The 69,178-nt window shown below is 56.7% G+C and overlaps 3 protein-coding genes across 3 annotated transcripts in view; all 3 read right to left on the bottom strand.

Moving 5' to 3' along the window:
- Positions 1–15,652: 15,652 nt before the first annotated feature.
- Cacng6 (calcium voltage-gated channel auxiliary subunit gamma 6) lies at positions 15,653–28,282 on the bottom strand. The gene is made up of 5 exons (XM_077792997.1): positions 28,190–28,282; positions 26,860–27,318; positions 23,336–23,410; positions 22,023–22,160; positions 15,653–16,264 (listed from the first exon to the last, which is right to left on the bottom strand). Exons 2-5 carry the CDS (start codon positions 27,191–27,193, stop codon positions 16,026–16,028), a joined length of 786 nt encoding a protein of 261 aa, XP_077649123.1. The 5' UTR covers positions 27,194–27,318; positions 28,190–28,282; the 3' UTR covers positions 15,653–16,025.
- Positions 28,283–34,561: 6,279 nt separating this feature from the next.
- Positions 34,562–48,493, bottom strand: Cacng8 (calcium voltage-gated channel auxiliary subunit gamma 8). The gene is made up of 4 exons (XM_026381153.2): positions 48,301–48,493; positions 37,944–38,027; positions 36,687–36,827; positions 34,562–35,313 (listed from the first exon to the last, which is right to left on the bottom strand). Exons 1-4 carry the CDS (start codon positions 48,476–48,478, stop codon positions 34,562–34,564), a joined length of 1,155 nt encoding a protein of 384 aa, XP_026236938.2. The 5' UTR covers positions 48,479–48,493.
- Positions 48,494–62,436: 13,943 nt separating this feature from the next.
- Cacng7 (calcium voltage-gated channel auxiliary subunit gamma 7) overlaps positions 62,437–69,178 on the bottom strand; it is a 15,468-nt gene continuing 8,726 nt past the window's right edge. Inside the window, exons 4-5 of the mRNA XM_026381188.2 lie at positions 63,067–63,212; positions 62,437–62,694 (exon numbers count right to left, since the gene is read on the bottom strand). Coding sequence (XP_026236973.1) covers positions 62,437–62,694; positions 63,067–63,212 — 404 coding nt within the window. The remainder of the gene's footprint in view (positions 62,695–63,066; positions 63,213–69,178) is intronic.

The raw sequence follows: 69,178 nt of genomic DNA on the forward strand, positions 1-69,178 counted from the left end.
GATGAGAAGGCGTCCTCAGGAGGGGACCCCTCCCTCTGCTCTTTTCAGACTCGTCGGGTGAAGACTCCTCCAAGAGGTAGATGGACACAAGCCCCCGACAAGGCCTGTACCCCACCCCTTTCTTCAGAGACCCCGTTTGCACTGCAGGGATTGGCGTCCAGCCCACCCCAACCCCGCCCCAGCCCACTGTGTGCCTTTCCCCTGACCTCTCCAAAGCCCGTCTCTGTCCCCCGCAGAAGCAGCCACTCCAAATGTGACAAGCAGGAGACTTCAGGTGAGTGACACAGAGATGGGTAAAAACCATGGAGAGAAAAACTTAATGCCTGAAAATTGATATTCTCTCTCTCTCTCTCTCTCACCTACAGATTTCGCTCACCTGGAAAATTCACCTGTTCCCGTGAGTGCCCCCCTCAGGAATTCCCAGAAGCTCACTCACTGCCAGTGTGGGTCACGTCTGCCCCCTGGTGTACCCCACAGTCTGCTTTATGATGCCCCAACTCACCCAGGAGGCAGGAGGCCAGCCGGGATGGTGTTCACCCCGTGAGCCTGAGCCCAGAGCTGCTGGGTTCCATCCAGGGTGCCCCTGTTCACCACCCACGTGGTCTTAGAGTCATCACGGGATCCCCAGGGGCTGGGCTTCACTCCGGTCCCCATACCTGGTGGATATTGCACCCTCATTTTAGAAGGCCTGGGGGACCCAGCAGGATCGCAGACGTCAGGTTGTCAGGGTTTCTGTCCTGGGGTGGGTATCCCAGCCTCACAGAACCCACCGTTGGTCTGCTGTGCGTTTTTTTTTTTTTTTTTTCTCCTTTTCTGTTCTGATCTGGTCTATTTGCCATGTTCAAATTTTGGCATTTAACAGATAGTTGGAGGTAGGATGATTGTAATGATGCAATATTTCACAGCTAGTGGCTGCAGAGGAGAGGTGCCTCTCCTCGACCCTGGGCCTTTGCAGCAGTCCCTGTGAGCGTGGGCAGGACACCCTAGCTCCTGGAGCACAGCTGGGAGTGGGCTGTCCAGCTGAACCGGCACCATGTCTGTTCTTCTGCTCTGCCTCATGCAACCAGCACCAGTGCATGTGGCCCCTGAGCAGGCGAAATGCAGCCAGTGGCACTGAGGTCCTGAATTTCAATGCGACTTAGATCAATGTGGATTTAAGTAGCCCTCTGTGGCTAGGGACTGCCACATTGGACCACCCGGCTCTACAGACCCTCTGTATCCATCTCCAGGAAGTGACCCATGTTGAGCTGAACGCCGACATACCCTCCGAGGTAGCTTCTGTCTCCGCTGAGGTGCCCCCAGCATCTCGAGAAGGTGCAGAGCTGGAAGTGTAGAAGAGGGGGACGCGCTGGGGGTGGGATTAGGAGCACTGTGGTGATTGGGAATGCGGAAATCCACTTGTCCCTGCGGCCCTTGCTCGTAGCCACATCAATAAAAGAAGTTTCTTATCTCAGAAGGATCTGGCTTCTTCGTGGATTATCAGGACCAACAACTGGACCCCACTATCTCTGCACACAGTTCTCCCTTGAGCAATTCAAGGAAATAACCAAAAACCACTGACCCACTGTCAGCAAATAATTAGTGACCACCTCCAGGAGAAACGAGGAGAAGAAAATGGTCAAAGGGATTCAGCTCAGTTCCGTGGCCTGTTTTACCCAATGAGCGGAAGATAGAGAGTTCAACTGTGCGTATTACTGACAATTATGCGAAGGTAGAATGGATGGGCAGGTCACAGATCTAAGGGCTCGGTCATAACTGAATGGTCTTACTTTTTTTTTGTTTTGTTTTTAATTTGCTTTTGCTTTTCTGAGACAGGCTCTTGCTATGTTGCCCAGGCTGGCCTCTAAGTCCTGGGCCCAAGTGGTCCTCCCACCTCAGCCTCCTGAGAGAATGGTCTTTCCATGTAAACTCAGTATGTTCAACGGAGAGGGAAGACAAGATGATTTAAAGTATATGTAAATGTTCCAATCAGCTTTCAGAGAGTGTCTAAAAGGGGCAGCGAGGCCAGGGACATCTGCCGCACCTTGCTCCATTGGCTCAGGAGATAACAACAAAAACATGACATTTCTCCTTTGGCTTCCACACCTCTCAAACACTCCTGGATAGGTGTCCGTGAAAAGCAGAGTGTGATGTCAGCAGGACCTCGCACACAGGCTCACAGCCACCAGGGGGTCCGTGGTGGCACCTCAGGAGAAGAGTCATCTCAGAGGCCATCTTGCCCAACACCTTGCTCAGGTCCCTGGTGACAGGTGCAAGAGCTGGTGATCTGAGTCAGGATTGTTCTTCCAAAGTCCAGCAGGTACCAGCGGCAGACTCAGCTCAGAGCCCTGACCCGCTGACTCTGCACCAGAGGACAGAAACCGTGGCCCGAGCAGGACCGGAGTGGTGCTGTCAGCTCTGGCCACAGGGCCTCCTTGAGGCCAGGCGGCTGGGCCATCGTAGCTCCAGCACAGGTGGCTGAGCTCAGATGAAACTGGATTGAGCAAAACAAGCCAGGGTGCGTTTGCCAGTCCCTGTCCCAGGCCGCGGCTTCTGCCAGTCTGACTTACCAGAGTAGGAGCTGGAATGGGCAGAAACACGGGCTCAGAGCACAGGGAACTCTGCGTCCTCATTCTCCATTTTCAGAATGAGAGATCCTGCAGGATGGGAGAGCACCCAGTCCTCCCGCCTTGGACACCCTCCTGCAGCAGGGTGTAGGTCTCCTAAGAGGGCCTGGCCAGCATCTCCCTGGAAAAGGCCCAGCTCCCACAGGATGCTGTCCGCCATGTTACCATGCAGCACGAGGCCCTCGCCAAGGGGGAGACCAGGTCTTGAACCCCCAGCCTCTAGAACAGGAGCTAAATAAACCTCTTTTCCTTATAAATTACCCAGGCTCAAGTGCTCTATTAGAGGAATAGAAAACAGACGGAGACAACGAATATGTGTACACGTGTGCGTGCACTGTGTGCGTGCACTGTGGGCCACACTGAGGATTGGGAGTTTGGGGGAACAAGGACATTCAGCGTGTGGACATGCCCAGTGAGAGCCACTCAGAGCCCTGACACATGGCACACACACCAACACACACTGTGGTAGGCTGAGTCCGTCTGCTGAGTCCTGGCCCCCAGAACCTCAGGTGGGGCCTGTTTGGAGATGGGGCCATACTGGAGTGGGGGCTCCTCACCCCACAGGCCTCGTGTCCCTATGCAAAGGGGGAGTTTGGACGCAGAGACGTGCACGTGGGGAGCCTACGTAGAGGTGAAGGCAGAAGTAGAGGGTCTGCCTGAAAGCCAGCCAAGCTCACCATGGAGCCCCGGAACGGAGGCAGGCCTGGAGCACACTCTCCCCCAGGGCCCTGAAGGAGCCAGCCCTGCGTCAGCTGGTCTCAGGGTTCTGGCTTCTAGAACCGAGAGTCGACGAGCTTCTGCTTCAGCTGCCCAGAGCGCTGGACCTGGTCACGGTGGCACGAGTGACACCGTGTTCTACATGAGGCGGCTGCACACCCAGTGCAGGCGGCTGCACTCCCGGCACAGCAGCACCCTGGCTGAGCCACGCTGCCCCACACACGCACAGACACAAGCACACGTGCACACGCAGACGCGGCAGCACACACATCCTGAGCCCCACGGTCCCCGAAGTCGGGGCCCTAGTGTTTCTAGGACACGGCGCCCAGGATGCACCCCCTAGGCCTCCCCAGGAGAGAGAGCGGGTCCTTCCCCTGCTGGAACAAAGCTCCTGGGACTGGGTGGCTTGTGACAACTGACTCCTGTGCACGGCCTGGAGAACAGGGTCTGAGAAGGAGGCGGCAGGCTCAGGTCTGGGGAGGCCGCTTCCTGCCTCCCAGATGGTGGCTTCTCCCCCATCCTCACAGGTAGAGGATGAGGGCGCCGGGGGCCTCTTCACAAGGACACCATCCCATCAGCTCCCAAAGGCCACACTTCCTCACGCTGTCACAGCGGGCTGAGGTCCACCACATGGATCTGGGGACACACAGTGGGTCCACAGCACCCACGCAGCTGGTCCTGCCGCCTGTTGCAGAAGCTCCAGGAAGTCAGGGCCTGAAGGGCATCCTCACCCTCCCGTCCTCACCCTCTGTCCCCACCCCCAACCCAGCTGACAAAGAGCCAAGTCCCACGGGAACAGCAGGGCTGGGGAGGAGTGTTCCCTGCTCCTCTCGTCACACATGGTCCTGGACTTTAAAACGGGGAGCCCTCAGTGGCCATCTGTCCCGCCATGTGGAGGAAGCCGCTCTTGGTGACTCAGAGAACACGGGAGACGGGCGGGAGGGACGGTGCCTTCAACTTGGCTTCCAAAGTCGGCATCCTCCCCTCAGCTTCCTCCTCTGGGTGGGGGGGAAGGAAGTCCTCCCGTCCTGGTGGCGGAGCCGCACTCATCCGCGTGGGAGGAGGCACTTCCAAGCTGGGCCTGGAACGGCCTCCTTCCTGCAGCGCACCCTCTGGGCTCCTGTGCTCCCACCTGCCTGAGAGGCAAGCCCCCGCCATCCCTGGGAGGTGAATCTGCAGCAGGTCATCCGTCCTGGGGCCCTTTGTGTGCAATCCTGGGCTGAGCACCGACAGGGAAGTGGGGCCAACCAACCCTGCCGCGGGTGCCCACACCGTGGGCTCGCTGGTCAACTCCCCTCTTGCCCGCCAGCCCGGGCCTCCTCTGACGCCAGTCTCCAGGGTTGGATCAGGCTCCTTAGTCCGCTCGAGCTGCCACCATAAAGCACCAAGACTGGGTGGCTTGTAAACCACAGAAGAGCATTTTGCACTGTGCCGGAGGCCGGGAGTCTGAGGCCAGGGTGTCAGTGAGGCTGGGTTCTGGCCAGGGCCTCTCAGGGGCAGACGGCCAACTCCCTGTGTCCTCACAAGGTGGAAGGGGCCAGGGGGCCCCCGGCACTAATCCCACTCCTGAGGGCCCCACCCTCACGTCCCAATCGCCCCCAAAGCCCACCTCTTCTTACCCTCATTCAGGGGTTACGGTATCAATATGTGAGCTGCAGCAGAGGACACAGGAAACCCAGGCCCAGGATTTGAAGCCCAGCAAATTGAGGACGTGGAAAAAAACTTGGAGGTGTTTTTGTGAATGACTTTATTGGACCCACTTTATTGGGTCATTTAGCAGCAGGACTCAAAGACACACAGGAACGTGTGTGCACAGGCACGGGCGTGAGAGGACATGGTGAGGGGACTGTGTGTGCACAGGGGTGGGCGTGAGAGGACATGGTGAGGATGGCCCACTGCAAGCCCCGGAGAGCAGGGACCCAGGACAGGAACCGGGAGAGCAGCGGGTCTGTCTTCAGCCCTGGGCACAGGTCAGGTGGCACGAAGCTGGGTAGCTCCCTTCAGACCTCCAGGGCTCCGTGCACCTCCTCACAGTGGACAGGAAGGTCCCGAGGGTCCTGCCAGTGGTGTGACCTCTACCTCCCTCTTCCCAGGGCTGGTGTAGTGTGAACAGGTGTCTCAGGATGCGGGATGTTCTGTTTTTCAACAGGGATGAGGGAGAGACCCGAGAGGGTGCAAGGGCGAAGTCCGCGTTGCAACGGCTCCACCAGCCCAGGAACCCTGCTTTCCTCAACTTCCTTTTTATGTTGACATTTAACACATTTTATTATAGATTGAACTTATATGCATATTAAAATTAAAGCATTGCAGTGCTTTTTTTATGCAAGCCCTTTCGTAGGCATTTTAAGTGAAGTCAGGGAATCAGTCAGTGCTGTTAAACAGCTCGGCTGCCTGGAAGCAGGAAACCATTTATCTTTTTTTTTTTTTAAGGGGGGAGAGAGAGAGAGAGAGAGAGAGAGAGAGAGAGAGAGAGAATCTTTTTTGTAGACGGACACAGCACAATGCCTTTATTTTTATGTGCTGCTGAGAACTGAACCTGGGTCCCACCAGTGCTCTACCGCTGAGCCACCATCCCCGCCCAAAACCATTTATCTTGCAAATCAGCACACGCCTGCTTTCTTCCCCCAGGGGCCACCTCTCCGTGGGATCACTTTCCCGAGGCCTTGGGTGACCTGGAGGTAAGACTCATGATGCTTATGGTCATCTTAAGGTCATAAGGACTTCTGGTCTCAGTGTTTTTCCTTTTCTGTTACCTTTTCTCCTTTTCTTGGTCAGCTGCGGGGTGGGACAGGCGTCAGCTCAATCACTGGAATGCTCTTGGAGGCTGAGGGCGCTGCAGGGTGAGCATGGTCAGCCAGCTCTTGCTTCCCACCTGGAGCATCTGCTCCTCTCCCTCGGGCTCACAAGGCTGCAGATCCCTCACCTGCTGTTCCTGCGCACCTCCCCAGTTGGCCACCTAAGGTCACCTCCCTGGGCTTCTGTACATTTCCAGCCTCTCCCTGCAGGCCTCAACTTCTGCCTCCAGGTGGCGCTCCTGCAGCGGCTACGTGAGTCTCCAGGGTTCCTGTCTCCCTCCCTCTGCTCCCCAGCTGGACCCCAAGGAGAAACCACCATCCGCTGCCCAGCCCCTAAGGTGGAGAGGGCGCCAGCCACACACACCAACTGTCCCTCCTAAAGAGACACAAAGAGGGGCCAGGGCCGTGGAGGAGTTGGGTTCCTGGCATCTTGAAGTTGTACACAGTGTCCGAGCCTAGAATCCTTGGCATCCAAGGTCTGAGATGCTCTGTCACCTGCAGGAAGACGGCAGGCCAGCCATGGCGGTCGGTGAGCGTGAGTAAAGGTGGCACACCATGCTTTCCACCAACGTCACCTTATTTCTGTTCTTCTGAGGTGCTTGATTCTTGGGGACAAGGTGTGGACACACCTGAGTCTTCTCTGGATCCATTTTAGTCGTTTTATTTCATTTTTTTCCCGTACTCGGGATTGGACCGAGGGGTGCTTTACCACCGAGCCACGTCCCCAACCCTTCTTCGTATTTGTTTATTTACTTATTTTTGAGACAGAGGCACGCTAGGTCGCTGAGGCTGGCCTCCTCCGACTCATGCTGCTGGGATTGCAGGTGTGCGCCACTGCCCCTGGCTCCGGCTGGCTCTGGCCACCTCCGTCCTGCACCACAGCTGAGGAAGGCTCCTTTGGAAAGAATGGAAAGTCGGAAACGAGAGCTGCAGGTTGGGGCGGGAGACGACGGTGTGCTCCAGCCGCTGGCACCCCAGGCCCCACCAAGGATGTTCTTCAAGGGTGCACCCGACGGCAGCTGTCCCTTCTCCTCCACAGAGCAGGAGGGGCCGAGAGAGAAGGAGAGCCTGAAGGACGCCAGGTGAAGCCCAGCAGATGGTCTGGAGACCCGGCCTCCACACTCCTGCCCCATCAGCACGTTTAGACTAATGTGTGAGGCGTTAGGTGATTCCTTTCCGATGCTTTTCTGCGCCCAGAGCCACTTCCAGGTAAGGCCAAGGGTGACAGGAAGGTAAGGTGAGGGCTGCCGTCTTGCCAGGGAGGTGCCCGGGTTCCAGGTGAGGAGGCGGCTGACCAGCAGGCCCGGCCCTCACTCGCTCCCGGTGGTTCCGTTGGGCTCCGAGGGCACCTGGGTGGGCACAGAGCAGGCTGGGCGCTTTCACTGGAGGGCGCTGCCGGGCCTAGGAGCTACGTCTCCGCTGACCTCCTCCTGCCCCTCTTTCTCCTGACGCTGTTCCCAGACGCTTGGCCGCAGGCGCCAGGATTCCTCTTCCTGGAGGCCGGCCCCAGAAGCCCCCTCCCCCTCCCACTGACCCCCCAGCCGTAAAGCTGGCAGTGCCCCAGTCTTGGGGGCCTGTCTGTGGAGGTGCTGGCCGTGGCGGCATTCCTGACGGGCACGCGACAGTGGGGCAGAAGACCCTCATTCCAGAGGGGCCTGCCCTCTCCCTGGGTGAAGGAAAGTCACGCAGAGACCTCGAAGAGCCGGCCGGACGCACCTTGCCGGGTCTCTGTCCCAGCCCTGCCACCAGGCCGCCCCCTCCTCCAGCCACCTTCTCCCCCTCTGTCCCTTCAAGTCTAAGCACGAAGAGGACGGTTTTCCCCGGGTTTTGTGTTCATCTCTGCAGGCGCCTGGGTCACACAAACTCCTGAGTAAATAAATCTGTGGAGCTTGTCTCTCTGGAGCCTCTCAAGGGCACAGCTGGTTACATCACCTTTGAGCTTTATCTCTCTCATCCAAATCCCAATCTGCTTAATAAAACCTGGTGACCTTAAACGTCCCCGGGAGAAATGCTGACACTGAGGATCTTAAAGTTCCCTTCCAAGAAGAGTCCCCATCACCAGACTTTTTGGGGAGCTACAGTGTTGGACTAGCCTCCTGCTCTGGCCCCAGGTGACAAGACCAAACCCCAGTAGAGTCACCTGGGCCTCGTGCCACATCATCAAACTGGACTCTAATAAAGGCCAGTTTTCTAAACACAGGAGCTTCCGATCTACCTGAGTCAGCGTGACAAGGACGTCCCCTCTGCTTTAACCCCACCGGGACAGTAGCTCGGAAGTGACGTTCCCACCTCGTCATCCTTCTGTCTGTAAAGCCCACCTCCCCGCTCAGCCCCCCCCACACACACACACACACGGCCCTTCTACTTTGTAGAGCAGGGTGTTGTCGGATTGAAGATGGCAAATAGAGGCCAGTTAGGTCTTTAAATGTGTTGCGATTTTGTCTTTGGACACTAAAACCAAATCAAAAAGACAAGGAAGTGTTGGCCACGCCTGCCCAGCTGAACTGCCACAAGCTGACCACTAAGCAGAGTCGGGGACTTTATTTCACGTGGATCTCAAAAAGATGGGGAGGAGGGCTGGAGGCCCCTCCACCTGCAGGAGGGCAGGTCCCCCGCTCGAAAGGCCCTGCTGGAGGGGCTTAGGCCACAGAGACACCTCCCCTGACCCCAAGGCTGAGGCAGGTCACCTCAGGGCAGATGGGTCCAGGAGCCGGGTGACTCCTCAGAGTAGCAGCCCAGGAGATCCCCGAGTTTATCCCTCCTCTCTCCCCAACCCCTGAGTCTTGTGGTCGACATTGGCCCATCCCTCCCCAGCCCCTGGGACCGGCCGATCCACTCTCTGCTTCCATAGTGTGGGCTTAGGTCCCTGTGGGAGGAGACCTTTGTCTCTCTGCCTGGATTGTTTCGCCTGATGGAAGGTGCTCCAGGTTCATCTGTGTTGTCCAAGTGGATTCTTTTCCTTTTCTCTCTCTCTTTTTCTTGGGGTGGGGGCGGGTGCTAGGGATTGAATTCAGTGGCACTCGACCGCTGGCCACACCCCAGCCCTATTCTGTATTTTATTTAGAGACAGGGTCTCACCGAGTTGCTGAGCGCCTTGCTGAGTTGCTGAGGCTGGCTTTGAACTTGTGATCCTCGTGCCTCAGCCTCTGGAATCGCTGGAATGACGGGCGTGGCCTGGAGAAGTTCCCCAGTCAGCACTCCAGCTCTACCCAGGCTGCTGGTTGTCGGTCAGAGGGTGGCCCCCCATTCTTTATTCACCACCATATATCGTCGTACCCATTATGTTCACAGACTCCTTGCTTTGCGGATCACTGTTCTTGCTTCGCGTGGCTAACCTGTTTCCTTACCTCTCTTGGTGTATTTCTCATGCTTACTGGTTTTTAATTTTTGGTCCTGGAGATTGAGCCCAGCAGCCTTCTCTCTACCCCTGAGCCACATCCTCAGCCCTTTGTAACTTTTATTTTGAGATAGGGTCTGGCTGAGTTGCTGAGGCTGGCCTTGAACCTGTGATCCTCCTGCCTCAGCCTCCCAAATCGCTGGGACTATAGGCGTGTGTGCCAAGGTGCCTAGAGGTGCTTATTTTAAGTTCTTGGTCCACCTGCACCTTCTCCCCCAAGCCCTGCAAAGAACGATTGCTCCTGTCTCGCTTCACCACACCCAGCAACTCCCCCAAACCCAGCTCCATACTCGAACCCTGGAGGAGAGATTGCCGCTCTGCCGCAGGCTGGCCGTCCCCTGGTGAGCCGTGCTGGTTCAGCATAAGTGACACCGAGTCTAGGTCATAAAAGGTGACCCAACTTCTGCCTGGTTTTTGAACCAAATGCTGCACTATGTGGCCCTGAGGCCACCATGCTGGCCACCTAGATAGCAAGCTCGTAGTCACTGTCCCCCGGCTCGGCCAGCTTGACATGTGGGTGGGGAAGCTTCCAGAAGACTCCAGGGAAGTCCAGCACCCTGAGCTCAAGACACCCACAGCCACCCCAGCTGAGCCGGTGTCGCGCAGCGGGCAGGAGCCCACTGACCGTGCCGTGTGTATCCCTGACCACAGGCTCCTGAGCACGTGCCACGGAGAGGGGTGGTGGGGTTCCCAGAAGCTGGCCAGGGCAGAGGCGCTGTCTGGGGAGAGGCAGCTGTCCTGACTGGACAGCACGGTGGCCAGGGCCATCACTCCTGCAGCCCTGCGGGGACCAGGGCACTGCTGCCATTTCTACAGCCAGATGGCGGCCAATGCTGTGGCCCACCACAGGCGGAGAAGGAGGGAGGCACTTTCTGTCCCAGTCGTCAGTGGCTCTTGCCTTACCTCTAGTGTGCACAGAGCATCCGTCATGAAAACGTGACCCCTGTTCCTTACCGAAGCCAGCCTCACGGGCACCGCTCCACACCATGTCCCCACCTCCACCCCAAGCCTTTGACCCAAGTCCCCAGGGCCCCCTAAAGCAGAGCAGGGGCTGAGACATGGGGCCCTGTCCTGTTGGAAAGACCCTGTCCCTTGCCGAGGGGACAGCCACGGTGGGCGTTCACCCCGGCCGTTGTGCCCGTCTTCCACCCCGCAGCGTGCCCCCTGCCAACCTCGGGAAATGATGTGGTTACTTCGGCAGCAAACTCCTTCCCCACCGCAGTATTAAACTGAAATGTTTCCCCATTACTGATTTATTTTTAATTAATTGGCTTTTAGTCGACAAATTAAAAACTGTACAAATTCACGGTGAGCCACATGATGTTTGGAAAATGTAACGTGGGGAATGGGGAGCGCCAGCTAATTACCCCACAGCGCTCAGCCGATCGGCGATTTTTTTTTCCCTTTTGTGCTGAGAACACTTAAAATCTACTCTCCTCCGTCTTCAACGCAGCACGTTGTTATTAGCTGTAGTCACTGGGTTGCAACATCTGAGTCTTAAAGTCCCCTTCCTGCAGGCTTGTCTCTCGGCGCGTCCTCGACTGACACAGCGAACGCTCGTACACCACATCCTAGCTCCAAATGGAAGCCGCCGTGACCCAGCAACTGCACACCTGGGCAGAGAGGCCAAGCATGGGGGGCAGGGAATCTGCCGAGTTCCGGCAGAGTCTTGCACACCAACCAGGAGGCAAAGCAGCCCGTGACCTGATAGACTGATGGACACACAGAGGGAAACCGGCCCCTGCCCCTCGAGGACCTCCCACTGAGAGAAATGAGCCGGCCACAAAGGGACAGGCCAGTCGTGGAAGCTGGAGGGGGGACTCCTGCGGCTGCTTCCTGGGCATGGTGGCACGTGCCTGTCACCCAGTGGCTTGGGAGGCAGAGGCAGGAGGAGCTCAAGTTCATAAGCCTCCGTCCAGGCTGGCTTCTGGCACCTCCCTGCTCCCCACGGTCCCTCGGAGCTCTGGGCCTCTCCAGCACAGCTAGTCACTCCTGAGAGGGCGGGTGAGGAAGGCAGAACTAAATGACGGATGGTGAGATTAAAACAGCCGCGGCTTCATCACCTGCCTGTGGCGCCCTGTGTGACCAGGCGCGTCTGAGCTCTCACGTCCCCGAGACCAAAACGCCCGACTAGAACGACTTGGAGGAGCAAAAGTTCCCAGGGCTCAGGGGTTCAGAGTTCCAGGGCAGCCGCTCCCCTGCTCTGAGGCTGCGTTTGAGGGGGTCAGCCGTCCATCCTGGGGAGTCAGGAAGCAGGGCTGGGACGGGGCCACCGGAAGACCCGTCCTTCCAGGGCAGCGACCCAGCTCCTCCGGCCACCCACCTACACAGTGGCCACCCAGTCAGTCCATTCAAACTAGGACGGACTGATGGAGGGACAGCTCTCACAGGCCAACCATGTCACCTCCAAACATCCCTGCACTGGCAGGGGCTTTGGGGGACACCTCACACCCAAACCATGACAACCATCGTCACGTCCAAAGAGCCACCATGCGTGGCCCAGGTGTTGTGCCAGAGGCCTGCTGGAAACTTTACCTGGATTAGCTCACTCCCAGCAATGCCACTAAAAAGGAACATCACTACCTCAGCAGCACACCAGGACACCCCAGAGACAGACAGAAAGGGGCACACGCACAGCTGTCCCCACCCACACGGGCCCTGGCCTGGACCAGGTGCGTCCTGAGGGCCAAGGGCCACGGTGCTGTTGGGAGGTGCTGGCTCCGTTAGGGGGTGGGACCCGTGGGAGAAGCTGGTCATCAGGACTTGCCCTGGAAGGACAGGTGGGGCCAAGTGACCACAGCCTGCAGCTGAGAGCCAAAAGAAACCTTCCCTCCTTTTCAGGTGACTTCTTGAGTATCCTGCGACAGTGACGCAGAGCAGCCTAGCAGAGCGGGGCCGCGGTCAGCCGGGGCTGCCAGGCTCTCTCTCCCGTCTCAGGCCTGCCGCTTCCCTCCCTGAGCCCAGGTGGGACGGAAGGCCAGAGTGAGGCCCCCACCCCGGGGCCAAGACGGCTCTGGGCTCCCCTTAGCTGGGCACTGAGTCGGAGAGGAAGGGCAGCTGCTGCCGATCTCTCCCCCGCACTTGTCTCAGTTTATAATTACACACTCATTAGTGCGGAGATGTGATTAATATCTGTTTCCAACCACCCGCCGTAGGCTCCACAGGGGTCCTGCTTTGCCCTCTACTGTATGCCAGGCCGGGAGTGAGTGCCCCTCCATACAAGTCCCACGACCCAGTGCCAGGAGGCCCCGCGCCGCTCTGTGGGGATTATTATCGCATTTGCTCCTCACAGTGACCCTGGGAGGTCCGTGAAGTCTGGGAGGATGGAGAAATGGAGACATCCAGAGGCCCCCGGGTCGCTCGGGCTGAACCTGCCCCTCTGGGTCCAGGCGCTGCACCCAGGGGGACACAGCCTCTGCCTGCTGGGTCCAGGAGGGGCCCACGCCCGGCTCTCTGCCCTCTGCACCCTCAGCACTGCGCTGGGCACACCAGGAGCCAGGGGAGCGCTGCCCCGCAGTGCTCCTGAGACGTCGGTCCAGCCGCCCACATTTCCTGGACGGCAGAGCCACGTTCTCGGTGGCTTTCAACCCTGGGGCAACCTATGATGACACTACCCCTCTGTCATGTTATGGGACATGAACGCCACATTCCCCAGAGAAGATTAACAGGGCACATGCCAAACACATTACAGAACCTATTACACCCCACGGTACCTGGATGAACCTGCCGGGCTCCTGCTTCTGTGGATTGAAAGGGTGCAAAAGCAATATGTATTCACAAGAAACCACACTTTGAATTTTGAAGCTGATCTTTCCCGGGGTTGGACACCTGGTGGACACCTGGTGGCAGGTCCGGGGTCACACGGGGAAACCGCCATCTCGGCAGCATGTGTGTGGCTGGGCGGTGACGTCCCTGGTGAGGTGTGTTGAATGCATGGCGGGACTCGAGATGTTCCATGTCTGAACGTCGACGGACGCAGCCCGTGGCAGAGTGAGGTCACCTGCAGTGTAGTCAGTCATGCCAGACTCTGGGGACATGGCCGGGCACGCTCCGGGAGGTCCCAGAGGGCGACTCGGGTGATGGTAGCGGAGCAAGGGATCTTACGAGTTCTCAGGCTCAGGGCAGCAGCCCGTGGGTCCGCCCAACCGGGTCGACGTTCAGGGCACAGCTATGTCAAACACCATCTTACACATCTTAGATATTTACACTGTGACCAATGACGACTCAATAAAGCCGGACAAAAAACCCACAAAAATGAAAGGTTTAATTCAGAAAAAACATACCCAGGGGATTTCTCTATTTGGAGGGCTGGGTCATCTCTGTCGCGAGGGATCCTTCCTAATGCCTTCCTTTGTGACGCCCCCAATCTTTCCTAACCCCTGGCAACCACCAATCCCTTCTGGGTCTATGACTTTATCATTTCAAGAACAAGAAATTCGTTTTAACCCCTCGACCTGTCTCTGCTCAACAACTCACCATGGCTCCCTAGTGCCCTCGGATAAAGGCCAAGTGACACAGTTGGACAGGTAGGTCTCCCCGCCTCCTCCATACGGAGACCCCTCTCTTGCCCCCTAGACCCCACTCCCAGGCTCCCGCCATCTCTGGTCTCCCTCCTACCTGGAATGCCCAGAGCCCAGGAGCCCAACGCTGGCTTTTCCTCTTCCTAAGACTCAAGTTAGGGGTCTCCTCCTCCCGTGCCTGAGCCGACCCCCACTCCCCAGGGGTTCTTCCCCCACCTCCGCACTCGCCAGCTGCCCTGTGGCCCGGCCGAGCTGCGCTGGCTGCCTGCTGTCCGGCACATCGGGGATGACAGGTGTCCCAGGAGGACCCAGCTCCCGGCCCCCGGGGGGAGTCCGTCTGTGGGAAGGGACTTCCCCTTTGGAGTCATCTCAGACAACGGGAAAGCTGCAAAGGCAGTCCAGAGGGGCCCCAGGTCCTCACCAGGCCATGGTCTCCCCTGCAGTGACCCCCCAGATGACCATGTCGGTCAGGCCCGCGAGGCCTCCGACTTAGCCAGTGTTTCTGTCGGTGGCCCGTTTCTGCCCCAGGACCCTGCACCGTCTGCGTCTGGCCTGTCTCCCAGGTCTCCTCTCGTCTAAAGCTCCTCGGAGCTTGTTCTCCCTGACCTTGGCCACGGGCCATCTGAACCAGTGTGACGTCACCTCGCTACTCGGTGCAGTAACTAACGTGACCCCTTCCAAGCTCACGGATGGAGGTGGGAGGTCTTCGTTTCCGGGGATGCTGATCCTCCCTCTCCTCTCACACTTCCCGGCACGTGTGAGGATGGTTGTGCAGAAGATCCGTGTTCGAACCCCACCTTCTCCACTCAGTATCTGTGTGACTTGGAGAAAGTTGCTTAACTGCTCTGATCCACTGTGCTTGCTTACAGCAGTCCAACAAGCCCATGGACGGCAGCTCAGCAGCACTGTGCCTGTTGCCAAGGTGATGCTCATGAACGCTCAGCCCAGCACCCAGAACACAGGAGGTGCAAGGTGCATGGGGGTCTCCAAAGGGAAGAAGCTGGCCCTGACCACAGTGCCCACTCACGCCCGCTGTGAGTAGTGGGGTGGGGGTCCGTGGCACCCACTCCTCTGTCCTGCTCCTTGGTCCTCCTAACCCTCCCCAGAATGCCCCTGTTAGGACACCACAGTCTCCCCAGGCTTACCGGGGACCAGGGCTGCTTCTTTCAAGACCCCACAGCTGGCCCAGCCTGTGCTCAGCACCTGATTCCAGAGCCACCTCCGTCTTTCAGCCCCTGTCCCCCACCCCTGGACCCCGCGAGGCGGGGGGGGGGGAGGGTGGTTGGGCCTCCTCCACTGCACCCTCAGGTGCCTGTCCCTCTGTGCGTCTGTGTCCACATCTGCCTTTCACCAGGACACCGGTCCTTCTGGATTCCCTCACCCGGTCACCCAGTCCCCGCTGACCCTCTCTCCCCACCAGGCTGTACTCTGAGGCACTGTGGGTCAGGCCCCCAGCACGTGGCCTTGGGTGGGGACACGAGTCGACCGTCACCCGTCACTCGCGGGACTCCAGGGCTGACAGGTTCAGTGATGGTGGGTTTCTGGGGAGGACACAGGCCGCTCCGCCCTGCCCCAGAAAGCAAGGCCGCGTCACAGACTCAGTCCAAATCAAAGCCGTTCCGTCTCCAAATCTTTAATCTCAAATCCGGTCACAGTTAGGTCACGGTGAGTTAATCCCACCCCAGCTGCAGGTTCAGGAGTCTCTCCGCAGGGGAACCAGTCCAGACCTGGAAAAGGGAGGCCCGACCCCCTCCGAGACCCCCCACCCACCCCAGCCTCAGTCTCCCCATCAGGTCCACCAGCCCCCCCAGGGAACCCTCAGGTGCAGAAAGCCTCTTCCTGTCCCACCCCAGGACACCAAGTCAGCCACCGAGAAGAGCGTGTTCCCAGAGGAGAAGGCGCTGGTGGGCGCAGGTGCAGGGGCCCAGGGAGGGCCAGTCCTCCAGAGGACGGGCAGGTCTTCTGGGGCCTGGGAGGCACGGCGGAGGCTCTAGGTGGCCGGGGGTCCTCGCTTTGGGCACAGCGACCCCCAGGTCCAGGAAGGCAGGGAGAGCAGCAGGAAGCAGCCCCCGCCCAGCAGCAGGACCAGGCCGGCCGCCACGCCGCAGCCCAGGGACCAGGAGTACTCATAGGCCAGGCGCGGGGCCGGGCCAGGCTCGGGGGCGGCCCCCTGCATCAGCGCCTGCACCGCGTGGCGGAACACCTCCAGGCTGACCAGGAGCAGCAGGCCTGTGGGACAGAGAGAGGCCACTGGTCTTGTCACCCTTCCTTAAACAGGACAGCGGGACGACGCACGTGGCACCAGGTCACCCGGGTGGTCTAAAGTACCCGGGAGGGGGCACAGATCTAGGCAGACGTGGCGCTCCTGTGGACGGGGTGGCTGAGCACCTCCTGTATCGCAGGCCCTGCTGGGGAAGCGGAGAGAAGGAACAGGACCGTCCCCAGAGGCGGAAAGCAGCCTGGTGCTGCCCAGGGGTTGGCAGTGGGGTGAGGAGGGGTTGTCAGTTTTGTATGCGTGGCTGCCAATGTCCCTAATGCCACCGGCTGGCATGCTTCCAAATGAGTAAGAGGGCAACTGGCATCTTGGGTGCATCGCCCTGTGATTTTAATCAAGAAGTAAACACAGGGATCAAGAAACACAAAGTTCAAATTCAGACTCCAAGACTCGGGCACAATGGCGCACGCCCGTAACCCCAGCAGCTCAGGAGGCTGAGGAAGGAGGATCGAAAGTTCAAAGCCAGCCTCGGCAACTCTGCGAGGCCCTAAGCAACTCAGCGAGACTCTGACCCTAAATAAAGTTCATTTTGAAAAAAGGGGACGTGGCTCAGGGATTAAGGGCCCTGAGTTCAATCCCTTGTTACCCGCCCCACCCCCAGAAGACTCTTTCTGAAGAGTGACAGTGAATCACTAAAGAGAAGAAAGGAAACAGGCCGAGTTAAGAAACAGCAGAACACAGACGGAGGCAGTGTCGGCTCTCTGCCCCGAGCCACCATCCCCTCCAGGAGGGGACAGATGCTAAGCCAAGGCACCGAGGCCTGCAGACACGAGTGTCCCCGGGTGCACAGAGGCAAAGGAGGCCAGAGCCGTGAGGGGACCAAGCTGCCCCTGTGGACCTGTAGGAAGCAGCACCTGACGGGCCAGAGCTCCTGATGCGCCAGGAGCAGCCACAGTCGGCTCCAGGGTCCTGTCCCATCTGAAGCTCTGTTTCAGGGACGTCTGGAGTCGTCCTGCCTGACGAGCCTCGTGTCCTGCAGGGTGCGGCCTCCCCAGGGAACTCGGGAGAGTAGGTAGTTCAGAAGGCGAGGCATGGCAGGGAGAGCTTCACACAGGGGCCACGGCCAGGGTGGGCAGGCACTTCAGATGGTGGCGTCACCCAGAGCCGCTTGAGCCCAGGGGCGGAAAGGAGCAGGCCCCACAGAAGACTGAGCCACGCTGCTCCAAGCAGAGGGAGCAGCCCGCACCAAGGCCCTGGGGCAGGAGGGAGCGCCGCACACTCGAGGGAAAGAAAGGGCGGTCACTGTGGACGGGACAGGGTGGGTGGGGCCGAGGTGGCAAATGGGCTGCAGAGTCTTGTGAACCGCCAGACAGCACCCCCTGGGCCAGAGGCAAACCTGGGGCCTGGGGGCGCAGCCTGGAGCCCGCGCAGCCCCTCCCCTGGGCTGACCCGCCTCATTCAGCAGCCCTCAGTGGGGTCGCGGGTACCAAGGGCTCGACACACAGAGACCAGCCAAGTCCCCGTTCCCCCGGAGCTTCATCCAGTGATGAACGGTCAGCTAAAGGTCACATGTTGAGGTCCCAACCCCGAGTCCCCAGAACATGGCCACCTCTGGAAATGATTAAGTAAGGCCGTCAGAAAGGACTGCCACCCAGTATGACTGGGTCTTCCTCCTCAGAAACGGGGCGTGGGCAGCTGGCCACAGGCAGGGCAGAGGCCCAGCTGAGGACCTGCGGGGCCCAGAGGAGGCCCTGTGGAGGCTCAGTGGAGGCCCTGTGGAAGCTCAGCAGAGGCCCAGCAGAGGCTCTTGGAGGCCCTCCAGCCCTGTGGAGGCCCTGTGGAGGCCCAGCAGAGGCCTAGCAGAGGCTCTTGGAGGCCCTCCAGCCCTGTGGAGGCCCTGTGGAGGCCCAGCAGAGGCTCTTGGAGGCCCTCCAGCCCTGTGGAGGCCCAGTGGAGGCCCAGTGGAGGCCCAGTGGAGGCCCAGCGGAGGCCCAGCAGAGGCCCTGTGGAGGCACAACATGTCTTCCTCACACTCTACTTCTCCTCCGTGGCAGCTGCTCACGGCTGGTGATTAACAACGATGGATCCACATGAGACTGTCCTAGTGCCATCTCACCCCAGGCCTAACCCTGAGGGCACACGTCCACCTGTCACAGCCCTGAATCCTCGGGGGACACTGACACAGACATTAGGAAAAGACGTGCTGTCGGCTGTGCCTGTTCCTTTGTCTACAGACACACACACACACACACACACACAGCCGCCCATCCCGACACCCAGCACGACCACACAGTGTCAGGGCCACCTCGCCTCCACCCGGCCGCACAACCCACAGGACACATCCAACCTCAAATAAGACACTCTGAGACGCCCTCGGGGGGAAGGCAGGTGTGAGCGCCCCAGCAACGGCCCCTGCGAGCTGTGCAGTCCTCGGGAAGGTGTCCTCTGACATGGCTGATGGCCCAGAGGGCGCACAGTGCAGGGAGGAGGAGTGACGGGTCCCTGGAAGGCTCCGTGGGCAGAAGGAAGGGTGAACACCTGATGGGTGGACCCTGGGAAGGTCAGGGCTGACGCGAGGTGACCCCCAGAAGCTCACGTGTGAGACAGTGAAAGAAGGTTCGAGGAGAAACGATCGGCTTGTGGGAGCCTCAACCCACTCAGTGACTTCGCCCCCGAGGGGTTAACAGAGTGGTGACTGGGGCCAAGGGGGAGGCTGGGGGAGGTGGCCTTCGGGGTCCTGCCTTTGGGGTAGATGTTTGTGTCTGGAGAGGGGCGTCTCTGCCTCCTGGTCACCCTGATGTGCGCGGCTTCCCTCCGCCACTCTCTGCCATGATGCCCTGCCTCACCTCGAGCCCCGACCACGGGAGCTGGCCTTCCAGGGACTGAGACCTCTGCAACCCTGAGCCCCAAATGGACTTTTCCTCCTCTGCGGTTGCTCAGGTCGGGTCTTTTAGTCTCGGGTGTGAAAATCTGAATAAAGCAAGGGAGTTCTGGGTGTGAGGAGACCTAAGTCAGGGATGGGAAGGGTTTGCCCAGATCACAAGCGGTCTCCAATCCAGACGCGCTCTTTCCCTGCTGATTCCCCGCCGTCCCGTCCCAGCACACCCCTCTCCAAGGCCGGGTCACAGTGGCCCTCTCAGGACCTCAAGCTCACCAAGCTCTCTTCTCCTTGCTTAACTATGATGTGACATCGTGGAGGTCACTGCCTCGGACAGGCTGCCCAACTCCCCGTACGGAATCAGGTGCTCTTATTGCTCACTCCCGCGGGGACGCTCCTTGTCCTTCATGTCACCGACTATGGCTTCTAACTGTGGGGTTGCTTGTGCGGCTCCTGTCTGGGTAGTCAGACCCGTCAGCATGGTGACAGGCACCGGTCTGCACTGTTAGGATACTGCCTCCAGGCATCCGCATATGTGCATGCATGTGCAACGTATGTATCATGTGTGTGTGTGTAGAGGTGTAGACATGCATTTATTCATTGTATCACAGTAAATTGGATGAACTAGCGAATAGAAGATAGAAAGGAAAGGGAATGACTGAATTTCGCCCTCTACCTAGGGAGATCTCCATTCATAAGACACGGTAATACTCTTCTCCACTCGTGTGGCTCTTGAACACCCACACGGCCTCCAGGCCTCTACCTCACCTGTTCATAGAGGCTACTGTGTGCACTTTTGCAAGACTTGCCTTGCCTTATACTCTGATCTTCATTCTGTTCTGCAAACTTCCCTAATGCTTTATAGCCTCTGCCCATTTTATTTCACCATCACGTTGACAACTACCACCACCACCACCACCACCACTAACATTACCACCATCCTAATCCCTACCACCACCATCACAACTGCCACCATCACCACCATCACCCCTACCATCACCACCATCACCATCACCATCACCATCACCATCACCATCACCACCATCACCATCACCATCACCATCACCATCACCACCAACACCATCACCATCACCTGTTGCCATTACAACTGTCACCATAACCACTATCACACCATCGCTGTTACCAGAACATAACACCATCATCACCCCTACTATCACCATCACCACCATCACCACCAACACCATCACCATCACCATCACCACCATCACCATCACCATCACCATCACCACCAACACCATCACCATCACCTGTTGCCATTACAACTGTCACCACTGTACCTTGGATAATTCCTATTATCCTTCAATTATCGGCTCAACTGTTGCTTTCTAGATTAGCTATTCTGCCACATACCACCACCACAGAACGTCCCCTTAATATGCTTTACGGTAACTCTCATCGCCAATTCAGTTGAATCACGACTTATGTAATTATTAGTTATACTCTTTTTCTGCCCAAATTGAGGCCCTTGGATAGCAGAGTCGTCTTGTATCTATCTCTAGCCCCTACCATGCCTGGATCATCGTAGATGCTCATAAACACTCAAAGAAAGGAAGTGTGATCAATGATTTTTCTTTCCACCGGAGAAAAGTTTGATTCAACAAGGCAACTAAGGCCCAGAAGATGAATGGAACTTTCCCAGGGTCGTATACTGATTCAGGATCCAGACTAAGACCAAAGCTAGTCCACTGACTCCCCGGCTGTGCCTCCGTCTCACCATACCGTGCTGAGCCCACAGAGACACCTCAGGAGAGTACTCCCCGAGGTGCCAGGTGTGTGCAGCAGAGAGGCCAGCTTGGAGAAGGCCGCCCAGGCTCAGGCCCACCTCTGTCCTCACTGTGTGAGTCGAATAACTCATCTGCCTCTTCTGAGCTTCAGTGTTCTCAACTACAGAATGAAGAACAGTGATCTCTACCTACTGAATCTCTCCACATAATTGTCATGGATTTTATGCCAATTATTATTATTATTATTATTTTTTTTTTGCAAAAAAGTCTGGTGCGACCACCACGTGAAGCTTTTCTTGTTGTAAAAACAGTGCTGGCATTACTTAAAAGTAACTTTGTTCTAAGCTAGCTGTCTTTGTGTAAGTTTGGGATGCACAGGATGCTCATGAACGTAGGTTAATGCAGAGGCGATGGTTATGCAGTTAAACACAGCAGCAGGCCTGTGGTAATCTGAGCTAGATGTACAATAAACTGAAGTCTTTGTTACTGTCAAGGGCCACATTTCCTATGATGCAGTATTTTTTTCTGGACCTTCAACTCCAAAAAGTCCTTGCAGACCCCAGGCCCCAGGCCCAAATCTCCAAGCCTGTGTGGAGACCCTCTAAATCCCAGCCAACCACCAGGCTTGAACTCTGCCACCGTGGAGCCTGATACAGCCCTTGGGTTTCCCGACATCAGAGCACGCAGCAGTGCCTGCAGACCTCCCCACCCCAGGATACAACAGTGCTGGGGATTCCAGGTCCAAACCTAAAAAGGTATTTGGGGAGAAATCCAAGCTAGCAACAGGCTTGGAGCTGTCCTGTGGCTGAGACTTCTAGGGCCCTGGGGTTCCCTCCTGCTGCTGGCATGCAGCAGTGCTTGGGGTTCCCACCCCTAAGCATGCAACAATCCTTGGAGACCTCGGGTCCAGATCAAAATGGTATTTGTAGACTGTCCAATCCTCAGCCAACAAAAGGGCTTGGAATTCCTCCATCTTTGAGCCTATGATAGCCCTTGGGCTCCCCTCAAATCCCAGCATGCAGCAGTGCATGGAGATCCCGCCTCCCGGCATGCAATTGTGTGTACAGATCCCGCCTCCCAGGATGCAACCATTCTTGGGGATCCCCCTCCCAGCATGCAATGCCCTCAGCCCAGGCTCTCCGCCCTCACCTGAGAGGACAAAGCAGACAGCTCCAACTCGGAGCAGGAACTCGGCACCTTTACTGAGCACCATGATGACACAGAGACAGCCCAAGGCCATGACCACCAGGCCCAGCACGGCTATCACCGCAGCGGCTATGTTCACCTCTGCAAGGGGAGAGGGGAGAAGCAGAGATCACAGAGAGAGAACAAGAGGTTTCCTTTACAGGGGCCCAGGATCAGGAAGATGGATGATTCAGGACTGTAGAAAAGTTGTCAAGTTGGTGGCCCAGTCCCGTCCAATAACAATCCTGTTAAAGAAACTAAGACTCAGAGAGGGTCAGTGACTTGCTTAAGGCCACAGAGCAGAAGGCACAAAGCCTGGGTTTTAGAAGGAGATGTGAGCAACTGATCATTACTATCATCTGGTCATCATTTGTGCACTCCAGGGGAATGGTCCAGAACCCTCCTTGGGTGGGCCGTGTGCTTGGCACACACAGGTGGGCCACAGGTGAGCACCAGGATGATGCCACCGCCAGCACGGAGGTGAGACAGAACAGGTGGAGCAGGCCAGGAACCGCTGCTTGCAGGTAATGAGGGGTCACTGCAAGCCCTGGGCTCTGGAAGCCTCTAGAAGCCTTGTCTCATGAAATCCTCATAGAAGCCGGATTCATGTCACGATCCCAATCCCTGTGCTGGTGGGGACACCCCGTGATGGAGAAGCCGTGCTCAGAGCAGAAAGGACAGAGTCCTCAGAGGTGCATGGTCCAGTGCGGTGGCAGCTGCTGACCACACGTGGGCTTTTACTTTTAACGTGACAAATGAAACAAAATTCAACACTCAGCTCCCCTGTGACAGCAGCCACATGCCAAGTGTGCAGGACGGGTCCCAAAGTAGAGCATTTTCATCTCCGCAGGGGATTCTGGGCAGTGCCCTTCTACGGTAAGATGTGTTTGGGTTCGAATCCTGCCACTTCCTGGGCGAGATGGCTTCTACCTTCTCTGGGCTTGTTATCTCCTCCAGTGTGTCCTGCAGTCATGCCAAGGACTGGAGATCATCCAGACAGAATGCCCAGGGTGGGGCTTACCCGTCCCAAGCGCCCATTCATGAGATGCTAGAGTGCTGTCCTCAGAGAGGGACTGCCCAGTCCCGTGGCCTGTGGCTTGGGCAAAGTAAGGGGTCACAGCCTCGGGCCCAGGGTCTGGAGAATCTGCACCACCAGTTCCCACGGACCCCAGAGCGGAGCCCATCATCCCGGGCAGAGTGGCGGAGGAGCGGTGCCAACAGCCGTCCCTGAGCGCAGCCAGCACCCAGCCCCTGGTCCCAGCGTGAAACCTGCTCACCTTTCTTGGTGGTTCTCTGGAAGACGCGGGCGTTCTCCCCCGTGGTGAAGAATTTAAAGTAGGTGCAGTTGGCTTCTGTGAGAGCAGGGGAGAGAAGGGGGAGGGAGGTGACGTGAGGCGCTGTGTGCATTCCCAGGGTGGACCCTTCACAGAGCTCAGAGGGGCCTTAAGAGAGGACCTCAGCATCCCTGGTGCAGAGGAGCGGGAAATGCCTCTTGGCAGCCCAGGACGCCCGGGGATTCCCGCCCCTGCAGAGGACTAGATCCAGGGCCTCAAGTGGGCCATTAACTGACTCTGGGCGTCCGGTGCTTCCTCTTTAACAGGAGGTGATAATCTCTTTCCTGGCTCCTTCCTGCAGGTTTGTTGAGGGTCAAGTGGGATTAGAGAGGGACGGCCACTTTACTCAACAAAGGCCACCAAGAAGCAGGACATGGGAGGCTACAGAAGAGGGGGTCCTCCCTCCCACCTGAATCCAAAGAGCCCCGGCAGGCTGCTGTCCCAGGCGCCCCCCTGCACAGGGCACAAGCCCCGCCTGGCCGCTCGCTCGCAGCAGAGGAGCCTGGAGAACCCGTGGCACAGGAAGAGGCTCCGCTCCAGCAGGAGCCAGGGAAACGCACTTGAGCCAGCAGGGAGGGGCCACTTTGGATCAATTAGACGGGCGAATATTAAAAGGGCAGCAGCAGGCGGAAACTACCAGCAGTGAGGCTGTCCTGGGCTTTGGGGGAAGGACCGGACACGTTTTATGGAGCGTGTCACAGTCCCAGCTCCATGATGGCCATCAGTGGAGCATGGGCCCCTGTAGGACGGAGGTCCTGAAGATGACCTCACCCAGCAAGGTCCTAGTCCTCTGAGCCTGAGTGAGCACACTCTGCGATGATCTCACAACAACGAAATCCACTAAGGATGCATGGCTCAGAGCACGTCCCCATCGTGGCGTGACGCATGAGCCATGTTGATACCCCGGGACCCGGCTGTTTCAGTTCTGGGTCTGCACCCAGGAAAAAGCACATACAGGGAGGACACAGGTGTGGGTGTTCACTGCAGCCTCGATTATAATTAACACAGAGCAGGAATGACCCAGGTGTCCCTCTCTCAAGGACAGGCATATACACGAGGGGACGCTCCCTGTGGAAAGCTCTGCAGAACGCAGTAGCCACGAACTACGATAACAAAGGCGGGAAGACTTGAGAGACGGGTGTTGAGCAAGAAAAGTCGAATTAAGCCGATTAAAGAGCAGGATGAAATCTACAGCATGACCTCATTTATGCAAATCAGCACACACAGGTGGGTAGAAACTGACTCTGCTCCCCAGGTCGAATGCGTTGAGTCAGGAAGGAATGGAAAAGAACCAGGTTATTCAACACAGCACAGGAAGGATCTTCTGGGCTGGTCACGATCGGAGGACCCGAACCTGGGAGTGGGATTCGTGTGATGTTGTGCATTTTGTGTCCGAGAAACTTTAACAATTAGGAAAAGAGCTTTCTGAGCTGCATTTTAGAGGCAGATCTCCCCTCCGGGTTCCCCCAGTCAGAACGCTCTTGTTCTACAGGTGGGGAAACTGAGGCTAGGGAGGGGGAGGCGTGAGACCCACAGGAGTAAAGGACCCCGAGGGGGACCAGGCGGCCTGCAGAAGTGGAAACGGGACTTTCCTTCTGAAGAGGACATGGAGGGACAGAGAGACACCCCTGAGTCCAGTGAGCTAGAGTGGGCGCCCCCGGAGCACCGGGGGAGGGGAGGGACCTGCAGTGTCCAGCAAGGAGCAGTGACAGGTGCGAATCCTGCTCCTGCAGCGGCAAGGGGTACTAGGGTGCTTCCTGCCACAGGGTGGGGTGCAGCGGGTGGAGAAGCCTACATTCCTAGGGAAGGGTGAAGGTCCTGCTGGGGCAGGGGGGCTGTGGGGTGTCCCACTCTGGCTATGAATGACTCAGGACTTCTGGCTTCTTGACCCCCAGAGGATATGGCAAATCCCATCTGAAAAGCCACCAGTGTGAGGCAGCTGTCACCGCCCAGGGACATGAGTCATTCCATTTCTCAGACATCAGGAGACTCTGAGAGGTCCTGCACGGGTGACAGTCAGAGCCCTATAAGGAAGGCAAGTCCCTCCTGGCCAGCAGAGGGGACAGCAAGAGACGTGAGGAGCCCCATCTTCTTTTTAGTGAGGTCAGGACACCCCGGTGGCATAGTGAGGAGCCATGGAAGCTCCCTATGGAGGAGTGAGGTGGGACACAGCGGCACTGCTCTCAGGAGCAGGGACAGCCAAGATTCAAACCCCACATAACTCGCCTGGTTCACAGTTGCCCTCGGTGGAAGGGACCTGATGATCACTACTCACGGGGCTGGCAGGACAGGGGACGAATCCATGCACATCGACTCCTTAGAACAGAGCCAGGAACTAGGTACCCGTCTCACATTTTTATTACTGGGGAATCCCGCTTGGCGGAAGCTTGAGATCATCCTGCTCAAGACCCTGAGGGCTGACAGCTCATCTACAGGAGTGAAGTGACTAAGATAGTCTTGTGGACAGCAGAGGATGCCTGGTGCCCGCCCACTTGCTAGGAAAGGCTCAGGACACCCTTATTTGGACTCTATGGATAAATCCACCTGGAGAAGTAACAGAGGACAGAAACCCCATCTGGAGCCCAGAGGGGCAGGATCCTTTCTGAGGGATGCTGCGATGGTGGGGCATTGTGTGGATGGCATGGCTGGATACCCCACATGGGCAATCTCACAGGTGGCATCCTGAATGGCCAGAGGGGAGATGCCTAAGATGTCTTCTTTGGGTGGGTAGAGAAGTGCGCTCCTGCCCAGTTCTCGTGAAGAAGGCCTGCTGGGACAGTAAAGGGCATGGCATGTGCCGTCAGTGAGAGCTAAGGGACAGCCCTCTGGCACAGCTGCAGAACTACTGTAGGGGAGGCGAGGGGCGAGGAGAGTCCGCAGAGAAAGTGAGAAGGGCCGGAGCTGCAGTCAGGCCTCCGGAGGGGAGAGGGGCAGGGATGAATGGTGCCAGAGCACAAGGCCCGCCCTGGGGCGTTGGCAGGTGACTGGCAAGAGCTTCATTTGGCAAATTCACAGGGAGCGAACCTGCACAGATTCTACACTGGGGTGGGCAGCAGGGCGGTCTGTCTGCCCAGAGCTCGCAGCCAGGGATCCGTCTGTCTCCAGGGGGAAGACTGTCTGGGACGCAGGCTCTCTGTGGGCACATGCACAGGGGTGCAGGCATCTCGGGGGTGTGAGTGGGGATGTGCTGTCAGGTGTGTCAGGCTCTCTGAAGGCACCAGCTGGGTGTGGGGGCACAGGCTGGTGATGGGGTACAGGCCGGAAGACAGGCTCTGAAGCACAGGTCCCCTGGGGACAAGCCAGTTAGGAACACGGGCCAGGTCTGAGTGCCCTCGTCTGTCTCTGAGAGCCCAGGCAGATCTGTGCACAGGTCTTTCTGGGGTGCCAGCTCTCTCCTGGGGGCCCGGGTTCTTTCTGGGGCGTGGCTTCCTCAGTCTCTCTACCTGGGTCAGGGCATGGCCTCTCACCTCCAGGCAGCTCGGCAGGGCCACAGGTCTCGCGGCCCTCGGGCACGTCCGCCAGCCACAGTCGCTTGGTGCACACCTTCCACAGTCCCAGGTGGGCGGCGTCACAGACGGCACTGCTGTTGGCCTTGTAGGTGTTGAGCTCCACCCAGAACTCTGTGCCCACGGCCAGCACGGCCAGCGTGGCACCTATGGAGACCAGCAGCAGCACCAGCTTGATCTTCCCCTCTTGCTCTGGTGTCAGGAAGACTCCCTTCTGCCCCTGGGCACGCCGCCGGCCTGCAGCGGCCCGCCGCCGGTCCTCCTCTTGCATGAAGAAGTTGGACCACATCATCATCCTGGCTGCAGATGGGGCTCGGGGAGGTCCAAGCAGGCAGAGCTGAGGAGGGGTCCTGAGGGGCGGGCGGGAGGAGGGGCCGGGCACAGCCTGGGACCTTGGAGGGAGCCGGGGCTCAGTGGGTGCTGGATGATGAGAGAGGAAGAGCTGAACCTCAAATGAGGGAGTCAGGTGCCCTCCGGGGCTCGGCAGTTGAGAAACCTAGACCCCAGGGAGGGGAAGCCTCCAGGAGGAGCCGGGGCTGCAAACGGAACTCAGCAAAGAGAACCAAGCCGGGAGGAGGCAGGTGCCCTGAGGCTCACCTCACCAGGGGGCGCCTGGGGGTGCAGTGGCAGGAGACCCGAGCACCCACCCGAGCCCAGAGGCACTCCTCTGGGGTCTCCACTAGGGCCGCGAGTCTGGGGTGCCCAGAAAAGGGAGCTGAGCCCTGCTGTGTGTTTGAGAGATGTGGCCCCAATCCTCTGGGCTCAGAGTTTGAGGAGGGAGGACTTGGGGCCCCTCTGGGGAACAGAAGGGGAAGAGCTAGGTCTGGGTCTCGGAGAAGCCGGGGAGCCCCAGCATTCACAGCCGATCAGCGGGATTCAGAGGAGTTCTGGAATTCAGCAAAAGGGAAAGGGAGTCTCCCTAGTTGCTCAAAAGAGATCCAAGAAGCCGGAGACTCCCTGCTGAGGTCCAGAAGGGACCGTGGCTGGGCGTCCATAAAGGAGTCTGGGGTCCGCCCGCTGCTCAGAGGGGAACCGCGAGTCCCCGCTGGGTTCAGCTTGAGGAGCTGTGGTCCTCACTGAGGCTCAGAAAGCAGGGGCAAGGGATCCTGGACTTCACAGGCCTCTTGGGACCCGGAAGGGACTCCGTCCCTTGGGGATCACTCTGCTCCCCCTCCCCCGGGCTCCCAGGGCCTGCCGGGCTGCGAGGGCTCTTGGCTCAGCTCCAGGCCTCGCGACCCCCTCGGGCCTCCCACCCCGGCCTCCTGGGCAGGGGCCCCGCTCGCTCTCCTGCCTCGGCGCCGCGCCGACCCCAGCTCCGCAATGCCTCGACCCGTCGGCTCCGCTCGGCCTCCGCCCGCTCGTCCGTCCGCGGGCCTCGCCCCGCCCGCCCATCCCCTCGCCCTCCCGGCTATTTCGGGCTCGACCCGTAAATAACACCCGCACCTGTCGCCGGCGCCTGTTGCCATAGGGATCCCGGGTATTTTAAGGGGACAACCGGGCGGGGTGGGGGAGAGGAGGGGCTGGGACTGGTCTTAAAGCCGCTGAAGCCCAGAGTTCGATTTCCTGAAGGGTCAAGGGCGGGGCTGAAAGTCCCAACTACAGCCTCCCACACGGGGAGACAGGACGGGACCGTGGAACCACGGGTTTCTGTCCAGAGCAGGCAGGGCTGGGAAGCTGGAGCGCTGTGTCACTAGGACAGAAGGGGCTGAGGGGGGAGGCACTGGGCCTGGACCCTGGGTCTGAGGGAGGAGGCTGGGGCTGGACCCTGGGTCTGAGGGAGGAGGCTGGGCCTGGACCCTGGGTCTGAGGGAGGAGGCTGGGCCTGGACCCTGGGTCTGAGGGAGGAGGCTGGGCCTGGACCCTGGGTCTGAGGGAGGAGGCTGGGCCTGGACCCCTGGGTCTGAGGGAGGAGGCTGGGCCTGGACCCCTGGGTCTGAGGGAGGAGGCTGGGCCTGGACCCTGGGTCTGAGGGAGGAGGCTGGGCCTGGACCCTGGGTCTGAGGGAGGAGGCTGGAACTGGACCCTGGGTCTGAGGGAGGAGGCTGGAACTGGACCCTGGGTCTGAGGGAGGAGGCTGGGCCTGGACCCTGGGTCTGAGGGAGGAGGCTGGAACTGGACCCTGGGTCTGAGGGAGGAGGCTGGAACTGGACCCTGGGTCTGAGGGGGGAGGCTGGGCCTGGACCCTGGGTCTGAGGGGGGAGGCTGGGCCTGGACCCTGGGTCTGAGGGAGGAGGCTGGGCCTGGACCCTGGGTCTGAGGGAGGAGGCTGGGGTCTGGACCCTGGGTCTGAGGGAGGAGGTTGGACCTGGACCCCTGGGTCTGAGGGAGGAGGCTGGGCCTGGACCCTGGGTCTGAGGGAGGAGGCTGGGCCTGGGGGAGGGGGACTGGGGCCTGGGGGAGGAGGGCTGTAATCTGGACCCTGGGTCTGAGGGAGGAGGCTGGGCCTGGACCCTGGGTCTGAGGGAGGAGGCTGGGCCTGGACCCTGGGTCTGAGGGAGGGGGCTGGGCCTAGACCCTGGGCCTGAGGGAGGGGGCTGGGCCTGGACCCTGAGTCTGAGGGAGGAGCCTGGGCCTGGACCTGGGTCTGAGAGGGGAGGCTGGGCCTGGACCCCTGGGTCTGAGGGAGGGGGCTGGGCCTAGACCCTGGGCCTGAGGGAGGGGGCTGGGCCTGGACCCTGGGTCTGAGGGAGGAGGCTGGGCCTGGACCCTGGGTCTCAGGGGGGAGGCTGGGCCTGGACCCTGGGTCTGAGGGAGGAGGCTGGGCCTGGGGGAGGGGGACTGGGGCCTGGACCCTGGGCCTGGGGGAGATGGGCCAGAACCCAGGGTCTTAAAAGGATGGATGGATTCTGGGGGTTTGGCCCTCAGATCCCAGGAGATAAAAGGGTGAGGGAAGGGCCAGGCTTGGGGACACGTGAACCACGGCAGCTGACCTCTTCATGACTTTATTTTCAGGGCACCCCTGGGGGACCTTCCATGCAGTTTCAGCTCCCCCAGGAGCAGGGGCAGGGACAGCCGTGTGGCATGGCAGCAGGGCCTGGTCATCACCCCTCACCCCCTCCCTCAGCCCTTCTGCAGACTGCCCAGGTGGGACCCTCCTGCCATCCACCTCCACCCAGGATGCTGCTCCAGGTAGGCCCCATGCCAGCTGACCAGGGCTCTGGGGCACCCCTCCCTGCCTGCCCCTGCTCTGTGCTCTTCCCTTGGAGCCCCCAATGCCCTGGGATGCGACTGTCTGCTTAGGTGTCTGACTCTCCCACCAGACTGGGTCAGGGGCAACCTCTGCACCACCCAGCTCGTGGCCAGGTACACAGGCAGCCTTATAAGGTGTGGTAGGTGATGTGAATGAACAAGTGAGCCCAGAACTGGCCAGGGAACTGCGATGAGGAAGCACCGGCCTCGAGGACACCCCCACGAAGCTGGGAAGGTACCTGCTTCCCCCAGCAGAGCACACCACCCTCTGTATTCTGCTGCCTTTCTCCCTCAGGGGCACACACAGCTCTTTGATCACAGGTTCTGGCAACTGGGAGTCTGAATGGACTTTCGTTTCAGAAAATAAAGGAAACGTCTTCTTTCCCTTTGCCTTGCTGGGTCTTCCCAGGCTCCAGAGAGTCCCAGAGCCTGCATGAGCAGCAGCAAAGGACAGAAGAGGCCTGGCTGGGGTCCTCCGGACTCTGTTCACCACCCCTGAACTCTCCCGCTGGCCGGGGTCACCCCGTTGTTCTCACTCCTGCCTGCTGTAATAGCTCTCTGATTTCAGGGTGCCTTTTCCCGTCTTCCTCTCCTTGTCTGGGTCATTTTAATTGCCTCTATTCCCTTTCCCTCTTCCCTGGTAAGGGCTTCTGTCCCTGCCTCTGAGCTGAAGTGAGCTCTGTCCAGATCATCAGCCAGGATCACTCAGCAAACCTACTGGTCACTTGCCCCCAGATCTTCTCCGATTCCGCAGCAGCTTCCGCACAGCTGGCCCCTCCTCCTCCATATACGTATGTATGTTTTTAAATTGTAGATGGACCTTTATTTTATGTATTTATTTGCAGCGCTGAGAACCAAACCCAGAGCCTTCCATATACCAGGCAAGCGCTCCACCACGGAGCCAAACCCCAGCCCCCTCCTCCTCCTCTTGAAATGCTTGTGCTTAGGCCCTCAAGGACTCTCCTGCTTCTTGCCAGCCTCCGGTCACTCCTTGGCTCCCTTTGCTACCTGCTCTTCTCCCCCAGTGTAGATGTCCCCCCAAGACTCTTGCCAGGGTCACTCTACCTGCACGCAGCTGCTAAGTTACCATCCCATTCTGTGGCTTTCCATGCCTCCATCTGCTGACGTTTCCAAGACTTGTATTTCCAGCCACGATCTTTTAACCACTCCTATCTGATGTCTCCAACTGGTTGCTCCATACTCGGACTTGGACTTCCCAAAGGCATCCCCACCTGACACATCCCTACGACGACCCTGGATTCCTACCACCAAACCCTGCCTCCCCCTTCCTGGCCGCAGCACCCAACCGGAGAATCCTCTCTCCCCTTCCCTGGGCTTCATTGCCTCCCTGTACAGCCGGCTTGCCACCACTGTAGGCATCACCTCCAAAATCCCAACCCCTGCTTCTGCTTTTGACCTCCCAAGTCTATTCCCAGCACAACACCACAATTCTGTTATTGTTTTGTTTAAACAAAAATATGATCCCAGCATGCCTGTGCTCAGAGCTCCCCAAGGCTTCTCATCAAACCCAGAATAAAGTTCAAATTCCTTCCCAGGCTACAAGGCCTGAGCTGCCCTCTGCACTTGGGACTTCTTAACCCAGTCAACTAGCCCTTGTTTATTCTGCTCACAAAGGCCTCCTTGGAAATCTGGTTTTACTCAGGCTTCTTCTGCCACCTTTGGTGGCCAGGGTTCCTGATCCGAGCCCTTCTCTCCTCCCCTGCCCTCTCAGAATGCATATTTCTGTTCAAACATTACTTGGCGGTCAGGACCTCTTGACGCAGCTTATCTCGTCACCCTGATCTGTCATCCTGCTTCACTTCTGAAGCACCCTTCAGTGTGTATTGCACGTGCCTCCTGGGAGCCCGAGAGCAGGCCCTTGTCAGCTCACCACCATACCCTGTGGGCCTAGCCTGGGCCTTGAACAGGTCAGCGCTCGGCAATTCTCCAATACTGTGAAGGCTTGCGCATCTTGTTTTCAGTTTCTCCCTCTCGGAATCTCCTAAGTCTTCGCCTTTCCCATCTCTAGGACTCACCTGTTTTGGGTCTCTTCTGCACCCCCCATCTCACTCTTCCTGCGGCCCACCCATCTCACTCTTCCTGTGGCCCACCCTCCACCTTTCTTGCTGTTTGGCCTTTGGATTGCAGAATCCATCATCCCCTAGCCAGTTCTGTCCTCCCCATCAGTCATCCCCTTGAATGCACCTCTCCCTGGCCCTCTCCTCACCTCCCCGCCCCTCTTCTCTCCATGCATCAGACTAAGTCCTATCTAGTCTCACTGACTCGTATCCTCTCTACATTTTCCAGCATCTCCTTCCTGAAACCACCATCACAGAATTCCTCCCAGGCTCGCCCACTCCAGCCTCCCCTGCCCCCACTTCTAACTCTTCCACACAGGCCCCAAAGCAAATTTCTAATGCCCACTCTGATCCCCTCCCTCCTCGGTCCCACTTCTGATGTCTCCGATTCCCAAGGTCACCCTGACCTCATGGTACCTCACTAACCAGGTCCTGCCTTGTGCAACTGAGCCCTGGCTCTCTCCCCACCAGACTGGGAGCCCCCGGAGCACAGGACACGGGATGGGAAGTTCCCTACACCCAGCATCACAGGAAATACTTGCTGAGCAAATGAAGGGAAATGAAGCACCCTGCCCTCTCGGTGACCTTCAACTCCATCCCTTCCTCGGCACACCCACTTCCTTTACCCCCCTCAACTGTCATCCTCTCCACTGCTCTTAGGAAGCCTCCGGCTGGTCTGCGACTCAGGCACTGTTAGACCCTGGCTTATAGGCCCTTCCCCGCCTGACCTCTTCCTCGACCCTGGATTTCAGCATCCCAGAGGCGTCAGCACTTTTCCCAAAACATCACGCTGCTCCCCTGCCCTGGGCTTCTGCCCCAGCTGTTCTTGCCCAGAAAGCCTTCCTTGTCCCCTTCATCACCTAGGAGACACGTGCTTCTTTGAAGACCCAGACTGGGCATCACATTCCAGGGAGTCTTCCCTGCCCACACCTGGCCACCCTGTCCTCCGTGTTCCACGGGGCCCATCGTGGTCCCAGTCACCACGCTCGCTTCCCTGCCTGGGTTGTGCTTCCTGACAGTGCTCAGCTCCTGGGGAAGAGTGAGGGGTCTGTTGCACCTCTGGGGTCCCTAACTTCCTGCCTGGGACCAGAGCACATGCACCCGAATGCCAGCGGCTGGAGAAAACAGTGAAACCTGGATTGCTGTCTGATTCTCCTGCACACGACACCATGCCTGTGCTGCAGCATGTGTGACTGCGTCCTCTCTGCCACCAGCACGGGCTTGGAGGACCAGTGACTATGTGATGCCGTATTTTAGTTGCCTCTGCTCCGTACTCGGCTAGGCTCCTGCCTTTCCTTTATGCACCATTCATGCTGTGCTCCTGCTGAAAGCCATCCACAGCCCCCTATGAATAAAACCCAACCTACAAGTCCCTGCACAATCTGGTCCTGTCTCCAGGCTCCTCTGTCCACCTGGCTCACTACACTTCAGCATACTGTGCAAGCTCCTTTCTGCCCTAGGGCCTTGGCATATGCTGTTCTCTTCCTGGGACACATGGCCCCAGCTCCATTGGGCTGTCTCCTTGTCATCCTTTCAATGTCTACTAAAACTTAAACTGGGTTAGCCCCCTCCCTCACAGAGCATTTTGGAGGATCTCGGGTTTCTCCTACCTCCTAACTGTAATCTCTTGTATGTGTACATAATTCTCGGATTAATGTCTGTCTCAGGTGCAAGATGCAACTCTGAAGATGTCCCGGACCCTGACTGTTTTCCTCCCTCTGTATGCTCAGCATTCAGCACAATGCCTGGCAGTTAAGCACACACATTGCCAGTAATGAATGAATGAGTAACTCTCTGCGCCTGCCTTTATGCCCCTTCCCCAGTGCCTTCCTGTGTGTCAGCACCTGCCACACAGCAGGTGCGTAATAAGCCCTTGTGGAAAGATGAATGGAAAAGTGAACGAACACCTGCGTCCATCTCTAGTCACTTGCCTTTCCGAGTCCCTTCTCTTGACCTCTCCCTTTATGTAGAGCTTATATATAGTATGTAGGTGTAACTCGTGTGCTATGGGCCCCTCTCCAGGAGTTGGGCTGGGCTGGGAGTCCCTCCCTCCCCTCCCCCCCGCCCCGCCCCCACATGCACACAGCAAAACATTAAAAAGAAAACATCTCAAAACTGCAAAAAACACCACGGCCCTACCCCCGCCCCCTAAATCCCACAAAAAAATAAAACACGACGCTCCCTCAGCAGAGCCCCCTCCCTGCTTCACCCCTCCCCTGGGGTCCCTTTGGCGGTTGAGGGGGCTCCCCGACGCCCGGGGCCGGGGAGGGGCGCAGGGGGAAGGCCACGCAGTCTCCAGCGCGCTCTCGGGGAAGAGCGAGGCGCCCCGACCCGGCAGCCTCGTTGCACGCGCGCCCGCGCACGCGCCCGGGACACGCCCCGCTCCCCGCGCGCCCCTACACGGGCGTGGTTTTCCTGTTGAGCGTGTTGGTGTTGGAGGCGGCGGCCTCCTTGGCCAGGGTCCCGGGGGCGGGGGCGGCGGGCGCAGGCGGCGCGGGCGCGGGCGCGGCGGGCGGCCCGGTGACCGTGACCGTGACGCCGCCGCCCGCCTCCTTGGGGAAGGCGTTGTGCAGCGTGAGGAAGCCGGGCGCACCCCCGCGGTCCCGCTCGGCGCCCGTCCCGCCGCCGCCCCCGGCGCCCCCGGCCGCGCCGCTGTACGCGCCCGCGCCGCCGCCGCCGCCGGCCCCCGCCAACCCCGCGGCCACGCTGCCCTTGGACGGGTCGCGGCTGAGCGTGTACATGGAGATGTCCGTGGAGGCGAAGCCCGGGCCGCCCGGGCCGCCGGGAGACGCGTCCCGCGACGGCGACGGCTCGCTGGAGCGGGAGCTGGAGCGGGAGCGGCGGCGGTAGCGGAAGCGGTAACTGGGCAGACGGAGGATGGCCGAGGGGCCGCTCCCGCCACTGCCGCCCGCGCCCCCGCCGGCCTTGAGCAGGTCCGAGCGAGACTGGCAGTGCGCCTCGCGGCTGCGCTCGATGTAGATGTTGACGGCCAGCACGCCGATCACCTCGGCCAGGATGAAGGACAGCCCGCCGAAGTAGAAGGACCAGCCGTACGAGTAGTGGTTCTTCTTCTCCTCATCCCGCTTCGGGCCCGGCTCGCCCGCGTTGGCAGAGATGTACACGATCACTCCGATGATGTTGCTCAGGCCTGGGCGGGGACAGTTAGAGGGGAGCCTCCAGGCCACCCGGGCCCGGGCCCGCCCCTCCCTGCCCCGCCCCGCAGTCCAGGCCTTGCCCCGGGAGGGCTAAGCTCCACCCAGGGAGTTAGGCCCCGCCCCACCGGACGAACCTCGACTCAGGACCTAGGCCCCAAACCCCCCCCCCTCCACATGGAATGGGACAGACAGGACTCTGGATGGTCTAAGCTCCACTCGGTGGCCTAGACTCCGCCCCTGCTAGCCCAAGCTCCTGCTGCACTGTTCTGATGGTCCAAACACTATTCTTGATGAGACAGTCACAGCCTGGGTTTCCAGGTCCTTTCTTGGTTGATTTAATTTATAAACTCAGTCTCCGCCGTCTGTCCTTTGAATAAAACGATGTGATCTCTCTAGGTCCTGTCTACTGCTGATCTACACTCTCCAGCCTGGGTATTTACTCCAGGCGCTCCCCTGATGTTTTAAAATTTGATAAATCAGGTTCCCTTTCAACTCTAGGTCCCGCCTCCAGTTTGTCAAACCCCGCCCCCTGTGGGTCTAGGCAAAGCTCCTCCACACCCCTCTCAGGCCTAACTAGCTCCAAATTCCAGATCCTCCAGATCTTCCCTTGCAGATTTAGACCCAACCCCATGCATACCCTGCTCTTTAAATATGCTAAATCCTCCCTCTTCTCCTTATCCTACCCCTTCAAACGACTCTGCCCCTGGAATTTCCCAGCTGTACTCTTGCAGAGTAGAAAGGGAAGGGGGGGGTCTTACTCCTAATAACATGCCTCTCAAGGAGTTGGTCTAAGCGCCCTAAATCACCCAGGTTAATAATGCCCTTAATGACATAATCCCTCCCATTTTGAATTTTCCAGGCACCGCCCAATCTTTTTAGCCCCTCCTCCACCCTGTTTTACTGGCCTAGCCCCTTCAGCCTTCATCTCTACACGGTTTCTCAGAACCACCCCCTTCTTGGCTAATCTACTAAGCAGGCTGCTCACCGTCCTCCAGCAAATCACGTTTTCCCTCTTCTGGCCCCTCCCTTCGGTGGCCAGCCCCGCCCCTCTAACCCTAATACCTCAAGCCCATCTCAAGGTCCCACCCCCTTTCCAAAGCTCCTCCCCTCCCGCCTCCAGAACGGCGGGCTTTGGAACCTAAGCTCCTAGCATCCTCGGTTACGCTCCAGACACTGGTCTGTGCCCAAGAAGAGTACACCTACCTTACCCAGCGGGAGGCGATGGAGCTTGGGAAGAGCCTAGAAAGGCTTCGGGCTCCAGGGGGCGCTCGGGGTAGGGTCGTTTTGCAGGCAGACCCGCGCACACACTCGCGCGCGCGCTCGCGGGGACCGCTCCAGCCCGCCGCCCCTTCCCTCTGCCTCTCACCTGCTGCCACGAACAGGATCCCGGCTCCCAGAATGATGTTCCTCTTGGACTTGTAGACGCGGGAGGCCGCCACGCACACGCCCCCGAGCAGCAGCAGGATGGCGCTCAGGATGGGGAAGATGCTGGAGGCCCGGACAACTCCTGCGGGGAGGAAGAAAGGAAAGGAGGGAGGAAGGGAGCGAGGGCGGTCAGACGGGCCGCCTGCGCTCCCCGGCCCGCGGCGCCTCCTGCCTGCCTTGGCCACTGTTTCTTTCTGGGTCTAGTTCTCTAATTCTGCCTCTCTGCCTGTAATCCTTTCTTTTTTCTTTCATCTATTCTCCCGCCTGTTTTTAAAAAATTTCTCCATATATATGTCTGATTTCCTCTCGTTTTCTCGTCCTTTTCTTTTTTCCTTGGCCTATGTTTTTCCTCTCCTGTCGTATTATTTTCCTCTTTCTCTAAATCACTCTCCCTCTCTATTCTTCTCTCAGCTTCTCCATTGTTCCTCCCCCATGTCCTTTTTCTTTCTTGGTGTTCCCTGCTACGCGAATCTTCCCTTTCTCCAGATCTTTCAAATGTCTTCGTACTTGTCTACACCCCTTCTCTCCCCTCCCTCCTCCTCCCTTTTCTGCCAGGCGTCATCTCTTTCTGAGTTTCTCCAGCACCCCCGCCCCCTCCCCGCGACTTCTGCCTGGCTTCATTCAACCTTTCTGGGTCGCTCGCTCTCCCTCCCCTCTTCCTTCCCTGGCCTCTCCTCTTCCCCACCCCCATCCATCTCTCTCCCCCCATCTGTCTTTCTCCCTCTCTATCTCTCTGCAGTCCTTTTCATCCACCTCTAAAACCCCAGGCAACCAGACTTGGCGATTTCAGAGCCCGGCTAAGGCTGCAGCCAATCGTCACCCAAGCTTTGCCGCGTTCTCGGGGTGACTACCAATCGCAGCCCAGGCTTCCCCAGCCCGCTCCTGGAGTGGCCCGTCCCTGCCGCGGATTGGTCCACGGCCCGGGCGCGGCGGCCAATCCCAGCCCGAGAGTCGACAGCCCGTCCTAGTGCACAGCTGCCGCGAGTACCCCAGAGAACCGGGCGGCCAATCAGCATCCGAGATCCCCCCTCGGCCCGCCCCGAGGTGAGAGGAGGGGGCGGGGACCCATCACTAAGCCAATGGGGAGCCAGGGGATCTGAGCGTCTGGCCGCGGATCGGCTGGGAAGCTAACCTACGCGTGTGATCCCAGCGCCGGCCCGGCAGCCCCCTCCCCCCGGCTGTCCCGGACCCCACGTACGGAGCAGATACTCCGCGCTGTCGTGGTCGTAGTCCGTGTCCTCCGGAAAATGGTTGATCTTCACGCAGACGCCTCTTTTCAGCCCTGGAGAAGGGACGGGGGTGGTGGGGGTGGGAACTTCAGAGTTGGGGGCGGGGCGGCCCACAGGGAGAAAGCCCCCCCCTTCCCCAGACCCCTTCTCTCTGGTCTGATGGTGAGACAGAAGTCCTGGCCCTGAGCCGGTGTCGGTATCGGGACAACTTTCAACCTCTCTGGTCTGTTTCCCCACCTGTTAAAAAGGAAACAAAAAAAACACCCAAAGGCTAATATCTTTCCAAGCACGTACTACAGGCTCCAGGACGTCTGCCCTGTAACCTGGGCTAAGACACTCAACCTGTCTGGCTTTCTCTTTCCCCTCGGAGGAGAAGGGTGTTGGTCTCCACTTTGTCAAGCCGCCCTTGTAACCCTCAACTTGTTGAGAAGTCTGAAAATGCGTGGGAAAACAAGGACTGGACTTCCCCTGAGACCCTGCGTGCGAAGTCCAGTTGCAGGAGGGAGCAGCCCAGTGGGTCGTGGGAGTTTGGTTTCTTCATCCTGTAAAGAGAGGGAGGGATTCCCAGTCTAGCAGAATCTGGACCCTCCAGAGATGGAGTGGCTGAGGAGGGAGTGTAGGACGGCCCTAGGGGTGCTGCAGGCTCTCCTCTCCCTTCCTCCCAGTGTCCTCTCCTCGGATCCTCATCCTCACACCCTCTGGAAACCTATCTGACTTCTTTGGAGACACTGTCTATTTTACAACCTCTAGCACATAGCTGAAGAAAAAAAAAGTATAAGTAAATTTAGATTCCTCAACTCTCCAAGCTCCCTCCAACCTCCAGGCCAGGGAACATTCTGTTCACATTCTCTGCTGATGTAGTACTTACCCTGCAGCTCCTTTAAAAAGCATTCCCTACATGCACGAGCGCGCGCGCGCACACACACACACACACACACACACACACACACACAAGTTGGGCCAGTGGCCTCCTCTTGGGTACAACAGCTCCCTGGCTGCCCCCTTTAGGATGTGCTTGGGTTGATTTACAGTCATCCTACTCAAGCTGGGAGTTCCTCAAGGGGAAGGGCCTGGAGTCAGATTCCTTGTCCCTAGCATTGCCTGGTACCCAGAGACCTAGAAGAACAATAGACGGATGAATGAGTGAATGATGGACAGAATAGAAGGAGAGCAGAAGTAGAGAGTAAAGGCAGACCAATACAGGCAAAGAAGAGCCGAAGAAATGGGGGTAAAGAGAAGAATTGGTAAGAAGGAGGACACGGCCGTGAGTAATACCGATAAAAATGAACATTTGCTAAGTGCTTCCTAGGTGGATTAACTCGATAGGTACATAAGAGCCCCTGAGGGCTGGGAGCGTAGTTCAGTGCTAGAGCACTTGCCCAGCGTAGCCCAAGCCCCGGGTTCCATTCCCAGTACCTAGGAATTAAAAAAAAAAAAAAAAAGAAAGAAAGAAAAAAAAAAAGATTCCATGAGACATGTTGGTGTCACACAGTCCTACTGCTTTAGCAGGAAGCCTGACTCTTGTTACACTTTCTACCTTGTTGCAATACATAGGCCAACTTTCTGTTCCCTCACCCATAAAAAGCAGAAAATGGGACCTATGTCCAGGTTGATGTGAGGATTTGGTCTAGACCAGGAGAGGTAACTGATGTTTTGCAGCCATTGTCCAGACATAGAAACCTGGGCACTGCATGGCTCATTAGCCCAGGACTGATGGGTGGAGGAAGCAGAACTCACACACACACCTCTGGGCTGTTCACCACTGTGTTCACAGCATCCAGGACAATACCTAGCACATAGTAAGTGCTCAATAACTGTTTTTAATGAAAAGAATGATTGAATGGGCCAAGAAGCAGAAAAATCACTCCATACATTAGAGAAATTCAATCCAAACCACAAGGAGATACCATTTTATACCCAGTGGGAAGGCTGCTACAGAAAATAAAATTATAAGTGCTGGCAAAGATGTGGAGAAATGGGGACCTTTGTGAGCTGTTGGTACAGAGGTTCCTCAAAAGTTGAAACAGAATTACCAGATGACTCAGCAGTTCCACCCTGGGTACACCCTGAAGAACTAAGCAAGAACTCAAAGGGATATTTACACCCTGTTTTCATCGCAGCATTATCAGATAGCCAAAAAGTGGAAAAGACTCAAACGTCCATTGACAGATGAATGGATAAGACAAACACAATGTGATGTATACACGCCGTGGAATATCACTCTGCCTTTCCAAGGAAGGGGGTATGAAACACACCATAACACCGATGAATCTTGGGGACATGGTGCTATGTGAATCAAGCCAGTCACAGAGAGACAGATTCTGCATGATTATATGAGGCACCTGGAGCTTCCGGCATCCGATTCATCAAGACAGACAGTAGATGGTAGTTGGAGGGTGGGCGAAGGGACTGAGTTTCAGTTTGGCAGAAGAAAACACTTCTGGAGGTTGGTTGTCCAATGTGAATGTACTTAACATTACTGAAAATTATTAAGATGGTAAATTTAGGTCATGCATATTGTACCCCAACTTTAAAAAGAGAAGGTGAATGGACGTACACTCCCTGGTGTAAACTCTGACCCATCCTTGGGGTCACAGGTGAGACTGTGAGCTCCAGTTCCCCTCTTTCTTGGGTGGAGTCACAGTCCTTCTCTCAAAGCACCCATACTTACATGAGCTGGGCCTGAAACCATGCACAGGACGCACAGTGCTGCCTAGCACCTAGCCCCAGTGGCTACCAGGCAGCTTGGGGCAGGAGCCACATGTCACTCGTTACCTAGGACCAGCCCCAGGAGGAAGACAGCGGCGGGATCCTTGCTTCACATTTGGGGAAACTGAGGCAAGACAGCTCTAGAAGTCAGCCTGTCTGCAGCGGACACTCCTGGAGGAAGCCGAGCAGCCCTGGTTTCCGAGCTGGGCCTGTGTGGACCATAGACCACGGTGGCTGCCCGGGCTCTGGGGGCAAGTCCTCCACACTCAGCCTCAGAGTTGTGGCTTCCCAGCTGTGTTGCTTTAGGAACCCAAATGTCCCTGAGATGGCATGGTGGTTACAGCACAGGCCTCTGTCTGCCGGCTGGCCCACATGGAGGTGGGGCTGGGAAGCGTGGGTTCAGGGGTCCCGCGGCTTCCTGCTCGGACCAACCAGGGGACCCTCTTGGTGAGATAGTGCGTAGCCATGCTCAGCACGCGTGGGGGAGGGAGGTTGGATTGGGTGGGTCCGGCCTCCTGGGTCCTGAGCAGAGCCGAGGGGGGAGCCTAGACTCTGGAGGACCCACTGACAGAGCCGCTGGTATGACCACCAGCCCTACAGGTGGCAACCGCCACCCGCGGGCGGGGAACACACGGGCTCCAGGCTGCACGTGGAGAGAGCATGTGCGATAGATACTTCACGAGTCATTTTTTGGTGTATAGATTCCATGTTCAAATGACATTCGGGCCATGCTGGGTTAAACTATCGAGTTCACCTATTTAGTTTTATTTGTTTTAATGTCACTACTAGATATTTGAAAATATGTGGCCGTTGTTACATTTCTGTCTGGCCTGGGTGACTAGGAGGAAGGACCCAGGGCTCAGTTGCCTGAATGCCTAGTAGTACTATGAAGAAACCAGCAGAGGCAACAAAATGCCAACCCCATAATCCAGCCCTCCCAGCACCTACCAGCCTGTAAAGTGGCACTCACAGGATCTCTTCCACTGCCTCTCTGACCTGGGGCAGCAGGGCTCCTGTCATCCTACCTCCCCAGTGACAAATGAAGCACAGACAGAAAGGCTAAATACAGCCCAGTGGGTGATACACACCCGTCATCCCAGGCTGAGGCAAGAGGCCAAGTTAGAGGCCAGTCTCAAGAACCTAGTGAGGCCCTATGCAACTTAGCAAGACCCTGATTTGAAATAAAAAATTAAAAAAGGGCTGGGGATGTGGCTCAGTGATAAAATGCCTCTGGGTTTCATCCCCAGTGAGAGAAAGAGAGAGGAAAAAAGGAAGGAAAGAAAAGTAGTAGTTAAACACATGGCCCAAGGTCAGAAAGGTTAAATACATGGCCCAAGGTCACACAGCTGCCTATAGCAGACAAAGGTAGATCCATTTGTCTTGTCCAAGAGCTTATGTCTCATACTACTTTCCACTGGGGAGATGAAGACTGAACCCCAAATCCCCAGGGGAAGTGTGTTCAGAGGTCTAGTTTCTCCTCTTCTGGCTTCCTGCTGGGCTGGGTTCCTGGGGGGGGGGGGATTTGTTGCTTGTTCTGGGAAACAGAATAGACCTGGACTCCAATCCAGACCCCAAGGGGCATGAGCTATGTGACCTTGGGCAAAGCACTGCACTTCTCGGAGCCCTTGCTTTCTCTTCCAGTTAACAGTAGCTACTTGGCAGGGTTATTATAGCATTCCACGATGAATGATTGACAGTTACAGTGACAACAAAGTCAGCCTTCACCTACCCGTCCTCGACACTTCTAGCCTGGCTGGCGGGCGGGATACCCACTTACCTGGTTTTGCTCACACCTCCTCGGCTTGCTTCTCCCCTCCCTCAGGTTTTGACCCTTCAACTAACGAGTCCATCTCTGAGCCGGCTCCTTCTCCAGGTGACCTCTCCTGCAGCTACAGTGATGACCCTCCCATCCCCACCTCCAGCCTGACCTCTTCCCTGACTCCAGCCTCAGGCACCCGCTGGCCAACAGCCCCGGGGAGGGGCAGCAGATGGAAGCCCTGTGACAAAGGCGGCTGCGAAGGGGTTTGACAATCTGTACGTGATGTGCGGCCCGTGACAGACGAAGATCCCATGACGTGGGGAGACGACATGCAGTGCACATTGCAGTGGCCATAAAGGGACTTTGATTGGGGTGGACACACTCACCTAGTCTCCGGTTATCTTCGGGCACAGTTGTGACAGAGACCGCACGTCCACAGAGCCTAAAATAACTCCCCTGTGGTCTCTCTGTCCTAGGTGCTGACTCTTAGTGGGTATCTTAAATTCAACATGACAAAACCTGAGCCTCGAGGTCCCTCCTTAATAAGGAGATGAAACAAGACACCTGCTGTCCATGTCCTGAGGTGCTCAGGCCAGAGCCTGGGCATGGCGAGGGGGCCGATTTTAACCCAACACCTAGGGACGATTTACAGCTTTGACCAACACACTGGGGAGGGGGCCTTGGACATGCAGTGGGGGAGGCCAGGGAGGCTGCTCAGTGTCGGGCGGTGCCCGGCGTGCTCCAGCCCCCAGTGGGGAATCGGCCTGAGACGCAGGCCCTCCTTCCCTCACGCCCCACAGCAGTGACCGTGGCCACCCCTGCCCACGGAAGCCCTGGAACGCACTAGGAATTCAAGCCACTCCTCAGCCAGAGTTCCCACTGGGGATGAGCCACTCCTGTTTCCCCTTTTGCCTTCCCCTTAGTCATTTCTCCACCCTGCAGCAAGAGCCCTCCTGGCAAAATCCAAGTAGGCTCCTGTGCCTTCTCTGCTCAAGAATCTTCCATGGCTCCCACCTCGAGAGTTAAAGCAAGGTCCTCTGAGGGCTGCATGGGAACCTGAGATCAGGACACTGTTACCTCTTTGCCTGCGATTCCTCCTGCTTTCCCCCCTCCCTCGCTCTGCCCCGACCATGCTGAACCCTCCCTGGCAGCCAGGCGCTCTGCAGCTCCTGCAGGCTTCCACGCACAGGGCACCGCTCCCTGGGCACACCCATGTCCCTGGTGCTAGGCTTCCTCCCCACACACACCTGCCCCCCGCTCCTGCTCCTCCTTAGCACTCGGTTCTCTATGACACTCTAAATGCTTTATTTATTTCCCTCCATATTATCTGTCACTCTCTAGAACACAAGGTAATTAAGGACAGGAATTTTTGTCTTTTCCCCTCTGCTGCCCCAGAATCAAGAACAGAACCTGACACAGTATCAGGCCAATAAAAATTGGTTGTTGGGTGAGTGGACGATGCTCTTAATCTTTGTACAGATTGTCCCGGGTTCTGCTGTGCAAGCCCCACACCTGGCTCTGTGCCTGGTGCCTGACCTGGGAGTGGACATGAACTCCAACATCCTGACCACAGTGACAAGGAGAGACCAGGTTCCCGTGAGGCGAGAGGGAGTGGAGGCCACTGAGGAGAGGTGGAGAGGCCATGCCTGATCTGCAAAGGCACCTGCTGCTCAGTCACAGTCAGTACCACGCAGCCCACCCTGCCAGGTCTTCCCAGGCCTCTGGAGTAATGGGTCTTCAATGTGTGGTCTCCCTATTTTTAATTGTTGGCGACTGATTCAAATTTCAGATTTTGTTTCAGACACTCCAGATGCCAGTGAGCACATCTGCAAAGCCCACTTGTTTCATAGCTGGGTAACGTTTGGCAAGTGGCTTAATCTCCCTGAGCCTCAGTTTCCTGATCCCTGACAGGAAGATGGCGTCTACCTCATAGGGGTAAGGGAGAACAGAATTTCTGGCTTGTGGTAAGTATGTGCTTAGCAGAACAGGAGAAAGGGACAGAAGAAAAGAGAGTGGCAAATAAGAAAATTAGAGGGATTTCAATCTTGTAGTGGCAGAAGGGCACTGTGGGGCTGCTGGTCCTATCCCTTCATTCGCAGACCTGGACTCTGAGGCTCAGAGGGGCAGAGAGAGAGGCCACACAGGGGACAGGTGCACAGGAAGGATGTGTGCTTCCCAGCCCAGCAACCCCATGGTACTACGAAGGAAATACAGATGCTGAGAGCAGGAGAGAGAGAAACTGGGGAGGAAGACTACAGAAGCCTCAGAGGAGCACGGGACCTAGCAGGGGAAAGAGAGGATCACAGAGGAGCATGGGGACCTAGCAGGGGAAAGAGAGGATCACAGAGGAGCATGGGGACCTAGCAGGGGGAAAGAGAGGATCACAGAGGAGCACGGAGACCTAGCAGGGGGAAAGAGAGGATCACAGAGGAGCACGGAGACCTAGCAAGGGAAAAGAGAGGAGCCCAGAGGAGCACGGGGACCTAGCAGGGGGAAAGAGAGGATCACAGAGGAGCACGGGGACCTAGCAGGGGGAAAGAGAGGATCACAGAGGAGCATGGGGACCTAGCAAGGGGAAAGAGAGGAGCCCAGAGGAGCACGGACACCTAGCAGGGGAAAGAGAGGAGCCCAGAGGAGCACAGGTCCTAGCAGGGGAAAGAGAGGATCACAGAGGAGCACGGGGACCTAGTAGGGGAAAGAGAGGATCACAGAGGAGCATGGGGACCTAGCAGGGGGAAAGAGAGGAGCCCAGAGGAGCACGGGGACCTAGCAGGGGGAAAGAGAGGATCACAGAGGAGCACGGAGACCTAGCAAGGAGAAAGAGAGGAGCCCAGAGGAGCACGGGGACCTAGCAGGGGGAAAGAGAGGATCACAGAGGAGCATGGGGACCTAGCAGGGGAAAGAGAGGAGCCCAGAGGAGCACGGGGACCTAGTAGGGGGAAGAGAGGGGCCCAGAGGAGCACAGGGACCTAGCAAGGGGAAAGAGAGGAGCCCAGAGGAGCACGGAGACCTAGCAAGGGGAAAGAGAGGAGCCCAGAGGAGCACGGGGACCTAGCAGGGGAAAGAGAGGATCACAGAGGAGCACAGGGACCTAGCAAGGGGAAAGAGAGGAGCACGGAGACCTAGCAGGGGAAAGAGAGGAGCCCAGAGGAGCACGGGGACCTAGTAGGGGAAAGAGAGGGGCCAAGAGGAGCACAGGGACCTAGCAAGGGGAAAGAGAGGATCACAGAGGAGGACGGAGACCTAGCAAGGGGAAAGAGAGGAGCACAGAGGAGCATGGGGACCTAGTAGGGGAAAGAGAGGGGCCCAGAGGAGCACAGGGACCTAGCAAGGGGAAAGAGAGGAGCCCAGAGGAGCACGGGGACCTAGCAGGGGAAAGAGAGGATCACAGAGGAGCACGGGGACCTAGCAGGGGAAAGAGAGGAGCCCAGAGGAGCACGGAGACCTAGCAGGGGAAAGAGAGGAGCCCAGAGGAGCACAGGGACCTAGCAAGGGGAAAGAGAGGAGCCCAGAGGAGCACGGGGACCTAGCAAGGGGAAAGAGAGGAGCCCAGAGGAGCACGGGGACCTAGTAGGGGAAAGAGAGGGGCCCAGAGGAGCACGGGGACCTAGCAAGGGGAAAGAGAGGAGCACAGAGGAGCACGGGGACCTAGTAGGGGAAAGAGAGGGGCCCAGAGGAGCACCGGGGACCTAGCAAGGGGAAAGAAAGGAGCACAGAGGAGCATGGAGACCTAGCAGGGGAAAGAGAGGAGCACAGAGGAGCACGGGGACCTAGTAGGGGAAAGAGAGGGGCCCAGAGGAGCACGGGGACCTAGCAAGGGGAAAGAGAGGAGCACAGAGGAGCACGGGGACCTAGTAGGGAAAGAGAGGGGCCCAGAGGAGCACAGGGACCTAGCAAGGGGAAAGAGAGGATCACAGAGGAGCATGGAGACCTAGCAGGGGAAAGAGAGGAGCCCAGAGGAGCACGGAGACCTAGCAGGGGAAAGAGAGGAGCCCAGAGGAGCACGGGGACCTAGCAAGGGGAAAGAGAGGAGCACAAAGGAGCACGGAGACCTAGCAGGGGAAAGAGAGGAGCCCAGAGGAGCACGGGGACCTAGCAAGGGGAAAGAGAGGAGCACAAAGGAGCACGAGGACCTAGCAAGGGGAAAGAGAGGAGCCCAGAGGAGCACTGGGACCTAGTAGGGGAAAGAGAGGAGCCCAGAGGAACACGGGGACCTAGTAGGGGAAAGAGAGGGGCCCAGAGGAGCACGGAGACCTAGCAAGGGGAAAGAGAGGAGCCCAGAGGAGCACGGAGACCTAGCAAGGGGAAAGAGAGGAGCCCAGAGGAGCACGGGGACCTAGCAAGGGGAAAGAGAGGAGCACAAAGGAGCACGGGGACCTAGCAAGGGGAAAGAGAGGAGCCCAGAGGAGCACTGGGACCTAGTAGGGGAAAGAGAGGGGCCCAGAGGAGCACGGAGACCTAGCAAGGGGAAAGAGAGGAGCCCAGAGGAGCACGGGGACCTAGCAGGGGAAAGAGAGGAACCCAGAGGAGCACGGGGACCTAGCAGGGGGAAAGAGAGGATCACAGAGGAGGACGGGGACCTAGCAGGGGAAAGAGAGGAGCCCAGAGGAGCATGGGGACCTAGCAAGGGGAAAGAGAGGATCACAGAGGAGGACGGGGACCTAGCAAGGGGAAAGAGAGGAGCCCAGAGGAGCACGGGGACCTAGCAAGGGGAAAGAGAGGAGCACAGAGGAGCACAGGGACCTAGCAAGGGGAAAGAGAGGAGCCCAGAGGAGCACGGAGACCTAGCAGGGGAAAGAGAGGAGCCCAGAGGAGCACGGGTCCTAGCAAGGGGAAAGAGAGGAGCCCAGAGGAGCACGGGGACCTAGCAAGGGGAAAGAGAGGAGCCCAAAGGAAAAGAATCAAGATGGGGATCTGAGGAGGACCAAGGTCAGGAGAGAGAAACTGTACAGTCTAGAAATGAGGAATCCAGCTATGCATGCCTGCAATCCTAGTGACTCAGGAGACTGAGGCAGGATCACAAATTCAAGGCCAGCCTGGGCAACTTAGTGAGACCACCTCAAAATAAAATGAAGAGTGTCAGGGATGCAGCTCCGGGGTGGAGTGATTGCCTGGCATAGTGAGGCTCCGGGTTTCATCCTCAGTGCCACAAAGAGAAGGAGAGACAGTGGTGGTGGTAGTAGTAGTAGTTGGAAGACGGAGCAGGAAGGAGAGGAGGAGGAGGAGTGGAGGAATGTGCAGAGGAAGAAGTAGAAGGCACAGGGGAGGGAAGATGAAGGGAAAGCAGGAAAGGACACCCTGGGAGTCTGGAGAAGTCGTTGGGGCTGCAGATGGAAGACAGACCTGCAGGAGGAAGGTGGCGGGGGAGAAGAGGAGGGGCCCCGAGTCACACCTCCATTCCAGGTAAAGCCGAAGTTCCAAGAGGAGGCCAAGCCGGGGTGGAGGAAGGGGCGTGGATTCGGAGGGGTAGGAGCGTTGAAGGGGGAGGATGCAGGAGGCCAGGGGCAGATGGGATGGGGCGGGTTAGAGGAGAAGAAGGGTCAAACTAAGGGCGGGAGGAAAGAGAGGAGGGTTGAGGTCCCAGCGAGTGCGGGAGAGGGAGGGCGGAGGGAGGGGTGCTGGGAGGGGGGAAGGGGGGGACAGAATGAATGAAAGATGAGCTAAGGGGCTCCCCTGAGGAAGGGGGCACCAACGCGCAGAGAGGCGAGGGCAGGCGGGCCGAGGCCGAGGAGCTCAGCTGGGCCAGGTGCGGCGGCAGAATGGGTGGAGTGGGGCGGAGCAGGGACGCTCCGGAGGCCCGACGGGGCGCCAGCGCAGGGCTGGCGCGGTGGCGGCCGGCAGGCCCTCCCGCACCCTACCTTCCAGGCAGCAGATCCTCCAGAGGCCCGAGTGCGTGAGGCCCCCGGGGTCCTTCTTCTCCGAGGCGCCGCCGCCCCCGCGGTGCTGGGGGCCGTCGTCGCCGGCCGTGAGGTTGGTGGTGTTGCAGATGAGCGCGCGCGTGTACAGCCAGTAGTCGGTGCTGATGGCGATGGTCATGAGCCCGAAGGCCGCGAAGGCCCCCACCGTGGTCAGCAGCACCTGCACGCCTTTCTCGCACCAGACGCCCCTCTCTTCGTTCCAGCGCTTCAGCGACTCCAGTTTGACCACGGGCAGCCGGGGGGCCGTGGGCCACCACCGGGGCAGCGGGGGCGGGGCCGTGCCGGCGGCTGGGGGGGGTCACAGCGCAGGCAGAAGCGGGGGGCCGGGAACCGGCGGGGCGGGCGGGGGCGGCGAGCAGGAGGCTGCGGCGGGGCAGGGGTCAGGGCAGGGCCATGGTCTCCGGCTGGGGAGGGCAGGGTGAGAGAAGGGATTAGATGGCACCGAGGTTCTCCCAGCCCTCCCCCGCGCCCGCCGGGGAAAGACTGTGCCCCCTGAAGAAACTCCTTCCACCCTCGTCCCCATCCCTGGAAAGGAAACCCTCCTCAAGTATTGTCTCCTGCCCCCCAAAGTCCACGAGTCACTGGGAGAGATCCCCCAGCCAGGTTTTATACCCTGAGAGCTGCTCTCTGCGGGCCACTGTCCTCCCGCTTGGAAGCCACCCAACCCGGGCCCCACAGCCTCCTCCTCCCAAGCAAGGCCTGACCCTCCTCCTTTCTGTCAAGACCCCCCACCTTCCCCAAGGCCTTCTCCGTACAGATCTTCTCCTCTTCCCTGCGCGTCCCACCTCTGCAATGGCTGGGAAGCCTCCGGAAATGCCCCCCTGACCCAGGCTTTGCCTAAAGTATCTCCACAATTTGGGAATCCCCAGTCCCTCCACTTCCACCTCTTCTTTGGAGAAATACCCTCCATAAGCCTGACATGACTGCTACAATTTCCTCTACTTAGGAAAAATAGATTGTTCAATCCCACCTCAGCTTAAAAAACAAACAAACAAAAAACACAACTTTCCCAAGTGACCCTCATTATTTGCACAAGCCAGGATAACCGGACCACTACCACTCACTCCCCTTCCCTTCCCAGCCCCTGTGCCTCAGGACACAGGTTTGCAGCCTCCAACACACCTTTCCAGAGGATTTTTAAAAATTCTAATATCTGGGTCCCACCTGGGAAATTCCTCTTAATTGGCCTGGAGCGGCCAAACATCTAGATTTTTTAAAACTCCCTGGGGAAGTGGAACGTGCAGGCTAGGTTAGACCCCCCGGTTTAGGATGTGACTCCCTGGCAGTCACATCCCCTCCAACGACCCCATGTCTCCCCAGTTCTGTCTTTGACTCCAAGAGAGCTCCCCACTCTCTCCTTTGCTTAACAAAGTCTTCCAAATCTGGCCCTGCTACCTCTACAACTTAGATTAACTCATAACCATCACATCCTTCTCCATTATGACCACCCCCCACCTTGAGCTCCAGAGCGTCTCTGCCCACAATACCTGCTTCCTCCAAACCCCAGTTTCTCTCCATTCAGGAAAGTCCCAATACCTGACCTGTGCACCAACCACCGTTATTCAAAATTAACCCCTGCATGCACCGGCCCTGGTCCTCTGTCCCTGCACCATGGCCCATGCCCTCAGCCCCCATCAGAAGCTCACCATCTGCATCACAGAGGATCCCTCGGCTCGCTCTGGCTCTCCCAACTCACTTGGAACCCTGCTCTCTTTCAGGTTCAAGGAAGCAGCGCCCTCCCAACTTCTCTTACACCACGAACAGTCCCCTCACTCTGGTCTGCTAGCTTCACCCTCTTTAGCTCCTAGCATCTCCGCCAAAAGGGAGACCCTCTCCTCTGCCCCCATGGACTGTCCTTCTTGGGAACACCCCCACATCATCCCCCACGGCCATTTCACATGTGCAGGAACTTACAGAGAAGCCCCCAACTTCTTCCAGACTTAAAAAGATCCTCTAATCCACTGCACCCTCAGAAAAATGGGATCCGCAAGACTACAACTCTCTTTTCAACTGGGAACAATTGCCCACTCTGCCCCCCCACTGTCCATTCACTTCTCTCTCTCACAGCTCCCCACCACCATGCCACCATACCCCAGCCTCCTGACGCCACCATACCCACTCCCCCCGGCCATGTGTCCTTTAGCTGTTTCCACCACTTTCCTAGACTTCTTCCTCAAGTCCCCCTAGAGTAAGGAGCCGGGCAGCCTTACAGGAGGGGAAATCAACCCCCAAACCTAGGTCCCCCTGCGGGGTGACCTTGGCCTCCCAGTTTCCTCTGGCTCTCCACCCCCCATCAGCTGGCCCCAGACCCGGGTCCTCCCAGGAGGGGCTGCTGAGAAAGGTTGTCTAGGGGGGCGTCTCCATAGCAACGGGGCCTAGTGCCCCACACATGTGTTCCCTCCCCCACTGCAACTCCCGCCTGCCCACACAGCCCCCTCCTGGGCCCTGGGCACGCTGGACGTGGTGTCCCTAGCCTCTGTCCTGGTGCTCGGTCTTGGCCCCTTCCTCTCTTTTCTCGCCAGAGCCAGCCCCTCTCCTGCCTCTCGGAGCCCCTGGCCCCCAGCGCAGCCACCTCTGCTGTCCTGACTAATCTCTGCTTCCACAGGGTGAGCCTGTGACCCCGGGATGTGCCTCCCCACTGCTGGGCCCCTACCACCTGGGACAGAGAGGAAGGGATGAGGAGGGAAAGGAGGGAATTTCTCCATCAATAAAGATTTGAGGATCTTTTCATTTTGCCAATTTGGGGACAATCTGTTTGGCTTTAGGGACTCTTCATTGACTCCATCTGCCCTGCCGCGGCTGCAAAGGAGGAAGGAACAGGGGACCCTCCAATTCTAAAGCTTCCGGATAGGAGGGGGTCACTGTCCTCTCTTCTGCTGGCCGGCTCCTTTCTTCAGAATCAGGGGGGTCAGAGAGCCTGAATTCTACATCCACCCACCTCCGATTAATAAGAAGATGGTCTCACCTCTGTGATCGATAGGCCAACTCTCCGATGCACTGGGCAGGGATGTCCAGCCCCCCCGCCGACACCCCCCCAGAAAAGCCCTTTTGGCTCCCAATTCTCCCAGCTTCCCCCTCCCCCAGCAGTGAGGGACCCAGGCGTCCGACCTGGTGGGGGTGAAATGAGGAGGCGTGAGAGGAATGGGGGTGCGGAGGCGGAGGGGGAGCTGGGGCAGCTCTGAGTCTGGGCCCCCCTGGGAGTGAGGGTCTGGATTAAAAAAAAAAAAAAGGTGAGGAGACAATTTGGTTCTCGTGTCGCTGGGTAAAGTGCGGAGCTGGAGGACGGGAGAGGGAGGGAGGAGGGAGGGAGGGGGAGGGGAGCTGCTGAGGGATGGGGAGCCTCCGAGAGGAGATGGATGGGGGAAGGGAGAGGATGGGGGGCAGGGTCTGGGTGGCAGAAGCAAGCTGGGGAAGAAGAGAGTGAGAGCTGGGGAGGGAGGGAGAGAGACAGCGAGACAGGAGAGACGGGAAGAGAGACTCGGAGACGGGGAAACAGGGGTGGGGGAGGGAGGAATTTGGGGGAGGCAGAGACTGGTAACAGAAGGAAGTTGGAGAGACACACACAGAGAGAAAAACCCGGGAGAGAGAAGGGGACGGGGACGGAGACCCGGAGAGAGGAACCCAGGGACGGAGTGGGGGAGGGCTGGGGTAAGGGGGAGGAGGGGGGGTCGGGAACTGAGTAACAGAAGGGAAGGAGGACCAGGGACAGAGTCATCCAGAGAGGAGGAAGGAGAGACAGATGGGAGAGACAGACAGAGGGACTGAGAGGATGGGGGAGAACTGGGAAGAGGGGAAGCAATGGAAAGGGGGAGGGGGAGAAGCGGGGAGGGGGCAAGGTCTTGGTGGAGAGAGGGTGACTGACGGGAAGAGAGAGTAAATAAGGAGAGAAAATTAGGGGAGAGGGCTCTGGGTGACAGAAGGTGCCTGAAGACAGAAAGCCAGGTGCAGAAGGAAAGAGAGACCCAGAAAGAGAGACAGATGGAGAGAGACTGAGACTGGAGAGAGACCCAGAGACCCAGAGACAGGCAGAGACTGGGGGAACACCACAGGGAGCCCGAGAAAAATAAAGGAGAGGGGTCCGCTCAGAGGCACTGAGGGGGCCAGAGACGCAGGGTACCTGCCCCTCCCCCCTCGCGTCCCCCGCCCCTGAACCCTACCCCCACCCCCATTTCAAAGCCACCACCCCCACCCCCACTAGCCTCCATCTCTCAGCATCGCTTGCCGCCGCCACCGCCTCTTCCTGTCGTCATGGCAACAGGATCCAGGCGCCCAGCCAAGGCTGGCAGCCGCGGCCGGAAATGAGGGGAGGGCCTTTTAAAAAGGACCCCAGGAAAGCTCCCCTTTCCCCCAATCCAAGGAAAAGCTCAACTTTTCAGGGTCTTTCCACCTCCTTCCCCAAGTAGCCAGGGCAAAGATCCTGCCAAGACTCGAATCCGATTGAATCCGTAAGGATAGAGAGCATTTTGACTTTCACCAACAATTCTTTCTCCTTGCACCCCCTACTGATGGATGGGGAGGAAGGGGTACAGTTAGAGTCCCCCCAACATGGGGCTGGGGCTGGGGAGGAAAGTGGCCTGCGACAAGCTGTGGAAACACTCTTTCCTGTGGGCCCGGCCCAGAGCTGCCCAGCCAAGGGTTTCCAGAAGGATACACGTGTCCACCCCGGAACTAGCCACCAACAGGGCTGGGACAGGAGGGCAGTCAGAAAGTTCGGTCTCGGTCTGAATCTCAGGGATGTCCCTGCGCCACTGTGTGACCTTGGACAGAGCACTTGCCGCCGGCGCCTAAACTCAGTTGTTCCCAGCGACAGAGGGGCAGAGGGGACCAGCTGCCTCCAGTTAGTGGAGCACCCTGAGGAGGAGGGCGTCCCTAGGTAAGCAGGTTTCCCAGGACTGCCCCCCAAGCAAATGTCATAAAAAACAACGTAAGGCCGTCTTCACCTTCAGCTGGGCAGCCTGCGGCTCCGGTCTCTGGTGGAATTGTGACAGAGTCCTTTCTGCACGGTGAGCAGCCAGACTCCCATGTCATGGATGAGCAAACTGAGGTCCCCATGTATGATCCCTCACCCAGGAAATTAAAAAGAGGCAGAGCCGGGGACCAAGCAGCCTCTTAACAGGGAGTAACTGGGGCAGGGGTGGCCAGCAAGAGGTGAGTTGTGAAGCCCTCTGGCCCCACCCACCTCCTGGGGCTGGCCTGTGCTCCTCTTGGTGCTCTGCTCAGCGTCTGTACCGCTGCTGGCCTCTTCCATGTCTGTCAGTACCCAGTGGCTCCCGCGCCCACTGGTATTTCTTTAGCTGAGTTCACTTGATTCTCACTGTGCCCTGAGAAGGATGGGAGTTTCAAGAAGCATTCAGACACCACTGGTTTAGAAGCAAAGAAAAACAGTCCCTGAAGGAAGGGACCTGGAATGTACTCATCCTTTCTTCTGCCAGGGAGAAGACTCCAGTAGGGAACAAGGTGGCTGCCATTACACACTCGGAAGCTTGCAGGCATCAGCCCAGACCTCAAAGGGTTAGGGCTCTGTTATTGACCGCTGTTTGGAAGATGTGGAAACTGAGGCTGAGAGAGGCTGGCATGTGCTGTAAGTAGTGTCAGTGCACGTCACAGTCGGGGCATCGGATGACCTTACAAGCCAGGGCTCCTCAACCTCAGCACTGCTGATATCTGGGACTTCTCTCTCCTAGGGGCTTTGTTGGGAGATTTGCATGCTGTGCCACCCGCTCACTTGCACTGGGTCACTTGATGCCTGTTAGTTGCAGAGGTGTGCTACCATCAACTTAAATCAACTTCAGGACAATCTCATTAGCTCACAGAAATGCCAGTCCCCCCTCAGCCATCACCCACAATCTCCTCCAGCCCCAGGCAATCCGCGCACTTTCTCTCTACAGAGTTCCCTGTTCTGGGCATTTCTCAGAGGCAGAGTCACACGGTTTCGTTCAGCCCAGTCCTCTAGATTCACATGTTGCAGCATGTGCCAGGGCTTTGTTCTGCTTCATGCCTGAGTAATATTCCACGGCATGGACTTACCACACTTTATCCATTTGTCTATCACAGGCCCCAGGATTGCCTCCGTGTTGGGGTGGTATGAATCATGCTGCTGTGTGCATTAGAGTACACATTTCCTTGTGGATGTGTTTTTGCATCTCTTAGGCCTGAGCCTAGGGGTGGAATCGGGGGTCGAGTGTTCACCCTTTCCAGCACTCCCGCACAGCTCAGGGACGATGCTTCAGAGGCACCTCAGAGAAGCTGCAGGTCACTGGCTCCCTTAGACTTGCCCCTATGTTTGCTCATGAACTCACCTGACCTGTGCCATGGCCTCCCTGTGGGTCTTGCCCAGGGACCTGGAGATGTGCATTCAGACAACTAAGTTGGCCAGGCCCCCACCCTTGAGAAGGTCCTCCATCCTCACCTCCACCAGGGGAGGCAGATGCCTACCCTCAGGTACGTGTGTAGAATCCACTCCTCGTGAGTGTGGGAAAGGGCTCTGAATAGGATGGGATGACATCATATCCATGATTCAGTTACAGCTGACCCTAAGCTGATCAGAAAGGACTGTCTGGTGGGCCAGACTTAATCTGGTGATCTCTTAAAAGAGGGTCTAGGAATCAGAGAGATCTGAAGCAGACGAGAGTCCCCTGATGTCCGTGAAGAAGCAAACTGCCACACTGTAGAGAGGGCTGAGACCTGAGAGGCAACAGGAGCAAGAAAATGGGCCTCAGTCTTACAAACATAAAGAATTGAATTACAGCAGCTTGAAAGCAGATCTCTCTCCAGTCGGGCCTTCAGATGAAAACACTCTCGACTGTACACCTGGTAAATCACCTTGATTTCAGGCCTTAGAGGCCACAAGCAGAAGACCCCAGCCCGCGGCTGGACGCCTGACCCTGGGAACCTGCGAGACAATAAATAGGTGTTGTTTAGAGCCTCCAGCCGGTGGGGACCTTGGGTGAGGAGCAGACCCTGTGGATCACATTGTACTGTCAAGGTCACTCCTGGGTGCTCTGCAGCACCTCTGCCATTCCTGACACCACACCCAGGCAGGTCCCGCAGAACCCCAGGCAGAGGTGTGCAGACCTCAGGCAGCCCTGTGTAGACCCCAGGCAGCCCTGTGTAGACCCCAGGCAGAGGTGTGCAGACCCCAGGCGGCCCTGTGTAGACCCCAGGCAGAGGTGTGCAGACCCCAGGCAGCCCCTGTGTAGACCTCAGGCAGTACTGTGTAGACCTCAGGCAGCCCTGTGAAGACCCCAGGCAGCCCTGTGAGACCTCAGGCAGAGGTGTGCAAACCCCAGGCAGCCCCTGTGTAGACCTCAGGCAGTACTGTGTGGACCTCAGGTAGCCCTGTGTAGACCCCAGTCAACCCTGTGAAGACCCCAGGCAGCCCTGTGTAGACCTCAGGCAGCCCTGTGTAGACCTCAGGCAGCCCTGTGTAGACCCCAGTCAACCCTATGTAGATTTCAGGCAGTACTGTGTAGACCTCAGGCAGCCCTGTGTAGACCTCAGGCAGCCCTGTGTAGACCCCAGTCAACCCTATGTAGACTTCAGGCAGTACTGTGTAGACCTCAGGCAGTACTGTGTAGACCTCAGGCAGCCCCTGTGTAGACCTCAGGCGGCCCTGTGCAGACCTCAGGCAGACCCTGTGTGGACCTCAGGCGGCCCTGTGCAGACCTCAGGCAGCCCTGTGTAGACCTCAGGCAGTACTGTGTAGACCTCAGGCAGCCCCTGTGTAGACCTCAGGCGGCCCTGTGCAGACCTCAGGCGGCCCTCTAAGAGCCCTCCTTCCTGGGTTCTCGAACTTCTGCTCCCTTGCCCTGCTCTCGCAGGGGCTGTGCCTGCACCCCACGGCACTGGTCGCCTCTGGGCTCATTTCCACACAGTCCCCAAGGACTTTCTGCGGTTCAGGGCTGACCCTGTCCCGCCTCTGCCAGCAGGGACAGTGGAAGGCGCCTGTCCTCCCGGACGCCAGCTGCCGTGCTGCATCTCCTGGGCCTCCTGCACACGGTGGTCTTAGCCCTGCGGGGTCCTTCCCACTGGGGGGCTCGCTGTGTGGCTCCCTGCCTGGAGCCTGCCCTCTCTCAGCCCCGTGGAAGCCCTTCCTCCACCGCAGAGGGTCAACCTGAGCGCTCCCTACGCCAGGAAGCCTGTGCCCCCCGCCCTGTCCCTCAGCCCAGGGACAGGCACAGACCTCTGTCCAGGGTGCCTGAAGGAGGGAATGGCCCTCCCTGGCGGCCAGCCCCGCCTCGTCCCCACCCGCCGCGTCCCCTTCCTCTCCCCAGGTGTCGGAGCGGTTCGTCAGCAGCAGCTGGGCCTTTGTGTTTTCTCAAGAGGAACCGGGCGGCGTGGCTCCTCTTCCTGCTGCACCCGGAGGAGATGATCAGCATTTCTCAGCCGTCCTTACTCGGGGTGAAGTGGAAATCTTCCAGCGCCAGGGACCCGGAGGCCTGAGCTTCCCTCCTCCCCTCCTTGCCTCTCCAGGGGACAGAGCCCAGGCGGGTCCCCTCGGAAGGGGAGACGCACTTGGTGCTGTCTCTGGGGACGGGATGCCCTGGGGTGGTCATTCCAAAGTCACACAACCAAGGAATTCTAGCAGAGCCTGGGGGTTCCAGGGAAGCCCCTGAAATCAGGTACATACTTTTGTGAGAACGGGCGTATTTTTCCTAGGGGCCCCAGCCTTTCTCTGATTCTCAAAGGAGCCCCTAATCCCTGCACATTAAGAACCACCGCTCCTCACTCAGCTTAGCAATATTCCTCTTGTGTTATAAGAATACAGATGGGGGAGTGGCACTCAGCTGCAGGTCGCCTAGCAGGCCTGAGGCCCTGGGTGGGAAGGGTGGTGGGGACAAGGTCCAGCCTGGGTTTTCCCAGACTTGCCTCTCCTGGGTAGGAGTTCAGGGACACCAGGATGGCCAAGAAGCTGCAGGAGGACAAGACCAGGAGGCGTCCCTGTTTACAACAAATCCCATTACCATGACAACTCCCACCACCGAGGACGTCACCATGACAACTTCTGCCACAGGTTCAAACTTTAAAATGACCAATGGAAGTAAAGTGGGCAGCATGCTAATTAGTTTTTCTAAAGTAGCCAATGGGAAGGAGGAATTGGAAACTATTCTAATCGGGTATATCAAGGTGACCAATGGGAGCAACTTGGGTAAGGTCTTCCATCAGGCCCCCACAGGGCAGAGGAGGCCCCAGGCTCAGGATATAAGACCCTAATTCAGGACACTGGGGTCTCTCCCTCTCTCTCTCTGCCTTCTCTGCTCCACTCCACCTAACAGAGCCCTATCTTCACCTTCGTGACTTCTGTGTGTCTTGCTCAGTTCCTGGTTGAGGAAGCCAAGGGCCTGGACTTTGACTGGACATCCCAGGGGTACCAGCTTTTGTCCCTTTTCCTTCTTCACCATGCAGAGTGCCTTGTAGGGCACACACTAGATGCCAGTAGGACACCCCAAATATGCCCACATGTTGCCAGATGTGACCTGAGGGCAAGGTCACCCCACCAGGGGACCAGGGACATAGAGGAGAAGCCACCAGCAGGGAGCTATTGCTCTGGAGGTGAGGCTGGGATTGCCAAGGTGGCAAAGCCAGGCCACCTTCCCCTTCCCACCCTCTCTGCTGCTGAAAGTTTAAACTCGAGATCAGGTGTCAAGACATGTAATAATAATGAAATGAATGACTGTTAAAATAAATCACCTCCGCGCAGCGGACCACTGCATAGCCATTCAAAGAAGAGGCTGGGACTGGGGTGGCAGGCTCAGGGGCAGAGCCCTGTGACAGGCCCAGGGCTCCATCCCCAGCACCACAAAAGAAAAGAAAGTGAGATAAATCTCTACATCTGATGTTTTTCCTGTACACACTTCAAAAACACCACTTGTGGCTGGGGATGGGGCTCAGTGATAGAACACTTGCCTACCGTGTGCCAAAGTCCCTGGAACACACACACACACACACACACACACACACACACACACACCCTGAGTGTGTGTTAATAGCTGTGGATATTTCACATGCTTTACATGTCTTAGTTTGAAATAAAGATTTATTTTATTTTACTTTATTGCAGTGCTGAGGATAAAAAATAAAAAATGTAAATGTATAATTTAAATATGTGTTTGATACATAAAATAGTAAAGTTAGAGCATGCTGACATAAGTAATGTATTTTAAAGAAAAATAACTATGGTTTCCAATACAAAGAAAATATAGAGTGTTATTGGTTAATATTATTAAAAATCGACTCAATGTTTGGCCTGATAGAGGAAAGTAGGATTCCTGCCTATGTGTTGAATCTACTGTGTTCTGATTTATCATGAAACTTCCAGACACTATTTCCTGAGAGAATAAGGATGAAAAAGAAAAATAATATCTTAGTATTGTCATAAAAATGGTTTCAATGTTGTGGTTCTCTTAAATGGGTCCCAGGGATGCCCAGGGACCCTGGGTCATACTTTGAGAACCACTGATGTATAACATGGTTTGTAAATAACACAAGTGTGTAAATAATATAAGTGTGTGAAAAATGGTCACAGATAAACTGGTGGAATGGTGAGACTTCATTATACATGGTTAGAGCTCAGTGGGGAAGCATTGTAGGCTCAGGAGACTCCAGGATTCAAATTTTAGTTTGGCCATTTTCTAGCTGTGTGACCAAGAGAAAATTAATAAACCTCTCTATGCCCTGGAATCTCATGTGTAAAATGAAGATGATAATAAGAGTGTCAAACCTCCTTGGGTTATGGAATGTAAGGTGTTTAGGACTTGAATACAAAGTGACTGGCACAGAGGAAACACCTGATAAATTATGCAACTAATTTATGCAAACTATTATTATTAAGCATTCTTGGAAAACAGTCAGGTAACAGTAGTGAACTGATACTCAATGAGCTCTATAATACATGACATGTGAAATCAGAAGGTACAGAACTACGTGTGCTCCCTAATATAATGACATTATGTCAAGTAGATGTGCGTATGTTACACCCTCCCTTATAAGTGGATTTAAACACATGCATATATGCTTGAATATACATAGTATATTCCTGAAATATGTTCCAATATTGGTATATTCAGGTTTACTTTAGATAAACAATGTAGAACTTTTCTTGACTTTTTAAAAATAAATAAATCTTTATGGGATCCTATTCCATTTTTAAAAATGTAAAAAACAAAAATAAAAAAAAACCTTGCTTAAGTTTTTGATTTTTTTTTTTTAAATGATTTTTTTCCTTTGGCTTATTATTTAAAAAGAACATGAGCTATCGGATTTCAAGTTGTTTGGTCTCAGACAGAGTCAGCAAAGATCCAGCACTTGCAACACCAAAACTCCTGCTGCAGGCAAGGCAGGCAGCACCAATCGATCAGCACGACAGACAGCACCAATCAATGGGGACTTCTTCCCCACTGAGCAAATGTTCAGAATCCTTCTAATACTGTGCTCCAAGCAGTCACTATGAATCAATTAGTCTTAACAAAGAAGCTGAAATGTATTTGCCATTGCAAACCTCAAGCATGACCTTCAGAAATTCCTGGAATCATGAAAAATGACTCAGAATATTTCCCTCTGGGAGTCTGACCCTGCTGAACATGAGTTCTTTCCCGAGAACCTATTCACACCGCCCTTCCTGTTCCAGAGGGATTTGGAATCATTCTAAACCATCCCCCTCATTTTTTTTTTTTTTAAACAGGAAAGGAAGCCAAAGCCCCAGAGATTAAAAGACTTGCTCAAGGTCACAGAATGAGTTTGCATCAGATCTGTAGTCATAAATTACAGCAGCTAGTAGACTTGACTCTGGGGTTAGATGTGCCTGGGCACGGATTCTCTTTTGCATTTTACCAGCTGGGTGACCTCATTTTCCCTGCACCTCAGTTTCTTCATCTATTAGATGGGGAGACTGGGATGCCTAGTTCAGGGGAGGTGGGAAGCTCCAAAGAGCTAATAAATAAAAAGTGCTCAACTCATCCAGGAATGGGGCTGTGATGTCACCAACTGTGGTGTGATTCAGAGGTGCTTCTTATTGCCCCTCAAGAGGCTAAATTTAGACATGGCAAAGAATGAGGGGCTGGCCCTATTCTTCCTGTCCAATACACTTGAAGAATAAGTTTTCTGGGGCTGAGTGTGTAGCTCAGCAGTAGAGTGCTTGCCTACGTGTGGGAGGCCCTGGGTTCATTCCCAGCACTGGGGAAAAACAATCTCAAGAATAAGCTTATCCAACGTCTAGGTTGCTCCCAGTCCCTCACTATAGTGGGGGAGACCATAGAGCTTGGAGCCTATTTCTGAGTCTCCTTCCCTCACCTGCAAAAGCAGAGTGATAATTCTTCCACACAGGCTGCTGTGAGTGCCTAAGGGATCCTGCTCAGGAGGAAAGTGTCTGGCTTGTGGTGTGTGCAACAAATGGCAGCAGTTGTTTCTCCACAGAGTGACAGAGCCAAGCATTAGGGAGCCGAGTGCTCCCTGGTGAAGGCGAAGGAAGTCAAGTTCAGAACCAGATGGATGGACTTGTGTCAGCCAGAGGCTTTGTTGATTTCTGTGTGATCCTGGGTGAGTCCTTCACCTCTCTGGACCTATCTGCACAGGAGAGGCCAATCAAGCCCCTGTGAGGCTTGGGAGAGCTGCAGGAAGCAGCGGAAGTAGAAAGGCAGGCAGTAGTAACAGCATTGGGAGTGAGGATCGTCATACCATGGGAACTTTTATCAATCCTGACCCAAGTTACTTGCTGTCCCCATACTTAACACGACCCAGTGAAAGTGCGTCTGTTCATTAGGATTATTAAGTCCCCTAAAACCACTCTAACCTTATTCTGCAGCGCTATAAGCCCCCTCCCTCTGGACAAGCAAAGACGTGTTTGAAATAAAGTTTATTGAAGTTTCTGTCGATATTTACATATGATACACGGTAAATAACAGAGCCAGGCCCCCCACCCCACCCCTTTCCCCACCTCCCAGGCCCCCCTCCCCCCAGCCTCATTAAAAATCGCTGCGTAAAGACAGGTTAACTGCTGCGGGCCCCCCTCCCCCCTCCCCCCAAGATGCAAACTAAAAGCCCCCGTCCCTCCCCTGCCCCCTCCCCCAACCCCGGGGGGCCATTCTGGTTCCGTGTACAACACTGTGCTACCTCGCCCCTCCTCCCCTAATAAGGGGGGTTGGGTGATTTCCTGGTGTCCTCCCCTTTTCCCCCATCTGTCCATGGGGGCGGACGGGCCCTTAAAAGAGGCCAAAGTTGGGGGGTGTGAGATGGGAAGGGGGACATCAATGAGAAGTGCCAGAAAATGGAAGACAAAGGTTTTGGGGGGTGTGGACCCCCGCTACTGCCCCTCCCTCCCCCGACGGGGCCTCGAGGGGGGAGAGGCGGGCACAGGTGTGCAGATGGCGTGGGGAAGGTCCCTCCACCCTAGGGTCCCCACCCGTGTCTTTCGGAGAGCGGGGCTGGATGCACCGAGGGGCTTGGGATGTGCAGGTGGAGGGAGGAAAGGGGGCGGGGGGGGGGCGGAGGAAGAAAGGCCAAGGACAGTTGGGAAAGCTAGAAGACCGGCTGGAACCCTAGAAGGAAGTCACCTTCAGGAGGCAGGAAAGGCCCAGCCAGCGAGAAAGAAAAGGGGCTCGGACGCGCAGAGAGAGGGGGTGCAGAGACCGAGCGAGCCCTGTCTGCGACCTCCAGCCCCAGCCGACCCGGAGCTGTGGGCGGGTCGGGAGAGGAGTCGGGGCGCAGGGGAGAAGATGACCGGCATTCCTGGCGGCTGCCGAACCCACTCTCCAGCCCAGCGCCCCTGCAGTGAAGCGGCTCTGGCTGGGCTCGGGGGTGCTGGGCTCGCTGACCGGGTGAAGGGGCGGGGCTAACTGTCTGGGCGTGGCCGTATGCGGCTGGAGACCGGAGGGCGGGGTCATTTTCAAGTGGAAGGAACCAATGAAGGGGAGAGGTCAGGAAAGTGGGAGGAGCCATTGAAGAGAGGGCGGGTGGTGGGGCGGGGCCTAAAGGTGGAGCAGCTTACTCTGGCCGGAGTATCCCTGGCCGGGGCTGCGGTCCAGGGCGGCCGGCGGGGAGGGGTAGGGCGAGGGGCGAGGGGATGCTCCGAGCAGCCGCGCCTCAGCAGGGCGAGGTGGAGATGTGCAGGTGGTCGGGGTACTTGATGGCGGGAGGGTAGTTCTGCGTCATCTGGATAGAGACGTCGCTGGAGATGTCCGACGGGCTGCGGCCCCGGCGCCACGCCTCGGGTTGCAGAAACTGGCCCGAGTAGTCGGAGCAGTCGCTGAGACGCGGACGGTAGAAGGCGGGGTGCGGGCGGTACATCTCCTCCTCCGCGTAGCGCTTGGTGAACAGGTACACCGACATCACGCCGGCCCCCTGCGGCAAGGCACCGTCAGAGTCCAGGGGCGCTCCCAGGCCTCTTACCCGAGCTCAGTCCCCTCCTCTCGCAGAACCCAACAGTCAAGGCTCCAGTCCGCTCTTCCCCCAAGCCCGTGGAGCTCAAGCCCTCAGGCACCCCTTCTTCCAGACCCGGGAGAACCAGTCCCCATTCCTCACCAGGACCCCAGGAGCTGGAGTCCCCAGATCCCTCCTCTCCAGGACCCAGGGGTTAGCCCCCCCCCCCCAGTCCCTCCATCTCCCTCATCACCCAGAGCCTACATCCCAGCCTCCTCGTCCTCCTGGCCCCAGGAATCAGGCCCCCTATACCCTCCCCCCTTGACCCTAGAGTCTGGGCCCCACCGACATCACCTCTTTGAGCAGGAAAGAGGAAGCCGCGAAGGCAAAAGACCACCCGTAGCGGTAATGGAAGTATTGCTCGGAGCTGCTGGGCCTGTTCATGACCTCGTCGTTGATGCTGGAGATGTAAAGGACCAAGCCCACCACCAAGGAGAGGCCTAGGGGGAGCAGAGCAGGTGCCCTCCTGCATGAGGAAGTGGAACCCCAGCCCCACAGCACTGCCTTCCCTCCCCCCACATCCAGGACCCCCTGGGCTGGACCTAGATGAGGTGCAGGGAGTCTGAAGAGGAACCAACAACCTCCTCTTCACCCTACCTGGAACCCGCCACCCAGAGTCTCAGTGCAGCTGGGAAAGCTAAAGATGGACACCAGCCAACAATCACAAGCAGGGTGATATGAGCTATGAGGCATGAGGAACTGAGCTCTGTGGGTCCAGAAGAGGCCCAAGGCCACCTGGGGCAGGACCAAGGGAAATCCAGGAAAATTTCCTTTGTCCAAGTCCTAAAGGATGAGCCCCAACCATTTCCTGGCAGCGGGAACAGCATGGGCAAGATTTGATGGGGGGCACACCGAGCTAGTCTATCCTACAACATGGGCAACAGCCACAGAATTGAGGCTAGAGAAGGGAGCAGGGACAAGGTCCTGATAGGCCTTGAATGCCAGGCTGAGGAGCTGAGCATGATGCCAAGGGTACTGGGGAGCCATGGCAGCTTGGGGCAGAGGAAGGACACAGCCAGATCAGTGTTAGAAGACCCTTTCAGGGCTTTGGTGTTGGGAACAGATGGGCAGAGAGTCACTGGAGTTGTGATATTCTATGGGGAAGAGAACGAGGCCTGAGCTGGAAAGAAGTGACAGCACCATTGATACTAGCAGCTACTTATGTGGGTTTTGGTCTGTGCTAGGTGCTGTTCTCAGCATTATATAGAAAGTAACTCATTCAAAACTCAAAACAATCCTTTGAAGTAGACACATTTTATCACCACTTACAGCGGAAGAAACAGAGGCACATGGAGCGTGTGGAGAAGTCTGGCTTGAGAATTTCAAAAGGCAAATATCACTTTCCTAATATGAACTCTGCTTTTAACAGCAGCCAGACCTGGGTGACTTAAGGAGGCCATACCATTTCTTGTCCTAAATCCATCTAACGCAGCCTTATCAGCGTCTTCCCTCAGAGTCCTGCAAATAAGCATTGTGTGACTGTCACACCCAGAATCCAAACTCCTTTCATTGCCTCTAAGAGGGATCTGTAAACCATGACCCATAGACTACATCCAGTGCACCTCTTGTTTCTGAACAGCTTTTACATAATAAACGGCTGAAAAACAAGTCAAAAGAAGAATGATATTTTGTAGCATGCAGAAAGTATATGGATTTCTTTTGGCAGTTCTTCAAAAAGTTAAAGATAGAATTACCATATGACCCAGCAATTCCACTCCTAGGTATATACCCAAGGGAATCGAGAACATATGTTCTCCCAAAAAATTGTACACAAATGTTTGTAGCAGCGTTCCCCAGTAGCCAAAAAGTGCAAACAGCCTGAATGTCCACCAGCTGATGAATGGATAAACAAACCGTGGGCCATCAACAGAAGGAATGTTATCTGGCCTGCAAAGGGGATGGGTGCCGACCTAGGCTACCATGGGAATGCACGGGAAACTGGTCCAAGAGAGAAGCCAGATGCTAAAGACCACACACCATGTGACCCCGTTCCTACCGAGAACAGGCAACTGCACAGAGACAGGAAGTAGATCAGTGGCTGCCAGGGCCTAGGAGGGAGGGCGACCATGACTGGCTGTTAACGAGGGTGCGATTTCTTGATGGTGATGAAGTGTTGTGACATTAGCTAAGGAGATGGTGGCACAGCTTTGTGAATCTACCAAAAAGCCTATGATGCACATTACATGAACTGTATGTTGTGAATTAAATCTCAAATTTGAAGAGTCTATGAATTTCAGATTTCTGTCCCTATAAACACAAATTTCTTGGCTCACTGCCACACCCATTTGTTGATATATTGCTGACTGCTTTCTACTGCTGTGGAGAGCAGAGTATCTCGACAGACAGACAGCAAAAATGAAAATCTTTGTGATCTGACCCTTTAGAGAAAAATCTGGGTGACCTTGTAGACACTAACACCTGCACTGCCTGGTCCCCACCAACCTCATCCCTGAGAAGTCCTCCCGTCCCTCTGCCTAAGCCACCTACTTCCTTGCTCTCCCCTCTTCCTCGAGTGCATCAAGCTAGTTTCTGCCTCAGGGCCTCCACCTGTGCTGTTCCTGCCCCTGGAATATGCCTCTCCCAGTTTCCTGAGTGCCTTCCTCCAGTTTGTCACCTCTATTTTTGTTGGTTTGCTTGCTTCGGTATTAGGAACTGAACCTGGGGCACTTAACCTGGGAGCCACGTCCCCAGCCCTTTTTATTTTTTATTTAGAGACAGGGTCTCCCTAAGTTCCTTAGGGTCTCACAATGTTGCCAAGGCTGGCCTTGAACTTGTGATCTTCCTGCCTCAGCCTCCCAAGCCGCTGGGATTACAGGCCTGAGCCACTGCACAGGGTTCCAAGTCACCTCGACTACAGGGGTGCACCACTGTGCCTAGTGTTTGTCACCTTTTTTTTTTGGGGGGGGGTATACCAGGGATTGAACTCAGGGGCACTGAGCCACACCCCCAGCCCTATTTTGTATTTGATTTAGAGATAGGGTCTCACTGAGTTGCTTAGTGCCTCGACATTTCTGAGACTGTCTTTGAACTCATGATCCTCCTGCTTCAGCCTCCCGAGATGCTGGGATTTGTTGGCTTTTGTCACCTCTTTAAAAAGGCATTGAGTTAAGCCAGGGACAGTGTCACACAAGTGCTGCATTCCCTTACTTAGGACATGGAGGCAGGAGTGTGGCTTGATTCCAGAGGTTCAAGGCCACCTGGACAACACAGTGAGACCCTGTCTTAAATAAATAGATAATAAATTTAAAAACCTCCCTCTTTCAAAATTAGATAAATGCAGGTGAAAACTAAGCAGTCAGAAGATCAAAAGCTTCCCAACATCTTCAGGTGAGACTGGGAGAAGGTGGGAGTGCAGAACTGTGTGACTCTGAGCAGGGGATGTGGCAATACCTAAGGAAGCCACCTGTGAATCAATCCTTTACCTCTAGGAATTCATCCTGAAGGCATCCCTCTGATCCGGTGGAAAATCAGATGCACAAGCAAACTCACTGCAGCATGATTTGTAATTGGAGAGGCAGGAAATGCTCTCGTGGAGATGGAATCCACTGTGGCACATCCGTCCAACCAAGTGCTGTGCCTCAGTGAAACAAGGAGGGAGACCTCCGGGACCCAGGGCAGGGTCACAGTCCAGACCACACCACCAAGCGCCAGGAGCAAGGCAACTCGTGGGCCTGAGTGCTCAGCAAGCTGCCTCTTAGGCGGGAAAGAAGCGTGCTTGAAGATACAGGCGTGCACCTGCTTCTCTGCGGAGAGGCGCACAGGAGGCAAACGGGGTGGGTGCCAACCAGGAGGAGAACAGTGCACCTCTGAAACTAGGCAAATACTTTATATTAAAAGAGAATCATCCAGATGGGGAAAACTGAAATTAAAAATAAGCAAATAAATGAATCTAACCCTATATTAAATTAAAAATATGGCCACAGTAGGAAGGAGCACAACCTAAGTGTGTGTGTGTGTGTGTGTGTGTGTGTTTGGGGGGGGGGTGCTGTGGATTGAATCCAGGGCCTGTGCTTGCTAGGCAAGTGCTCTACCACTGAGCTACATCTCCAGCCCCCAAGCAGCTTTTAAAAACAGCACTTTGCCTATAGATATCAGACTAAAGACCAAAGACCTACAAAGTAATCTATCTTGAGCCTTTCTTAGTAGATTTTTTTTCAGGGGGGCGGGGGGCGGAATCTAGGGTAGCAGTTCTGAAGTTATTTCATGTGCATTGTGAGGTTGAGTGGACCCATGAATACACTGATGCTTCAGGGAATGACAGCTTCTCAGAAAGAAGAAAGGTACAAACAAAGTAAGGCAAGAAAACTCATGTACTGTTTTGATATCATGATAAGCTCCTGCTCCTTAAATATGTATGATTTCCCAGCCTTCTGACCTGAAGGTCCTGACAGTGGCACCCCGAAAAGCACTGAGCACACTGAGCCCCCCTGCTCTTGGTTCCTAATGTCATTCCTCACTAAAAGGAACTAGACTCCCTGAAGAAACAGCCAATTTGAAGCCAGGGGTGGGGGTGGTAAAGAGCCAAGAACCATGGCACAGGTCTATAATCCCAGCTACTGTGGAGACCCAGACTGGAGGATCACGGGTTCAAGGCCAGTCTCAGCACTTAGTCAGACCCTGTCTTAAAATGTGAAAACAAACCCAGGGCTGGGACATGGATGGGTGGTAGAGTGCTTCCCTAGCATGGGTGAGGCCCTGGGTCCCATCCCACAAGGACCAGCTAGAAGAGCTTCCTGGTAGTCAACTTGAGGACGGTATGAGCACCAAAGTGAATGATTCAAGCAAGGTCACGTGACAAGATGAAAAAAAAAAACCTTTTTTTTAAGTATGAGTCCATGCTGATATTTCTAAAACTTAACAAGAGAAATAAGGTTGGCTTCAGTAGCATCCCCATTTGTACATGAGGGTGGCACATGTCAGGTGCAAGCGAGCATCACAGACGACAGAACCCCCCCCCCCAGACTATCTGTGAATTACAAAGAGATAAAAACTTCCTAAAATGGCAGGTTCCCCCTGAGCAAGCGATGGAGGCCGAAACCGCCAATCATCGGGCAGGTGGACTCCAAGGGCCCGTGGGGAAGGCTGAGCTGGCCTCTGCTTCCTTCGGGTAGTGCTCCCGCTGGGAATGTGTAACCCGGATCCACTCACAGGGACACCGGGGGACAGTCTACAAAACCACTGACTTCACAGTTCAAAAACGCCAACTTGAAAGATTGGGGGGAAAAAAGCATCGGAGCTATATAAAAGACGAAAGAAAAGCGCTGCAGAGCATTGACTGCACAGACCCACAGAGACAGCGCAGCGCAAGCAGAGCAGGCGGGCAGCAGGCACCGGCCGCAGAGGGAGGAGAGCAACAGAACACGAGAAAGCAGGATTCCAGAGGAAAATGTCCTCGTGTGCATCTGCACAAACTCGCTGGAGGCGCCCAGGAGTGCCCAGAGGCTGCGGTCAGCTTCTCAGAGTTTCTAAGAAGTGTTCAGAGAGAATAAAGTCTGCCAAGGAGAAAGGAAAGTTTGAAGACAGGGCAAGGGCAGAATGAAAGGGAAAGGGCCACCTAGATCCTCCTGAACGGGAAAGAGAAGTTCAAAGATCCCAAAGCACCCAAGAGGCCTCCTGTGGCCCTTTCCTTGTTCTGTTCAGAGAATCAAAGGAGAACATCTCGGCCTGTCCACTGGTGACTTTGCAAAGCAGCAGAAACAGGAAAGGTCTACTGCTGCCCGCGAGGCTAAAGGCAAGCCTGTGGGGCAAGGAGAGCGAGTGTTCAAGGTGGGAGGAAGCCAAACGGAGCAAGAGCAGGGAGACAGGGAGGACCTCAGGGCGCGAGGTGGAGTGGGGAGGAAGATGGATATGTTGGACGTTTTCCTCTTTATAGCATCTAACCCCCTGTACCTAGCTTACTCCTTTCAAAGAAAAAAAAATATGATTTTTTTTTTAATCTGTAAGGAGATTAAAGAGACAAAGGAAATGCAAACCATGGCCCTAGGTTGGATCCTGAGTCAGAAAAAAAAAGACCACAAAGGAGTATTGGGGCAACTGCTGCAATCTGGGTATGGACTATGTATTACCTGAAAATATTAAACTTTCTGAGTTTGACTATTGTACTGTGGTTTCATAAGAAAATGCCCTTATAGCTGGGTGTGGTAGAGCCAGCCTGAAGCCCCAGTGACTCAGGAGGATGAAGCAGGAGGATAGAAAGTTCAAGGCCAGCCTGGGCAATTTAGCAAGACCCTTTCTCAACATTTTAAAAAAGGACTGGGGATGTAGCTCAGTAGTGAAGTGCCCCTGGGTTCAATCCTCAGTGCAGTCGGGGTGGGGGGTGGACGCCCTGTTCTTAGGAAACATGTGCTAAACTATTTAGGAGTGAAGTGTTTGCAACTTAGGTGTTTCTGTGTGTAGATCCATGTGT

The sequence above is a fragment of the Urocitellus parryii genome, chromosome 15, assembly GCF_045843805.1.
Source record: "Urocitellus parryii isolate mUroPar1 chromosome 15, mUroPar1.hap1, whole genome shotgun sequence".
NCBI classification, from domain to species: Eukaryota; Metazoa; Chordata; class Mammalia; order Rodentia; family Sciuridae; genus Urocitellus; species Urocitellus parryii.

What these genes read in the sequence shown, in the direction of transcription:
- Cacng6 (XM_077792997.1), bottom strand. Translation starts at nt 27,193, where the DNA reads ATGATGATGTGGTCCAACTTCTTCATGCAAGAGGAGGACCGGCGGCGG. An exon ending in CCAGAGAACCACCAAGAAAG is followed by an intron (nt 22,161 to 23,335) that starts GTGAGCAGGTTT and finishes CTCCCCTTGCAG; the next exon opens with AGGTGAACATAGCCGCTGCG. An exon ending in TGTCTGCTTTGTCCTCTCAG is followed by an intron (nt 16,265 to 22,022) that starts GTGAGGGCGGAG and finishes TCTGTCCCACAG; the next exon opens with GCCTGCTGCTCCTGGTCAGC.
- Cacng8 (XM_026381153.2), bottom strand. Translation starts at nt 48,478, where the DNA reads ATGACCATCGCCATCAGCACCGACTACTGGCTGTACACGCGCGCGCTC. An exon ending in GAGGATCTGCTGCCTGGAAG is followed by an intron (nt 38,028 to 48,300) that starts GTAGGGTGCGGG and finishes TCCCTTCTCCAG; the next exon opens with GGCTGAAAAGAGGCGTCTGC. An exon ending in CAGCGCGGAGTATCTGCTCC is followed by an intron (nt 36,828 to 37,943) that starts GTACGTGGGGTC and finishes TCCTCCCCGCAG; the next exon opens with GAGTTGTCCGGGCCTCCAGC.